The following is a 72,089-nucleotide window of genomic DNA, read 5'->3' on the forward strand; positions in this document are numbered from 1 at the left end:
CACACACAATCATAATTATCTCGACTGATTTATTTTTTTAAACATTCATTTTCAAGAAAAAAAAAGAACTTGCCTGTGTTGCTCTTACATTTCGTATTACAGCCTTTGGTATTTAAAATATGATACAAGTATGTTAAAGAAACCGTGTCATAATCGATCAAGCAATAACAGTTATCTTTACCAATACCCTTTATTCTCATTGCTCAAAATAGAGTGTTGCAACAAAATGCAGGTATAGTCCCATTCTGCTATATAAGAAAAACAAATAAAAGGCTAACAGTAGGGGCTTAGCACACAGCCCTGGGGGACACCAGTCTGCAACAATAGAGTGGAGAAGAAGTCAACGCCAATCTTAACTGCCTGAGGTGCATTTGTGAGGAAGTCCAATATCCCGTGTGCTACTCGAGTCCAGGGTGCTAAGTGTACCAATCAGTTTCACTGGGAGATTGCATTGAAGGCTGAGCTGAAATCAACAAAGAAGCATTCTGATTAAAGTGTTGTTATTTTCCAGATGTGTGCGGGCAGTGGAGAAGGATTCCTCCGTGGATCTGTTGGCTCTGAATGCAATGACATTTTTTGTGATTGTGCTGTAGAACTGGTCTTTTAGAGCTTCATCAGAATGGGAGCGGTAGTCATTTAGGTGAAACACTGCAGTATTTAAGGTAGGGGGAGGCTATCTGGAAGCAGATGGAAAGACTCTCCGGTGATAATGAAAAGTTGCAAATGTCCATAATGAAGATGTGATGACTTGTATGAAGACGACTTTTCCGCGGCAACCGAGAACTGACTTTCAGGCCTGCCATTTCTGTTGTAGCCTTTCACCCAAACCTGACCTGAGACTGGCCATAATGTTAAGTGCTGTGATAAAACATGATAGGGAGTGAAGCGACTCCATTAAAAAATGCAATTACTGTAATGGCTTTGGCAGGACCTTTAGTTTATGGGTAAATGGGGGCCTTTTTTTCCCCATGGCCTCTATAACCCTGTCCTGAAGTCATCATGGCTAAAGTGTTGCGGGCAGATATGGACAGTTCTGTTTGGAAGTGATGTTTGTGCTATTGATAAGATGGTCCAGGGGTAATAGGAAAATAGGGTGGTAAAGATTGATGAGATTTAATTAAATGAAATCACGAACAGTTATAACTGTTTAAATAATACAAAATAAGTATAACTTATGTCTGTCTGCGTTTGAGTAAATATTTGAGTGGGGTTCTGTTATTGAAAATGACTACATACAACAAAAGCAGAAAGGGTTTATTTATATTGTAAATAATTTTTAAAAAGTGATTTGATGCCCCTAGACATCTTGACATGTCAAACTGGTGAATATAATGGGGGAAAAATAATACATCCATTAAGGAGAAACGGCCTAAATGAAAGATTCAGTGTGCATTTTTCTTACTTGATTTGTTCTCAATGAAACAGACATCATGATGAAAACCATCCACTGATAAAAAAAACTATCATCAGTTAGACAGCTGGAAAATATGATCTGTGATGGAGCAGTGGTGGCGAAATCACCTGAGACTTGGAGGATATGTTATTTTCACTGAGCCACTGCATCATAGAGAGATACAAATCCAGGGATGAAACAGACTGAATAAAGCAGACATTTTCATCTTTTTTTAACTACATCCATGAAAGTCTATCCTCTCATTTTATTAACTCTTGTCCCCCTAATTAAAAAAAAAGTTCTGTGTTGAATACTGTTGACTCGAGTAGGGCAACCAACGTGGACAGGAGCTCGTTAGCTTCTTGCAAACAATTTGTTAGTTTCAGGTTTGCAAGTTGTCAAATCCTTCTTTGTTAACAGATGTGAGAGCACAGACTCAGCACATAACCAATTAGACAACATCAGCAGGGGGCCGGGAGCAACTTGTTGTGGCAGGAGAAATTAATGACTAAATCTAGCCAAGCTTAACAATAGTCCATCATTGTAATCATCACTGTTCATGTCATCATGGTTCATTCACAAGTCATCCACTGTGAGTGACTTGTCAGGATCTGCATTATGCAAATCCTGTTCCGGTGAGTTGACAGCACCGGCTGAGAAGCACCCTGTGAGCTTTGATTGCGACCGTAATTATTGTTTTTTTTAGATTAATTTGACAGTAAATTAGCCACGACTATGTGACGTAAACATTGACTGATTTTAATCATTTTACAACATTAACCTTTTGGTTGTCAGCATCATGAATCTCTCCGGTTGAGCGATATGGAGGGGAAGAGTCAGGGATGATTGTTTCCCAAGTCTTAATGAGCCTCAAACTCGTTCGACTATATTTTCAACATATACAATCCTCTAGACAAATATTTTGACTAAAATGGTTACAGAGTATTATTATTTTCATAAATTATAGCATTATTGTGCATTTGCATATGCAAGATACCTTCATAAGAATTATTTCTGCTGAAAAGTTGGGAAAAAAACTATTTCTGAAGTGAAAAATGAACTTTGCTGTTGCTTTTCTTCAACAACATTAGGTGACAACTAGTTTGGAAATAATCCTTCACCTTAACACAAATTATTTAGACAAGAAACTGTTCATTTAAAAACGTGTGAATATAGAAATCGTATTCAATTAGAATTCTCCTGAAGCCTCAAAAGCACATTCAAGTATATGTTTTGACTTGATTTGTTCTAAATCTATTTTGGTCAGATCGGTTGCTGTTAGTCACTTTTGTAGCTCCCTTCGTAAAGTACCAACATATCATTTTTAAGCTTGATGAGACTTTTCCATGACCGTCTCTGATAAATATTCCCACCAAATAAAAATAAAAGGGCGCAAAGCGGGACTCAAGTCAGTTAAGGGGGAAAATCCCTCCAAGTCAGAGAAAGTCATTAAGGTTATGCAACTCAATATTGTCCAAGGACATTGTGAAGATGATGTATTTCTTGTCAGGGGCAGTGTGAGATGCCAGCTGCACACAACAACACACATACTGTAAAGCACAGCATTTATGTAAAGAGAAGAATAACTCAAATGTTGACAAAGTACTGTAAAGGGACAGAAGATATCCTTCAGACTAAAAAAAGACTTGGAAAGAGAGAGGGATGCCAGCCATAGATTAAAACATATGAATTGGAAGGAGGAATGTATATTTTAGCTGGGGGATAAAAGACATCCAAAGGGAATGCAGCAAGCAGAGAAGAAGTTTAAAAGATTCAGAGACTACGAAAGAGAACCAAATTGACACAGGAAATAATTTAAATAGAAGGGGGATAAAGTGCTGAAAGACAGGGGAAGAAGGACAAATCATTTGACTGGTGGTTTAAATGACACCCTTAAGGAGAAAGGAAGGGGAGGGGAGGGAGCGTTGAAGAGGCAGAGAAACTGATTTAAGTTTAGTTGGGCATGAAAGAAATAATTATATAAAAACATTCAAAAAGGTTAAATAAGTTAGCTTGCCGGAAAAGAAAAACAAGAGGGGGCGGAAAACGGAGGACAGAAGAAAATAGACAGACGCTTGAACAAAATCCCCAGCTTTAATTAACAGTGAATATCAAAGAATGTATGTCTGATTGTAAAATGCTTAATGTTGATACACTTTATTCCTAATAATCAAATAAACACTTTTAAAAAAAGGTACACAAATTAACCATCAACTAGTTGTTAATTAACATGCATATTAGCAGTATATTATTATATTATATTATTAATAAGTGTTTTATAATGACTAATAAAGAGCCAATATACAGCTAATATGCATGTTAATTAACAACTAGTTGATGGTTAATTTGTGTATCTTAATATAAAGTGTTACCAAAAATGTTTGTTCCAGAGAAATACCATGATGAAATGATATTAAAAACAGAAAACCGTGTGGATATAAAAGCCATTAGTTGATATAAATGTATAAAATAAACTGTATGGACTGGAAAAGATGGAATCTATCAACCCCAGAAAGTTAATTAATAGATTTATCACACATCAAAACTGTCTTTTTAATTAGTGGCTCCAAATCTAAAGTGATTTAAGTTAATTATGTATTTGTGTGAGTAAAACATCCTGTCCTCTGGGCAGACGTTGACAGTTTAGGCATTTAAGAACTAATAAGGACTTAACTGACCATGTTGTTGCAGCGCTGAGAAATCCATCTAAACAAATCCTCCACACACAACAACAGCAATACTGTTTCTTCACACATATTTAACTTCCTACTCAACAGTGAAAGTGGATTTTCTGCTCGCCATTCTTTTTTTAAAGCACACATTTCCCTCTTGCACATCTATTGCCTCAGACTAGGACCTGAAGCGCACAGTGAACAGCAAACTACATAAGGCTGTACAGTACATCAGCTGTTGGACCATGTGTGTCATCCATATGGGAATAGGGGCGGGGAAGAGACGGAGCAGAAAGAAAAAGAGAGAGAGACGGGTGAGTGTTTCTCTGCTGTTCAGCCATGACAGTTTGATATAGAAGTTGTTAGATGTTGCTCATTCATCTGTGCAAACATGTGCTTAATATGCAGAGGGCCACACACAATTACTCATGCACTTCAGGCACACAAACACATATATACTGTTTATATAACTACAGAGACTCAGCTGCATTTAACCTGTTAAAACTGCATAAATGCCTGAAACCCATTCGCCACTGCCTCATGGATTTGCACATGAATTATGCTGGTTACCATTGAGATACATGTTCAAATGATTAGTCTAATAATCAATTAGTTAATCTGTTCATAATACAGAATCAGGATCCTGTGATTGTGGTGATTCCATTGGCATTAATGATTTTGTCTTTCTGTAGTTTTAAAATGCTTGTGTAAAGGCCTGTTAACTGTGGGTGAACATGCCACATTGGCTTCCTTGGAACTTGTGATGTCCAACTTTCGTATTCTTTAACATAAATTAAACAGCTAATAGATCAATACAAACAGGGCCGGCCCTAGACTTTTGGGGGCCCTAAGCGAGCTTTGGCTTGGGGGCCCCCCTCACTCTAGCACGTTCTCACTACACACAACACGGAACCAACTTTTGTCTTATGATGTTAGCATAAGCACACATATTGTATACATAAGCATGTAAACACGTGGACCTAACCTCCTCTAGGGGGGTCCGGGGGCATGCTCCCCCGGGAAGATTTTTTTTTAAATATTGAAGTTAAAAGCATCAATCTGGTGCACTTTGAGAGCAACATTAAGAGATCTATGGATACATCTCTCAACACCCATATGAAACAGAACTGTAAACAGATTTTTCTTTATGGATATTTTACAAATCACTTAAACTGTATTCTTGTTTTGTCATAGTATTTCATAACTATTTTTCATTTATTCTCTCTGGCTGTCCATCTCATAATGTTCACATAGAAACTAGCTGTCAATAGGAATATCATTCAGAAGAATTATAATTTCTTGCAAAAATCTGTCACAAAAAGAGGTTGCACATTTAAATTCAGGTGTTATGGCAACGTCAGTGGCCAAACAGCCACATTTACTGCTGCAAATACGTTCAAACATGCTGTCGACACGTAAAACAGTGGCAACTATGCCACCATTTCAGCTGACTTTTTCTCAGAAATACTGTCACATAACATCCATATATTTCAGTGCTAGGTTGATGCTTAGCTAAGCTAACTATGAAACACTTTAACTGACAGGACTCCGGATCAACTGTGTACTGTAAGGTAGCTTCTAGCTTCATGTCGAACAGTAAGTCAACATTTCCCAGAGAGCTTTCTTTGAAATCACCAGTTAATGCCAAAAAACATTACATTTAGATTGTAAGACAAAGTGTTTATTTAATATATCTGGCTAGCTATAGCTACTTGCTAACGGTTTTGCTTACCCCCGCGATTCAAAGTAACGTCAACGTAGCTGTAATTTATGCTTTGCTTATATGTTCGCATAACTTGGAAGTTTACTGACATTTACATACCTTGTTTACCTGGCTCAAGTGGTGGCTCTGGGGTTGTTGTGTGAGCCACCACTTGAGAATTGTCATCTTTTTTAAGACATGTTTTTCTTATATCCATCTTCAAAAACTCTGAGTCCGACTGACAGTTTATTTTAAACATTGTCACAGCTCACAGGATAGGTACCTGTCAGCCAATAAGACAGATGTTTATTTCCATTCAACCCTCTGGTTCGTCTGGTGTCTTGCCTCTGTTGCATTCACTGAACACGGGAAATTACAATCCTGCCGTCCTCTCTTGTGTCATGATGAGGTTCAGGTAAAGCACGGTTAATGTATTATATTATTGACTCAATAATATAAGACATGACTTTGAGAGTAGGCAATCTACGCATATTAACACAATTAATTAAACATACTTATCACGGCGACGGTGTACTGATATTTTTTGTTTTAATTAAAAAATTAATTAATTTTTTTAATTTTTTGCTAGGGGGCCCTAAGTGGCTGTTTATGTCGCTTAATGGGTCGGGCCGGCTCTGAATACAAATTAAAAAGACTAAACATTTCAAATAATCTTAAATTAGAGCCCCAACTTGGATGAATGTAAAACGAATGCAAAGTTTGAAAAAAGCATTCCCGTATAATTTTTTATTTCACTTTCTTTACCCAACAAACTCATCTCAATATGCAATGCCACACTTTGAAAAAGTAATGGACTGTTTCAGGAGGGAAATAAGGGATTTCATGGCATTAAGAAATGGTAGGTCCAAAACAGTTCAACTTTAGAACATTTTAAGAGAGCAAAAATGCAGGACAATACTGTAGTTTGGCCTTAAACTGAAAGTATGTTTTTGTGTTGAGGTTTTGGCAGACTGAGAAAGAGGCTTGTCGCTTGTGATAGAAAGGTCATGTAGAGAGCAGGATTTTCCAGGCGGCGAAAAAACCCTTTCTTGTCCAGATTGAGGTTGAGATGGCGGGCAGATTTCCAGCCGCAGATAAAAAGGAGAGCAGAGGCGTGAGCTTCAATCTTGGTGTCAGAGAGAAAATAGAGTGTCACAGCCATGGCAGCAGGAGATGTTGTGAAATGTGGTTGTAAATGGTAGATCCTATAGTTCAGAGCGTTGTGTCTGCAGGTCTCCCTTGAAAAAGAGATCATTGATCTCAATGGGATTTTACCTGGATAAATAAAGGTTTTGAATTGAATGAAACCAAATGGTAACTCAGAATGCTAACAATTGGCAGATCTCCAGGTCAGCCCAGGTGGAAAGGAGCATCTGGTGGTGGCCGTTTTAGGTGCTGTTTACACGAGAACGCAAACGGTTGTATCCGCTACTTTTCTCATTCGTATAGCCCGTTCGTTCACACGAGCCCATAAGGGAAACATGGAAACGGACCCCGCAAACGATAACGGGTCCCAAGGTGGATAGATCTGTAAACGGAACACTCTGGGGGGCCAAACGGCTCTGTGTGTACGCCCTAGTGTTGCACAAACTTGGCTAAGCACCTCGCCGACCGGCATCCAGAGCTGCAAAGAATTTAAAGACAGACAGGTTAGCGAATGTGATAGATAACATAATTACATCATGCTCAAGCCCATGCCCTCAAATCTAAGTCAAACAAGTGTAATTTATTTTGTGACAAACAAATTAATTAATGGCAATGATAACTGTCTAATATGGCTATCTTTTTAGCTAATTTACCAATGTAGCTAACATCTGCAATGTACATTTTGTCAATAATTATTTATATTACTGTACTATTACATGTTAATATAAAGTTAACTATCAAAGAAATCACATAAACTCAAGTATAAAGAAGAGACCATATTGTAAGAAAACACACTACAATTTTATTGATCATGAAAATAAAATAAAAGTATCGAAAAAGAATCGGAATCGCAATTCTTAACTTGGTATCGGTATCAAAACCAAAATGTTGGTATCGTGACAACACCTATACGATCATTTCCTGATAACGATCAAGCCATAGCCCCACCTCTCCCCACCTCTGCTGCTCACTGCTGTAGCATGGTCAGTAGCTACTGCTACTGACCATGCTACAGATGTTAGTGCAAAATCTACAGCTCATCTACCACAACCATCAGCAACAAGTGGACATGGAGAATTAGATGAACTACATGTTGCTAAATCCACCGCGGGGCATAAACAGAAGGGCAACCATGCTCGGGGGTCTTCTTCGCTGCTTTTGGTGTATTTTGTGGCAGAAGTACAGCGCCACTTACAGGCCCGGCATATGTACTACAGCAGGGGTACTCAAATACAAATCTTAAAGGTCCAAAATAAATGTTTCAATAAGACAAAGGTCCGTTTATTACGGTCATTCAAACTTTTAAACAATTGCAACAAGATTCTTAACACGAGGTTGCAAAAACAAAAATAATCTGTATGCAGCAGTTTTCATTGTTATTGTTTCTGTGCTTGACCCCTCAGAGTCGCAGTGTAAGAGCTGCACAGTTATGAATAAAGGCAGCTGCACCCTCTTTCATTCAGCATTCCCATTATTGCTTTATAAATGTCTTGCCCCCTTGTGTGTCCACTGAGGTTCGTCAGGCCCAACACATCTTCAACAAACTCCCCCTTTGCCTTATCATAAAAACTCACAAACACCAGCAACTGAGCATTGTCAGTGGTGTCAGTGGACTCACCCACAGCTAAGGAAATGCACTGTGCATTTTTTATTCCATCACAAAGCTGATGAATCAAATCACCAGCCAGTATTTATGTTCTTCTGGTTGCTGTGCAATCTGAGAGGGGATTTGCTTGATTTGACCTGTTATTTCCTCTTTTTGTTTGCCTTCAACATGGTCTCCATCACTTCAGTCATGCATTCTTTTATACTGCAGTTATTATCCAGTGGAAAGTCCTTACCTACTGGCCTAGTTCAATCAAAGTGGTTACTTTTTTTTGGCTGGGCAGTGTAGTTTTAAACACCGTCTTATTTGACTTTCTCAGGACTTAAAACAGTTTTTTGGGGGCAGACCCCCTCAAAGAAAATAATATATTTACACACGTAAGGTCATCATCTTAATAGTTTTGTATGCTCATCCGTGAGCAGAGCATCAAGTTGACATGTCTATTACAGCTGAATGCGGCGATTACCATCTTGTTCAGCAAAACGCCTCACAAACGTATTAAGATCAACAGCTTTAGTGCGTTTTGATTCAATGCTGAGTACAGTCAAACTGACAGTCTCTTCTCTGTCAGTGTAGACCGCAAATACCTCATTCCTTCAGTGCTTGGGTCCGAATGCTTCTCGTTTTGCGCCGTCCAGTTAAAAATGAAATCGCCGCCAAATCGTATGTCCACGCTCGCGCCAGGACCGGGGGAGGGGTTACATGACGTGCATCTTGTGCTGCATTCACTTGCACTCGGACATTAGAGACTTTCTCTCATAAATATCCGATGAGCCACAACTTTTCTTTCAAAACAAAGCTGCCAACTGGGGTGGCAGCTGGGGTGGCAAGGCCTATTTTTAGGGTGTCAGTTGCCACCCCGGTAGGTGAAACTAGGCTACTAGCTACAGTACAGATGGAACTAGATGAGCTGTTAACTCTCGCTCTGAATTTTTTTTGTTTTTGTTTTAATTCTCGCTCTGACTTAGACAGGTTGAAAGAGACACACACATTTTTCCCACCCGCATTCTGCGAAGACCCGCCCTACTGTGCCTCTGATTCGCAGATTGTTTGGGGGGGAAAAATGCTGACTGGATGCTGAATGTGATTGGACCAAAGCGTTGACACACACAGGTGGAACACAGTGGAACAGTCAGACATGCAGAGCGCTGTTTGCAGTGGACATAGCGGAGAATTTTGACTCGTTGCGAATGCGTTGTGGCGATGTCTCACATATAATACAGAGAGATCATACATATGAAAAGTATAATTTGCTCAGAGTCCGGAGACAGTGGTGGTTCGGTCCGGATCCGGACCGGAGTCCGTAGTTTGAGGATGCCTGTACTACAGCATCTCCAGCGCTCCCGAGCGGTCTCGTGTGAACGGAAGACTTTTTTGATATCGTATTCGGTTTGTTTGCGTTTCGTATGCATTTGGGTGTAAATGGGGTCTTAAAAGGTGAGCAGGATTGAGAGGAAAGAGGGTGACGTGGAGTACCATAAAAAGAAAGGAAGCCAAAATTAGCAAATTTCAGGGATTTGGAGAGAATAAAATACATTTACTTTCCTCTTGTTTATCACACACAACAGGTAGGGTGGATGTAGTTTAAGGCAGATAATATACTGCCAGTTTAAGATGTAAGACACCAAGGGGGAAATTCAGGAAACTCTAAGAGGGCAGAAATACATAAAACGAACATCTTTATGATGAGTTAAAGACATGGTGGTGTCTCAAGGCCATTTACAAATGAGACTTTCTTCTGTCTCTGAAGTCAGAGCTGTCTCGCAAACTCTGCATTTGTTTTCATTCAAGTTGAGCATTTTTATGTATATCGTCCAAAGTCACTCACAAGCAGGCTTTTTGAGTCTTCCAATCTTGTAACTTTTTTGTATCTCTTTACAATAAATCCAATCTCTCTCTGTGTGTGTGTGCGTGTGCGTGTGCGCGTGTGCGTGTGCGTGTGTGCGTGTGCGTGGGGGGGGTCGGTTAATCGATTATTAATCATGGTCAGTTTCTGGCAACCCTAGTAGGCAGCATGACGAATAACGAGCATGTCAGAGGAAGGCGGATGAATAAAACTTGTAAAAATGTAACTCAGAGCTTAAAAAGTTAAACTTCGCACAATGACTGCTGTTAAATAACCATTACTAAAGTGAACTAGAATGCAATTTCTTCAGGAATTGCATTCTAGTGGGAATGCTTTATGCTGAAAAGCTGATGCTGAATTGCTATGCTGAAATGTAATGTGTAAGAAGAAAGTGAAGAATTTAGATTGAAATTATACATGAACACTGGGGGCTTGAATGTGTGATGAGAGAAGAAAAGAAAGTAAAAAAGCTTGGAAAAGGAGCAGAATATTTGAACTAACTTGATGGCAAATGATCTGTTGCCATGCCAACGGCATTTGATGACATCCCATAATACGCTTAGATGCGTTGATGGCTGCGTCGTTGCCAAACCTGTGAAGTTTTGGGCCATTTGGAGCATTTTCACGTTATGAGAAAACCGTGTTTCATGGCGAGCATTGTGTTTCCATGGCAACGGCATTTGAAGAAATCTAAAAACTGTCCCGTAGATGTCTTCACGGCTGGACTGTTAGCGCACATGTGAAGTTTGAGCACTTTTTGAACATTTTCATAGGAGTTACTGTATAGCGACATCGTCTTTTATGGCGAGGGATGCGTTTTTTATATTTTTAAATATACTCTAAACAACTATCATTTATGGCAAAACATGTCTGCATTAACATGTGTTCTGTGTTTGAAATCGATACCATAGCTTTACAAACCCAGCTAGAAATATAGAAACACCACAATGACTAGGGGTGTAACGGTATACGTACCCGTACCGAAATTATTCGGTACGGGCCCTTCGGTTCGGTACACGGTGTACCGAACGAATATAACGTTAAACGTAAAAAATTGAGAACGTGAACAACTTTTTGGAAGTAATCTCAGATGCTGAGATTGCAGCATTCAGAGTCATTTGCTCACATTGGGTTCTATGCGACCAAGTCATTTCATTGAACGAGAGGCATAAGAGAGCTGGTCACAGGGATGCGTTCTAATGTAGTCAGTAATTTGAGGAACTGTCGAAATGGCGAACGCAGATAAAGTTGAGCTCGAAAATCCTCCAGCATCATTGAAGTCTCCACAGCAGGAGACATTGTTAGTGCCAGCAGATCTGCCCTTTCGGCAAGCAATGTGGACAAGTTCATTTTTTTTCTTTAAAAAAAACATGAAAATACAATGACAAGCAAGTCATAATGTCAAACTGGCTGCTTAGGTACTAGTACAGTACAGTTCAAATACAGATTATTTCAGTTGATCGAAATGCTGCACCTTAATGTTTATTTTATTATATTTTGTATTTATTTGAGTGAATATTCACAGTTTTTAATAATAATTAAAAACCCAAAAACAAATAGTTTATGTTTTGCGAGTACTAGTACAGTAAAGTTCAAATACAGATTATTTCAGTTAATCGAAATGCTGCACCTTAATGTTTATTTGATTATATTTTGTATTTATTTGAGTGAATACATTATTCGCAGTTTAATAATAATTAAAAAAAATTCTGCTGTACCGAAAACGTACCAAACCGAACCGTGACCTAAAAACCGAGGTAGGCTACGTACCGAACCGAAATGTTTGTGAACCGTTACACCCCTAACAATGACACATTATTGCAAGCTTACAGCAGCTATAATCGTCATGAATGCGGACCTCAGACCAAATAAACTCTCCCATCCCAACGTGGCTGTAGAAAAATGACATGGCCAATAAGAACTTCTCATAATGAAATTATTAAAGAAAGCACCATCAATAAAAGCCTGATGATAGCGGAGTAATTTAAAGTGCAGCACGCCTCAGGCTCACATGTGTGCTTGTGTGTGTGCACGTATGTATGACGACTAGGGTTGGGAACCGAAACTCGGTTCCAGATGAGAACCGATAAGAAAATGCCGGGTACCGGGTACCCATACAAAATACACAATTTCGGTTCTGCTTAACGGTTCCTAAACGCGGTAGACCCTGTATTCCAGCGGGTCCGTCTGCACCGCGGTGCTGCGGTGACCCGGTGGAATACAGGGCGGACCTGGAGAATCACAGAACGGCCGGTCGTCAGCGTGCCGTTGACGGCCGGCTCGGTACGCTGACGGCCGGCACCGCCCTTCATTTTTTTAAACGGCATCATATAAATTGCGCTGACAGGCGACAGAGGTCCACAGTTGCCCCGCAGCGATGCTCCCCCGCCCTCCCGTAGACATTTCACGAGCTCAGTCACTTCATAACACCAAAGATAGGTCGCGGTAAACACTCTGAAGTGAGGCTCCACTACACTAAAAAATAAAAATAAAAGGCACAGTGTAATGCCTGTTAATAGCTTGCCACAGGCATAGCTCAGTTAAAATAAAGCACAGCTATTGTGCAATACATTTGTATTGCATGTATATTTTTTAGTAACAATTTCAGTTAAAGCTTTTAAGAATAAATATATTTTTGTTATCTAAACGTTTGACCTCTTTATTTTACAATTTTGGAATCGAAACGGGGAATCGATAAGAACCGGAATCGATAAGCAGAACCGGAATCGAAATCGGAATCGATAAATTTCAAACGATACCCATCCCTAATGACGACACGTTATGTGAGCATGATCCTCGTCTGTGAGTGTTTGCACCTGTGTGTGCGCGCGCGCGTGCGTGCGTGCGTCTGTGCCTGACAGCAGAATCACAGTGAGGCTGTTGGCAGATGCAGAGGAATGCAGTCAAATTAGATTAAGAAGCTGAGATATATGGTACCGCAGGTAAGCTGACTGAACTAACAAACCCACGCTCTGGGGAGACGCACTCAAACAAACACTCTCATACCGGCATCAAGGTGGAGAGCATCTCTGTGTGCACACACTAAATGCTGTGATAAATGAGTGCATGCATGAGTACAAGATCTGTCACTTTATATGTATCATTCAAACTCTTATTCTCACTCAGGGAGGAAAGAAATGTAATATTTGATTCCTAACGATCAGTCAAGCTTAAAATCTTGCGAAAGGCTATGTGTTGTATGTTCAAATCAGAGGATAAAGGGAAGGCTATTGGCCAATTTTGAAAGAATATTAATATATTATTATATTTAGGGATGCACGATATTGTTTTTTTTTAGGGGTGCACCGAATGGGAAATTATTGGCCGAAACCGATACCGAAAATAGGAAACAGTTGGCCGAAAACCGAATGCCGAAAGGCCGAAAATGATGAATAGAAATATATATATATAATGTATACATTTTTTACCAATGTTGTTCAGCTACCATCCATCCATCCATCCATCTTCTCCCGCTTATCCGTGGTCGGGTCGCGGGGGTAGCAGTTCCAGCAGAGAGCCCCAAACTTTATTTTCCCTGGCGACATCAACCAGCTCTGACTGGGGGATCCCAAGGCGCTCCCAGGCCAGCGAAGAGATATAATCCCTCCACCTGGTCCTAGGTCTACCCCTTGGTCTCTTCCCAGCTGGACGTGCCTGGAACACCTCCCTAGGGAGGCGCCCAGGTGGCATCCTAACTAGGTGCCCGAACCACCTCAACTGGCTCCTTTCGACGCGAAGGAGGAGCGGCTCAACTCCGAGTCCCTCCCTGATGACCGAACTTCTCACCTTATCCCTAAGGGAGACACCAGCCACCCTGCGGAGAAAACCCATCTCGGCCGCTTGTATCCGCGATCTCGTTCTTTCGGTCATGACCCATCCTTCATGACCATAGGTGAGGGTAGGAACGAAAATGGCCCGGAAGACCGAGAGCTTTGCCTTCTGGCTCAGCTCCCTTTTCGTCACAACGGTGCGGTAAAGCGACTGCAGTACCGCTCCCGCTGCTCCGATTCTCCGGCCCATCTCACGCTCCATTGTTCCCTCACTCGAGAACAAGACCCCGAGATACTTGAACTCCTTCACTTGGGGTAAGGACTCATTCCCTACCTGGAGTGGACAGTCCATCGGTTTCCTGCTGAGAACCATGGCCTCAGATTTGGAGGTGCTGATCCTCATCCCAGCCGCTTCACACTCGGTTGCGAACCGATCCAGTGAGTGCTGAAGGTCGCAGACCGATGAAGCCATTAGAACCACATCATCTGCAAAAAGCAGTGGTGCAATCCTTAGTCCACCGAACTGCAGACCCCCTCCCCCATGACTACGCCTCGAAATCCGATCCATGTATATTACAAACAGGATTGGTGACAAAGCGCAGCCCTGGCGGAGGCCAACCCTCACCGGAAATGGGTCCGACTTACTGCCGAGGACCCGGACACAGCTCTCGCTTTGGGAGTACAGAGATTGGATGGCCCTGAGTAGAGACCCCCTCACCCCATACTCCCGCAGCACCTCCCACAGTAACTCCCTGGGAACTCGGTCATACGCCTTCTCCAAGTCTACAAAACACATGTAGACCGGATAAGCGTACTCCCAGGCCCCCTCCAGGATCCTTGCGAGAGTAAAAAGCTGATCCGTCGTTCCACGACCAGGACGGAATCCGCATTGTTCCTCCTCAATCTGAGGTTCGACAATCGGCCTGACCCTCCTTTCGAGTACCTTAGAGTAAACTTTCCCGGGGAGGCTGAGTAGTGTGATGCCTCTGTAATTGGCACACACCCTCTGATCCCCCTTTTTAAATAGGGGAACCACCACCCCGGTCTGCCACTCCTTCGGTACTGTTTCCGACTTCCACGCAACGTTGATGAGACGTGTCAACCATGACAGTCCCTCAACACCCAGAGCCTTCAGCATTTCCGGGCGGATCTCATCCACCCCCGGGGCTTTGCCACTGTGGAGTTGTTTGACGACCTCAGTGACCTCCCCCCGGGAGATTGGTGTTGATCCCCCGTCATACTCCAGCTCTGCCTCTAACATAGAGGGCGGAGTTGTCGGGTTCAGGAGTTCCTCAAAGTGTTCCTTCCAACGCCCTAACACTCCATCAGTTGAGGTCAACAACGTCCCATCCTTACTGTACACAGCTTGGATGGTTCCCTGCTTCCCCCTCCTGAGGTGTCGGACAGTTTTCCAGAACAACTTTGGTGCCGCCCGAAAGTCCTTCTCCATGTCTTCTCCGAACTTCTCCCACACCCGCTGCTTTGCCTCGGCCACGGATGAGGCTGCTGCCCTTCGGGCCTGTCGGTACCTTGCAACTGCCTCGGGAGTCCCCCGGGATAACAAATCCCTGAAGGCCTCCTTCTTCAGTCGGACGGCTTCCCTGACCACCGGTGTCCACCAGGAGGTTCGAGGGTTACCGCCCCTTGAGGCACCTAGGACCTTGAGACCACAACTCCCCGCCGCGGCTTCGGCAATAGAGGCTTTGAACACCGACCACTCTGGTTCAATGTCCCCAACCTCCACAGGAATGCCCGAAAAGCTCCGCCGGAGGTGTGAGTTGAAGGCCTCCTGAACTTGGGCCTCCTCCAGACGTTCCCAGTTCACCCGAACTACACGTTTGGGCTTACCAGGTCTATCCAGAGGCTTCCCCCGCCACTCGACCCAACTCACCACCAGATGGTGATCAGTTGACAACTCCGCCCCTCTCTTTACCCGAGTGTCCAAAACATACGGCCTCAGGTCCGATGATACGATAACGAAATCGATCATGGACCTTCTGCCTAGGGTGCTCTGGTACCACGTACACTTATGAGCATCCTTATGTTCGAACATGGTGTTTGTTATGGCCAATCCATGACTAGCACAGAAGTCCAGTAACAAACCACCACTCCGGTTCAGATCAGGGGGGCCGTTCCTCCCAATCACGCCCCTCCAAGTGTCTCCATCATTGCCCACATGTGCGTTGAAGTCTCCCAGCAAGATTAAAGAGTCCCCTTCAGGAGCCCCATACAGGACTCTTTCCAGGGTCTCCAAGAAGGCCGTATACTCTGAACTGCTGTTGGGTGCATAAGCACACACAACAGTCAGAGTTTTCCCCCCCATAACCCGCAGGCGTAGGGAGGCGACCCTCTCGTCCACTGGGGTAAACTCCAACAAAGAAGCACCTAACCGGGGACTTGTGAGTATCCCCACACCCGCCCGGCGCCTCACACCTTGAGCAACTCCGGAGAAGAATAGAGTCCAACCCCTATCCAGAAGTAAGGTTCCAGAGCCGACGCTGTGCGTAGAGGTGAGCCCAACCAGATCCAACTGGTAACGCTCCACCTCCCGCACAAGCTCCGGCTCCTTCCCCCCCAGAGAGGTGACGTTCCACGTCCCCAAAGCCAGCTTCTGTCGCCCGGGTCTGGTCCGTCGAGACCCTCCGCTTTCACTGCCACCCTTCTGGCAGCGCACCCGACCCCATTGATGTTTCCCGTAGGTGGTGGGCCCGCGGGACGGAGAAGCGGAGGTGTTGCCCACGTTGCCTTTTCGGGCTGGGCCCGGCCGGGCTCCGTGGCAAGCCCGGCCACCAGACGCTCGCCGACGAGTCCTCCTTCTGGGCCTGGCTCCAGAAGGGGACCCCGGGCATCCTCCGGGCCGGGTATCCTCACTTCTTGTATCGTCTTTCATGAGGTCTTTTGAACCAATCTTAGTCTGGCCCCTTGCCTGAGACCAATTTGCCATGGGAAACCCTACCAGGAACACAAGGTTCCAGACAACACAGCCCCCAGGTTCATCAGGGCACACAAACCTCTCTACCACGGTAAGGTGCTGGTTCTTCAGAGAGGGTGTTCAGATGTTCAGCTACCTGATTATGGAAATAGACATGATTATGGCAAAACTTCACTTAAATAATAATCACTATTATGGGTCCATTAAACATTTATTCAGCACTTTTGAATGCATACAGTACATTTATATATGTCATGTATTATTGCTAAAAAACATGATATCGCAGTCTTAGTGTCGCCAAGTCGTTTCTAATATGCAAAGACAACAAATGCGTCTATGATGTATTTTCGATCAGACGAGATCTCTCTCCCCCGTCTGTGTGCGAGGGGGCGGGGCAGTTTACACACACGCAGCTGCTACATGCAGCGGAGCACACTGCGGAGATGGCGGAGAGAACGCGCTCCGAGGTGTGGTTAAACTTTACCCGTCTCGATGTGGAGAATACTTGTTACCATAAGTGCAATAAGAGTTTAGCATGTAAGCACGAGCAATTTGTCTAAACATTTAGCAAAAGTGCACTGCATGCAGACGGAGGAATGTACCGTTCGACCGTCTTTCTAGCAGCTCTGTAGCTCCATCACGAGTAACGTTTCCACGTCAGGTGTTATGTATGCTAGCAGCAACACACGGAGTTAACTACATGATACAAACATGGGTTAATGATTAGAGGAAACTGAGTTATTTAGTTTGTTAAAATTTCAGCTATTCTGTTTACAGTCTGTCATCAGATTATTTAATACGATTTGTTAAAGGCTCAGGGCAATCTCGATGACAAAGGTCAATGTGTTCCCAGTGGCGTTTTCTCCCGGAGGCCAAGGGAAGCCAGGCTTCCCCTGTTTTTTCGGATTGTAGTTATAATTTAAATAAATAAATACAAACACTTTGTTTTGTTTCGATAATTCTCCTTTGCTGTGTGTTGCTGCCGGCCCGGCTCTCCCCATTCTCATTGAGTATTTTACAAAGAGTGAAACAAACAGCGCCCCTCTAGATGTTATGGTGAAACAGTAGATTGCACTCCCTGTTGCGAGAGGAGGCCAGCCGAATCTAGCTTCCCTTGATGAAAAAAAATGGAGGGATTGACCAATCAGATGAGGCCCACGTGATGCCCCTGCCAACCTGTGATTGGTCAGGGCCATGCCAAGGGAAGCTAGCCGCCTCTTGCTTCCCTTCAGAGGCGGCTGGCGGCTGGCGATTTGATTGGACACTGCCATCCAATCAAATCACATCAACATCAGTTTTAATACTGTAACTGTCATCACCGCCGTTAGAAATTATCAAGCAAATGAAGCATTATGGAGGGTGGAGATTTGGCGTACTTAATCAAACATAACTTTACTAAACTTCCGCTACAGCAGCAACTACAAATTAAATCAGATGACAGGCAAATGCCCGCACTCGAGCTGTGTGTACGCAGAGGAAAAAGGGAGAGAATCGGACGTTCAATGAGGACAATTATGTCCGCACGGAGTGGCTAACTGGAAGCGCTAAACTTCAGCGTCTATTTTGCTGACCATGTCTTCTTTTTGACAAGGATTCGTGCTCCCTGAACAATCCTTGGGCAACTTCAGGATTCATCGACCTTGCCAACCTGCCACGGGCAATTGAGAGGCACGGTAAATCCAAAAATCACATAGATTGTGTGATTGTCTGCATACATTAATAAGTAAAATGCTTAAATTAATAAGGAGAGAGTTTCAGCTGGAGAGTGCGTGCGGACCTGTCGGTTAGATAACAGGCGTGTGCAAGTCCTGCATCTGTGTGATACCAATGTGTGTAAAATGATACCGGGCGCTGTAATCACTCATCTGGTTACGTTATTGACCACCCCCCGACCCAAAAAATGGGCTTCCCCTACATTTTTCCCCACGCCACGCTACTGTGTGTTCCCCCCCTGTGAGCTAGCCGCGAGCATGGTCGCCGCGTCTTTATTACGTCATCACAACAACACGTTAGGTTACCAACATAGCCTGTTCTGACATTCGGTGATATTTTTTCGGTGCAAAAACCATTTCGGCCGAAAGCCGAAAGGGCCTTTTTAACCATTTTCGGCCGATAATTTTCGGTGGCCGAATATTCGGTGCATCCCTAGTTTTTTTAAACCGATACCGATACCGATAACTTCCTGCTTCTCAAGACCGATACCCGATATTAAAAAAAAAATTACGCCACTAATTATTTTAACGCGATTAACGCATGTGTATTTTTTTTCCTCGGCCGCCCCGTAGTTTCAGAGCGCATCGAATTTAAAATACCATCTACAAGCTGATGCTGACAGCCCCCCGCTCCTGTCGCCCGCTTGTGGCAGACCACACTTCCACGCTCACCGGCAGGCACCGACTGGCCATCTGGAGGACCGGGAGGGTGTGTGTATGTGTGGCCCGAGCGAGCGAGAGAGAGACCTTACGTGCATTGTTGTTGTTAGCATCTGGTGCTAGCTAGCTGCGCTAACGAATATACGGAGCTGTTTAAATGAAAACAGAGGAGCGACATTTCGCCACAAGTGCGCCGAGCACTTGACTTTATGCAGGAAGCCAGACAGTGGGACATTGTACGAAAAGTCAGCACACTCAGCACGGATAGTGCGCAACATGATTGCAGCGTCCAGGCAGCTCCGGTTCGAGCATATGCCTTGAGTTGCACATAGCTCCAACGCCCATACCACCGACGACATGTTTGTTTACTGTCCTGGCTTCACGAGTTAGGGAGCGCTGGATTTGTGAAAAACTCCCCTCTTCCTAAACCACTAATACCACAGTACTGGCAAAACGGAAGGAGCCGAGTGAAAAACAAGCGCCCCTCATCCCAATCCACCCACACCGCAGTATTTTTTTTTACCCAAAAAATATATTTTATATTATCGGGGCTATTAATACCGGTATCGGGTTTATTGGGATGACGTCATAATTCCTAATATCGGACCGATAATTATCGGGCCGATAATTATCGTGCATCCCTAATTATATTATATCTATCTATAATAGTTATAATAATAACAAAAATGTTACCTAATGAATATAGAGAACATTCATTAACATATGACATGTAACTTCAATCAAATGCCCCAGAGTGTACTGCTTAATCGCCCACAATAATGCAGATTTATGACTGCGAACTGCCTGTAAAACACACAAATCTGATCCTTCTGGCTCAGTTTTAATCTCCATGTTAATCAATGTCCTCAGTGTGCCTTGAACTAAAATTATTCTAATGATTTCTACAGAATGACGTTTACAGATTTGCTTTTGGATCGCGATATTAACATATTTTAAGCAGACGTATGGGGACGGAAAAGGTTGGATGGGTGCATCCATAGGGATATTGCAAGTCAAAGAAAAGGTACTGTAAGTAGGGTGGTGTTTTTTTTTAGGACGATGGACCTGAGGTAAGACAGTTCAAAGCTGTGTGTTGTACATTTCATTAACTGACAAAAACAAAAAGGGGAAATTAGAACAAGTCTAAACAGGGAAAGGACTTCACACTAAACTCTGAAATGAGTCATCATATAAATCTGAGCAAGAATACTAAACACCTAGTTTATTTTAGCTCAGTTTACACCTGTAACATCATCATTGGCTGCATGAGACAAATAAACAGCTGGTATAACATTTAAGCCTAATTTAAAAGGCTCCCTTAATCTCTTTATTTTTCTGTTACAGCGTTTAGTTACTTGAGATGTTACTGCCAACAAAGAGAAATACAAACACATTGAGTATGAGTAAATGTAGAGTTTGACATATCTTCTCAGGCTAATAACAGGGAGGGACAAACTAAAAGGAAAAAAGGAAACAAAAAAGACAGAAAGGGGGTTTTAAGGAGAAAAGGGGAGAGAAAGAAGGCAATGTGGATAGAGAGAGTGACAGATTTGAAGAGAAGATGGCAGCGTAATAGAGGAAAAGTGCCTTAAGACAGTACAAAGTGTAATGTCTCTGCCTCTGGACTCACATACATCCCTGATGAGTTTGGCCTGAATCCAAACACCTTTGTCTTATTTTTGCTACAGGCTCAGTGCAACAAAAAAAAGAAATATCTAGAGTTGAATTGTATCTCTTCTTCATAATAAAAAGACTAGCTCAGGGAGATAGAAGCCGTGAAGGCCAAGCTAATTATGGATTTCGAACTACATGAGACTTGGAAATTGGTCTTACAGGAGCATTAAAATAAGGAGGAAAGTTAAAAGCAGTGGCTGAGAGAATGCCAAGGTGTTATTGTGACGAATGAAAACAATTAAAGGGACTGGAGAACAGTCTTTATAGCTGCTATATTAAAACTTAACAATGGCTAAATGTTAGGGCTGCAATATATTTTACCGATGCACGAGTAATCAACGTTGTATATTCATAGAAGCCGGATTAAGAAAGAGCTGCTACTTCAGCACCTGTTATGTGCAAGTCAAGAGTACCAAAAAATGTCTTTAATAACCAAAGTAAAGTAATTTTTTCCTCATGAGGGTCATCTCCTCTTGGGACAAAACACAGGCCTTGCTTGATTCTGAGAAAAGGCAAACATCGAATATTTAGCCAATGCAATTTGGAATAGTAAACCCTAACAATTGTCCGTAGTCTTTTTTTTGACAAAAGAAATCTGAATTATATTACATGCTACATTTCCCCAAGGACATTCAACAATTGTTGTCACTCATTTAGCTTTTTTATATTTTTCCTTTTGTTTTTGCCTTTTAGATTGTATTCTTGGTAAAGTCCCCAAGATCACCTCAAATGTAAAACCTAGTATATTTATGAGCTGGCTTAAGGACAAAGGCATGTACCTTCGTATGGTCAACACAGCCTTGAATTTGATTGAGGCCTAAACCTGGGTGAAGTGTTGTCTAACACAGTATTTCTTTCAGAGGAGCCCTGCACTAGTTTTCTCGGATGTGTGTCATACATTATTCTATGGGTAGAGCATGGCTTTAAAACAACCCTTGAGTAACATTAACTGGGTTAGATTCTTATCTAGAAAAGCTAATTTAATAGCTTTGCAACTGCAACTCAGTGTTGGACATACAAACAAGAGCATATTCTGCCTAAGCTATGATATAATGAGTATTGTGAAGGGCCATTGTATATAATGTACTTAATTTGGCACAGAACAATGAAGGGAACTAAAGGCAGCTCTGAAATGTCTGAAAAGTATTCTCTCGTTGTGTCAGCCTTTATCTCCTTCTCTTCTCCTTCTGCCCGTCTCTCCCTCTCAGCAATCAGGTCAGTCACGGTGTCTCGCAGCGCGCATGTGCCTCCGCAAATCCTGCTCTCACACGACTTGCAACCTGACTATGCAGGAAAGCAGCATCGACTCAGAGAGACGAGCAGGCTAAAAGAGGAATTGAGAAAAAAGGAAATTATGCGGCATAGCGCGCTGTTTTTGGCACAGTCACGTAACAGTGGAAAAGTTAAATGAGAAACATAAGAATACAGAGGAGGGCTTGTTGGGGACGCCACAGCCTCCTGAGACTCATCTATTTCCGCTGCCTAAGAAGCACGTTGCGATGTGCGTCAGGGCAGGGGAGACACAGAGAACACACAGGGAATCAGCGCCATCCCTCTCTAAATCTCTCCCTTTCCCCATCTCCCCCTCACATATTCATCTCCCCATGGATGCCATATCAGTGACTTGAAGAGAGGAGCATTTGCATTTCTATTCCCCTGTCTCCAAACTTGTGTGTGTGTGTGTGTGTGTGTGTGTGTGTGTGTGTGTGTGTGTGTGTGTGTGTGTGTGTGTGTGTGTGTGTGTGTGTGTGTGTGTGTGTGTGTGTGTGTGTGTGTGTGTGTGTGTGTGTGTGTGTGTGTGTGTGTGTGGTGTGTGTGTGTGTGTGTGTGTGTATACGGTATTACAAGCAAGTCATGTTCACACATCAGCATGTGCCCGTTTGGGGTTTTATCACTTATTGTACATACGCAGGGCACGTGTTTATGTGTTTATACTTTGACATATGTTGTGTATCGTCAAGAAGGAACGCTCCTCAGCCAAACATATTTACGCTGTTAGACATGGAGCTTACAGCAGACAGAAACAGAGCGCAAGTCTTGCCAAAAGGGTATATTCCAGTAAAGTCTGAGTTACAGTATCTTGTCACCGTGCAAAGTAAGAACCACAAGAGACAAAAGGTTTGTAATGGCCTTTTCGATTCCCTTTGGGGCAGGCTAATAAAGTCAAGGGCTGAAGTGAGTGAGAAACTATTTTTAGAAGCTTAAAGAAATGGTGCATACATGTTTTTTTAGCATAAAGAAAGGACATTTATAAAACTGTTAGAATATTCAGAAAATATTCAGAAAACATGGGCTTCGCTGTTATTTAGAGGGAAACTAGCTTAAAACCTTGAAATGAACTCTAAGTTTATAAAAGAGAAAAACAAAAACAGTCTTCAAAACATTTGAAGTCCTGCAAGATTGCAAAGTTCTTTACAAGCAACATTATCATTCCCGTTGCTAAACCTCAAACCCACCCATCAGATAGCGCTGTAAAGAGGATGAGGTTATCCATTATGTTTAAACGCCCCTTGTTGCATATTGTCATGTGCTAGACGACCTACTCCATCACTATGAAGCATCCAGGAGTCTCAGGTCTTCTGTCTCGGGTCTGCTCTCTGTTCCGAGAATAACCACTAAACATGGAAAAGCAGCTTTTAGTTATTATGCCCCAACAATTTGGAACAAACTGCCCAAATCGTGCACGTCCGCCGAAACACTTCCTATTTTTAAATCCCGACTAAAAACGCACCTATTTGCCGCTGCTTTTAATTGAGCTGCCCATACTCACACTACAGTATGCCTTTTTAGCCATGTATTCTGTACCTGCTGTGTTTATTTATTTTATTTATTTCATTACCTTTGCTTATTATGCCTGTTTTTAAATGCCATTTTAATAATGTATTTATGCTGTATTTGTTCTTAAATGTCTTTTGCTTTTAATCTATAAAGCACTTTGAATCGCCACATGCTGAAAAGTGCTATATAAATAAAATTGCCTTGCCTTCACTAAATCATTTGGTCCTTGAGCGTAGGCACCTTTACATCGATTGCAACAAATATTAACAAAACACAGTAACAAGTGAGCAGATAAGGACAGAGTCAAAGTCGAAAGACTCAAATTAATGTCATCAACATTTCTCTCAAAATGACAATTCCAGATTACAAGAGCAAAACCAATGCAGAACATCGCTGAGGAAATTCACCATCATGACAAGGCAAGCACTTGGAGATACAATTATTTCAACTTCAATACTTTAAAGAATATAAACTGTAGACCAGAGGGGACTAAAGGAGTCCAGAACGAGCCAATCAGAGTGCTCCTGGGGTTCTTTGGCTCGACGGCAGCAGCTGTGATTAACCTCACAGAAGAGGCGTGGAGGAATGAGAGAGAGGGGAGGAATTTGCCTAAGCATTTTTTTTTTTATCTCAACCAGCTTGTATTCTCCCCTCCGTCCTGACCTATGGAGTTTAAGTGTTTTAATTAAACTGATTATCCTCTGGGAGAGGGCAAGGGTAAGCAGGAGCAGGGAGGGAACAGGGGGGCAGAGGTGAGAGTGTATAGCAGGAGGTGGAGGAGTGGGAGGAGGCTTGGGGAGGCTGAGACCACAAATGGGAGGTTGAGATGAAAGATGGCATCACCCCAATTTTATTATGTCTCTCTGAAGAGCCCCTATCACTAGGTTATGTTCTGCATGACACAAATGTGTAATACAGTAATAAAAGTATACCGGCTTTCTTACATGAATGGATGGGTGGATTACAATGGTCAAATGTAAAATCTCCAAGTAATGTAACATCAATTATATGTTAACGTCAATTTAAAGAAATAAAGAAAGAGCAAGTTCATGATCAACAGAAAAGCCAGGTGTTTGTCTTATGAGTAGTGGAAAACCCCAAGAAACAATGTGATGTATCACTTTAATAGGACTCTCCTTAATTGTGTACATTGATATATCACAAAATGTGCAATTTAAGACAGTTACAGTTTGACATACAGTGGGGCAAAAAAGTATTTAGTCAGCCACCAATTGTGCAAGTTCTCCCACTTAAAAAGATGAGAGGCCTGTAATTGTCGTCCTAGGTATACCTCAACTATGAGAGACAAAATGAGAAAAACTCACATTGTCTGATTTTTAAAGAATTTATTTGCAAATTATGGTGGAAAATAAGTATTTGGTCAATAACAAAAGTTAATCTCAATACTTTGTTATATACCCTTTGTTGGCAATGACAGATGTCAAACGTTTTCTGTAAGTCTTCACAAGATTTTCACACACTGTTGCTGGTATTTTGGCCCATTCCTCCATGCAGATCTCCTCTAGAGCAGTGATGTTTTGGGGGTCGCTGGGCAACACGGACTTTCAAACTCCCTCCAAAGATGTTCTATGGGGTTGAGATCTGGAGACTGGCTAGGCCACTCCAGGACCTTGAAATGCTTCTTACAAAGCCACTCCTTTGTTGCCCGGGCGGTGTGTTTGGGATCATTGTCATGCTGAAAGACCCAGCCACGTTTCATCTTCAATGCCCTTGCTGATGGAAGGAGGTTGTCACTCAAAATCTCACGATACATGGCCCCATTCATTCTTTCCTTTACACGGATCAGTCGTCCTGGTCCCTTTGCAGAAAAACAGCCCCCAAGCATGATGTTTCCACCCCCATGTTTCACAGTAGGTATGGTGTTCTTTGGATGCAACTCAGCATTCTTTCTCCTCCAAACACGTCTAGTTGAGTTTTTACCAAAAAGTTATATTTTGGTTTCATCTGACCATATGACATTCTCCCAATCCTCTTCTGGATCATCTAAATGCTCTCTAGCAAACTTCAGACGGGCCTGGACAAGTACTGGCTTAAGCAGGGGGACACGTCTGGCACTGCAGGATTTGAGTCCCTGGCGGCGTAGTGTGTTACTGATGGTAGCCTTTGTTACTTTGGTCCCAGCTCTCTGCAGGTCATTGACTAGGTCCCCCCGTGTGGTTCTGGGATTTTTGCTCACCGTTCTTGTGATCATTTTGACCCCACGGGGTGAGATCTTGCGTGGAGCCCCAGATCGAGGGAGATTATCAGTGGTCTTGTATGTCTTCCATTTTCTAATAATTTCTCCCACAGTTGATTTCTTCACACCAAGCTGCTTACCTATTGCAGATTCAGTCTTCCCAGCCTGGTGCAGGTCTACAATTGTGTTTCTGGTGTCCTTTGACAGCTCTTTGGTCTTGGCCATAGTGGAGTTTGGAGTGTGACTGTTTGAGGTTGTGGACAGGTGTCTTTTATACTGATAACGAGTTCAAACAGGTGCCATTAATACAGTTAACAAGTGGAGGACAGAGGAGGCTCTTAAAGAAGAAGTTACAGGTCTGTGATAGCCAGACATCTTTTTTGTTTGTAGGTGACCAAATACTTATTTTACCGAGGAATTTACCAATTAATTCATTAAAAAATCCTACAATGTGATTTCCTGGATTCTTTCCCCCATTCTGTCTCTCATAGTTGAAGTGTATCTAGGATGAAAATTACAGGCCTCTCTCATCTTTTTAAGTGGGAGAACTTGCACAATTGGTGGCTGACTAAATACTTTGTTGCCCCACTGTATTTGTTCAAAGGAGAGAAACGACTAAAAACCTGCATCATTAACAGCAACCACCAGTACGGTGACTGATAGGTCAAAACACCTGCAGTCCGACAAATAAAATAAACACAACAATACTTCATTTCACTGAGAAAGTGGATATTCAGGCAAAAGTCATTATTTCACAAGTTTACTCCAACTTACACTTATTCAGCAAACCAGTCCACATCAAATGCATCAGAGCGAGGAAAAGCTGGAGCTGGAGTCTCCCAACAATACTAATGAGCGTAATGACGTGTAAACCTCATGTCTATTAAAGAAAATACCATAGGGTTTGAGTCATGATGTTGGGCTGACGGTAAGGTCAACTATTGAGTGAGGCAATTAAGTCACTCAACATAAAGTTTCCTTCGATGAGATGAATATATGCGTCATCTGTAATATGCAGTGTCGTGTGCATAAAATCACCTCGACAAAATACTTTTATTCAATATGGTGCCATTCATATATAGGGGAATACATTTAAAAAACGCCTGCGGTATGCACTAATGTGCGTCTTCATGATTCAGATTCATGCCTCCAACAATCCCAGCTGTGCGAACTCCCTGTAAGTCATCGTAAGTCACAGGAAGGTTGGAAACAGGCGATCTATCTTTAATAACTTTGTCACTGTTTTCCATCTTTTCTTCCTATCACACTTGCACCATCGACTTTGGGCCTTCATCAAAGCTACGGCCAATAAATCAACCATATCACAACATATCTACGCTCCTGGTGACTGATCATTTGTATTTTTTAACATAATGTGCACACACACACCTACACACTCACCCCTTCCTAACCTACACGGAAAGGCAAATGTGCAACCAAGCAGTTGTTGTAGGGAGGCAATATGTAATAATAATAATAACATAAGTAAATATGATCTAGTTGTAGCATTACCGACAGAGCAAAGCAGATGACTTCACCAGGGCCTTAGGACTCCAGGGGCCACAGATTATGTTGGCTTTGTCATTATCATGCTTCACTTTAAACTTAACTGGAAGAGTGTAACTTGCTATTTTTCTCCCTCATATAAAGTTTATTAAATTATACAAACACTATATTTCGAGAAAAACACATTTACATGCAGGTAAAAGCAGAGAAGGCCAAGCTGCAGAATGTCATTAAACCGTCATGGGCAGCGACAGTTGCCCGAGTCCATCCTGCACTGCGGTCTAATGGCCATTAGACTCAGCAGTAACTGAAGGTTATACAGGGAGCAATACTGATGTCCCCTAATGGAGATTTCACTGTCACCACTGGGAGCATTGTTAGGGTCGACTTGCCTCACATGGCAGTGACATCCAATCAATTACAGCATTTATGAGTCCAATTAATTTAGAAGACAATATGACTTTGTGTGTAAGGCACTTTTAGACTCTGGAGGGATATGCTCCCAGTGAAAAAGAGGAGTGTGTTTGTTAACCATCACCTCACACTAGTTGTTGTACAGTACTTACACATGAGTGTGTGTGTGCTTAATTGCCCAAAAACATCTCTGCATCCGATGTAGGTAAATCATAAATATTTCCAGAAAAGTGATATGAGCTAAATAGGCTATCGTTTGCGCACCAGTGTGGGTGTTCGTGAAATGCATTGTTACCCTTATCTACTCTACTGCATGCCCTGTTGCCCTCAGTTAGCTACACCATTGCTTTGCTCTTGGATAAGGGAAAATGAAGGAAAACAAAGCTGTGCTGCACAGATAATCATGACACCCAACCGTCAACCCAATCATTTGGTATTTGACACATTTAACATACTACAGTATATGCATGGATAACAGTAATAAAGGTTATGCTATTTGCCAACCATAACAAATGTAGTTGCCTGACAGTAATGCTACTACAAAAACGATCCTGAAGTGATCTGATGAAAGGAAATCTTGTTTCATAGTTAATTCCTGGACCAATTAAAACCACAACGTACAGGTTTACAACTCATCGCCAAGGGACAGGATTTAAGAGGTTATAATGAATGGTAGATTTAAATGAGATCCAGTGTATCACTTCCCAAAGGGTTTTTTATTCAGAGCTGTTTTAATTAACATGTGAAGAAAAATGTCCACTAACGCACACATTCCAATTTCACCTGAAGAATCTTTTTCATAAATAATTTGTGTCCATTCCCAAATTAAAATGTTTTCACTATAATTTCCACAGGGAAGAAAATAGCAATCAACAACATTCAACAATTGGCTCTACATCAGCAAGGCAGGCCCGAATCCAGCAAAAATAAAATCTGTAAATCTTTCGTTACTAAAAACCATAACAAGCCAACAAAATGACTAAATGTATTGAGCTGTACTTTCACCGCGGTCCAAAGTTTATAAATGTGTTGTGAGGAGACAGTACATCTGTAATTCTTTATTTTTGCATCTTTGTCCTTGCCTCATAACAGCAGGTCTTTAACTGAAACGAGCAAGTCTGAGGCCAAAAGAGCTGATCGATGCTCCATTAAATGAGGATCTTTATTGAAATCGGAGCTCGGTGATTAAACTGTAGCGCTAGTCAAATAATGATGGAAGCGTGTATTGATTGATGGTTGGCCTAAGGTGTGAGGACATCTCAGACTGTGGCAGTAATGCTGACTCAGCAGGAGTGTGAGGTGACTTTTTCTTGGCCATTATCACAGGAACGTCGCTTTGTCCAATCAATTTGGCAACATGAAGTCTCTGGCAAATGCAAGTAATCACCTCATGTTTGCCACTTGTTAATGCCATAAACGTTTCATCCGCCAGCATTTCTTTGGACGCGACTGAACCACCACAATCCAACTTAAAAGGGCTCAACATTATTTTTAGTAGGGGATACAATGGAGAATCAATAAGGGGAAAATCTGTCCAAAAATCCCCAGCTAAATTGCCCTTGGTGCATGAAAACCCTCAGTAGCTGACCTGGAATCACTATTTAAAAAAGTGTCTCCTTCAATTACCTCACATACAACATTTATCAGGTCCGTTCTCAATTGGAAAATGGTGAAAAGAGTTCCTAATTTGAAAAATCCTATCGATGTAACAGCATTGTTTTGTTTTTTTTGTAAATAGGATTGGTTGATTGTTTAATTTGTCATGTGTTTCTTGGCTCATTGGTCATTTGCTATTTATATGCTTCAATTATTCATTTATTTTTCATTTGAAATTTAAAAAAGTTGTTTACAGGAATTAAAAAAACAAACACGTATGTCAGGTTTTTTGCCCAATATGCCTGTACTGGATAGATTCATTATGTTTACATTTGTATTGTGGACATCATGAACTTCTTCACCACAAAGACAACAGGACGGCTATTCAGTTGCCTTCCAGTTGACCACGTTGCCGATTACACGATGGCAGAAGATGAAAAAAGAGGCGAGACGGGAGCGCTGATTCAGCCGAAACTCAGAAGGGTAAGGGGACTCATTTCTAATACTCCAAATGAGTGTTTTAGTAGTGTACTTTTATAGGCCATAAAATTAATGGACGCATTTGATTGCACGGTATGGATTTTGCTCAGTAGCTCTGCAGGCCAAAAGCAGCAGCATATTTCATAAGCACGTTTCCACAGAAAATGTACCTCTAGAACGGTCTACAATATAGGACTGCTGCTGCTGCTGAATCATTGCACCAACGTTGCACAGCCAACAGGGGCCTGTCTTATCAGTATATGGCCCATAATAGAACTGTGAAATTAGTAACCTCACTGACTGGATGAAGCCTAAAACTCTTGCTGGAGAGGCTTATATCATGTTGGTGACACATTAACATAATCCAATAACCGTAAACCTTAAAACTTTAAGGGTTGAAATCAGCTAATTTAAGTGAGTACTGAAATAATAAATCTAGTATTTTGCATTGATGTCCATTAAGTTATTTGAGATTCTTACTGCATCTTTCTTCAAAAGAAGAAAAGATGGCTATGGTCAAAATCACAAAAGGAATAATATTGACATCCCTCAGCCACCCATCTTGAATTGTTTCTCTTGCTCAGCAGGGTCAAACTTAAATCCTGGGTGAACTTTATGGATCCGTCCTGAGAAAAAGATTGAAAGCTGCCAGAGACACAGTTTCCCTCACACAGTGAAGCACAAGTCTTTGTGTCTGCTCATTCCTTCTTTGACAATCCATCTGATGAGTGTACAATTAAAGTGACTTTCAAGTAAGATAGGTGAAAAAAAAAAAACAGCAGCGGCTGAACAGAGTCTGAGATTGAAGAGGGATGTGAGGGGAAGGCAAAAGAGAAAGGGTGTTAGAGAGAGGAGAGAGAATCACGCTTCAAGCAGGAGCCAGAATTGGCAGAGATACAATAGATAGACATAACCTTTATGGATCATTGATTTCATTTGAATGCATCATTCTTCACGTACTCACAAGGGGCTACAGTCATCACAACAAAACTCAAATGAAAATCTCAGGGAAAAATATGGAGACTGGAGAGTGTTAGCCTCCTCTGTCACCACTGCAATGCTTCATAATGCTTCATTTAATACAAACAACTTCCTACAATAATGTATCAGAATCAGAAACAGGTTTATTCCCAGTCGACAAGTACGAGGAATTTGACTTGGTGTCGTGGAGCATACATAAAAGTAAAACAAAAATATAAAACACGGATAGAAAACTATTTTAAGAAAACTATAATAACATTGCAGCTGCCAACAAAATAACGTAACGGTTTCTTTTACTTTATTTTTTATTTTTTAAAGGAAAAAAGGTGCCCTTAAATCTCTTCATGACAACTTCATGCTCAACATTGCGCTATCCTCAATTTCAGACACTCATACGTGTTCTCACACCTCATCTCGAGTTTCTGTGGTACTACTTTCTTAAAACGCAGCTTCCCACTCTTTAATGTCCTGCCATGCATCTTCTCTTACACTTTCTCTCCTCACTGCTTCTTTGCCTTTGCAACTTCCCATAATGCTTCTTTCCCTTTTCAAACATATTCAAACAGTTTTAGTGAAAGTGTGGCACGCTTACACTCGGTGTGCCGTGTTTGGGGGGCTAGTGGAGCCTTGCACCCTTCCCGCGTCCAAACGCGATGTCTCGCAGACCCCACGCAGCAAGCAGGAAATGAACCCAGCTCACACTGTCCGCTCCTCACAGCAGCGAGCCGCACAACGTCCCGCCAACACGGCACCCAGACCCCACGCAGCATTCTCACCTGTTTGTCATTGCTGGTGTCATTTTCTGGTTGCTAACAAACGCCATTGTAACACATAATCACTGATGTTCCGCTGTAATGGTGGTGATCTCATCAGAACAGAGTCCACTGCGAGCTGTCCAATCAGAGCACAATGGCCTCATAGGGAGGGGGGGGGGGGGGGGGGGGGGGGGGGGGGCAGGAGCTCCAACAAGCCGTTTAGGACAGAGAGTGAATACACATACTATACAGAGATGCTGTATGAGAAACCAATGTGAGTTTGGAAAATTGCACAGTATAAATCTATTCTAGTTGACCTCAACAATGGAATTATGATCAGTAGAAATGGCCATGACATGGGACCTTTAAGAGTCGATCTGTTTATACTTATTTAGCATGAACATTTCTTTTAAACACCTCCTGTGGCTGTATTTATTCAGATTTATTTAAATCAATTTACTGAGCTGTTCGTCAAAATTCCCCCTCACGTCTTCCTATTTTATACTGGATTTATCTTAAGATTTTGATCTCACAGTCAGCCAAACCACCATCAGACCCCTGTAAACACTAGTTTTTTGCATTGTTTATTTAAATGATTCATTGCTCTAAGAAGCACATAGTTCATCATTACTTGTAATTGTTATATCAAATGTACATATCTGTTATGTGCTTTATTTGTTCAGAATTCACTTTACCCCTGTACAGCAGAAACCAATGAAGACTAACTATGTCTGACCCTTATCCCAACCTAATACTTTCAGTATTTATGTCCTTATTTCCTTTTCCAAATACTCTCAAAAACCCAACCACGTGCAGAATAACTAATTTGCACACATTGCATCCCATTTTCTTTCCCTATCTTGCATTAGTGAAGACAACTGGGGGGAGTTTATTTGTAAACACACAAATGTGTGCATTCACGTCTTCATAAATACGGACAAAATGTGTTGCCTGTTCCAATATCAAAAAGGCGTAAGCATCGGTCCGACAGCTGCTGCTCTGGCAGATGAGAGGCAGGTTTGTGTTCCAAATTTGCACATTCAGCTCTTCTGTACTTTCGGACAGAAAAAAAAAGCTCCCAAGGCTTTTGCTTTTCCAGTTAACCTGACCTTAACTTTCCATCTCTCTATGCAACTGCCTTGAATTTAAATACACTACCGTTGGCTTTGAAGACCCTGACAAAATCAATGTAAATCTTGGATGTAAAAGTGCATCGTTGTCTTTCCAGAGGAATGATCAGCCTCAGGGAATTAAGTCCTAAGGGGCCTTGCGACGTGTATTGGCATGCATTAAAGCACACGAACATCGCTTAGCAAGCTAATTGTAAAAGCAGTGGCTCCTCTCCGGAGCCTCCCCTTGGGAATGTGGTTGGCACCAATGAATGGACAGCACAGAGAAAGCAGAGGATATTCAGCCACACAGAGGAACAAACAAATAGAACTAATTATAGTTACCACACAAGCAAGCATTTTTATAAGAGTAAATGTATTTCAGCTATTTAAAAAAAGAGCTATCTAAATGAGACATACAGCCTGACGGGGAAGGATGACGGTTTTTCTCCATAACCGATTGTTAAAGAACTAGGGTCGAGATGAAGGACATGACTCGGGGCAGAGATGGACTGAAGCACAAGCTTTTCTCAGACTCCTGGACAACAGGTCATCTCTACAGGGGACTCATGCAGGGCTTTGCCTAAACCGGGTAACAGGGCCGCTGCGCCCTCTTGCTTTCAGCGTGTGCCCTCATACCGAAATGCAGAGTTTCCACGTAATGCCAGAAAACAACATTTCTGTTTGTAAAAAACGGTACAAAAAAACACTGCTGTTGTTTTGTTTAACTTGATCTTATAAAAGGGTTGTCTTTTATGTCTCCAACCATCATTTTTAAAGAGAAAACATGTATATCACCTGAGCATTTAGTGTGAGAAAGAGACGATATACACATCAACCTTTGGGCTGACAGAACATTTACCAATCCAAGTCAAAGCAGTGCATCACGATATAAAAGCAAATCGTAAAAAACGATGTTGATTCACTTTCCCCAGTCCTCAGTGTAGTACAGCTGTTGTCGAGGCATCGCCTAGCCAGAGCACTTTAAAAATAGCTCAGTTCTGCTGTATACTGGAGCCATCCATGCTAGATCCCTGGAACACTAAGATTATGCCCTCGAGATGAACACAAATATGAATCTTGAGCTGCCTTAATGTTTTTCTCATTAAAGTTCAAAATTAGGGTTTTGGTGGGGGCCAGTTTTCTTTGAAAAAGTATATTTTAAACAAACTGCTATCCTGGATTTTCTTGTTACACTCATTAGCAGGATTTAAACCCTTGATGAGATCATGCAAGGGGAGTAGAGTGTCATGTTTTCAATTTGAGTCAGATTTGTGGAAACACGCTGCAGGGAGGCTCCCATTCCCACCATTGCTGCCGCAGAGGTTGCAGTCTTCCACACTGTGCATGCCTCTAAGACTTCCAAGGATCTAGGTCCGTCTGGGAACTTCAGGGTCCAACCTCTCCCACAGACATCACACAGCCTTCTTTTCATAAGCTACCCTTCACACTGGCTTTCACATGCGGATACACACACACACACTATATACTCTGCATATGCATGTGACTGACGCAACCTCAAAGGGGAAAAGTTGCCATTACTTACGATCCTCACCCATCCTGATTAAAATGGGACAGCTTGTTTATTACCCTCTCTATTTTTCTGTGCTGTCAGCCATTGATTTCCCTGGCCTGATCTAATCCTGGGTTCACATAGCTGAGCATTAATTAGAGAGGGAGATGCAGCAGGAGAGAGAACAAGAGAGCGGCAGTATTACAAACACCCAAGGCTTAAAAACGGTTGGTTCAAAGTTAGATTAAGGGCCAGTAGAGAGAAAGGGATGTACAGAATTCCAAAGTCAATATGCTTTCTTTCCATTTGTGTGCTCTGGACTAAGGGACTCCTGTAAACTCCATTTGGTAATCAAATCTGTACTTTCTCGATGCCAACCACCCCCTCCTTACATTGCGCTCCCCATTGCTATTTTTCTCTCCAATCCTACGCTCTCCTGTTTCGTTGCAGGTCGTTTGGATCTAAAGCTGCTGTATCTGTCACTTTGGAGGCTCTCGCACAGCCCTCGCTGTAAGGAGCACTGCGTCTCTCTGCCTTTATGGAAACTTGATTGAAGAGAGTTGAAAGGACCTGTCTGCCTGCTCGGGGAAAGAAGGGCAGAGGAGCTCCTCCGTGCCACTCCATCTAGAGAAACTCACACCCAACCAGCAGTAATGTCTGTGAGGCTTTGCTTCCATCTACTGGGAAGAAGGGGAACTGCCAGGAGATGTGGGGGGTGGGGGAAACTGGGACCCGAGACAGCTTAAGGGTCTGGCATCAGTGAGAGTTTAACCCAAATCAGTGAGAGGAACATTGTAGTGAGTTACTCACTTATGACACTTTTTGCTAAGTTCGGTAAACAACCATGACATCCATCTCCTGACTATATTTAGCTCACATCTCTCCGATTTGGGATCCTTCCTCCCAAGTCGGTGATTTTCCCCAATTTTTAAATGAAGGTTGTCTCTAAAGGCCCGTCCACACGGCGGCGTGCGTTGAAGCTTCAACGCTTCTGCCCATTCATTTTGAATGGGGTGACGTCACACTTTGCCGAACTGCATTGTGGGAGCTTTGCTTTGCTCGTGTTGCTCGCTTCAAAAGTTGAGCAATTTTCAACTTTCGAAGCTTCGACGGAAGCGTCAGCCAATCCAATCATATGCCAGTACAAGCTCGAGCCAATTAAACCGCGTGCTTGTGTGTCCGGGGCGGGAGATTCATGCGATTGGTTGTTGGTCGAGCTTCAGACACGCCCGCAGGCAAGCTTCAACGCACGCCGCCGTGTGGACGCTGCGTAAGATTTCCAAGCATTTAATATGCATCCTAATGGAGCAAAGAATGCGTGATTCTGATCTTTTTAAATTGTGATTAAATTCATATGATCATTTAATGTGGTCAGTTTTTCCACTTCTGTGGTTTTTACCCTTTAAGAGCACATGGTAGAAACGTTCTGCAGCACACACTACAGTTACCAAAGCTTTTAACTATGACCAGACAGACCATTTGGAATTAAATCATCGCCCAGGAAAGGAGGTGAGTGCATGCTTTGGAAAATATTTAGGAATAATGTAAAACTGGCTGTTGAGCAACTGACCTTTGTCAAGGACATTGAATAAAACCCTGATAATAAAGCAGGTCGAAGTGTGTTTTTTTTCTATATTTGAAATGTAAATAGCTGTCGACATCTTCCACATATTACTGGTGCTTTGTACTGCAACAATGTGAACAATCACACCTTAGACAAATGGTAATATTGGAAGGCATATGCAGATAAAAAGGGTATAAATCAAATTGACAAAAATAAAAGCATTTATTTGAAGCCAAATGTCCTCCCCTTGAGGAAAACATATTTTTCACTTCTATCCACCACATCATCATCAGATGCTCGTCTTGTCCTTGGTGAAGCATTAGGAGCTGTTGTCATTGCAGGCAAAAATGATCTTGAACATTTTTGGAAGTCCTTGATCCATTGGCCTGCCTCACAATACAAATGATTGAGCCCTCAGACTCTTTAAAAATATATAAAGTAGTAGTCACATGATTTAGATGAAAAACTATTCAGATTGTGAGATGTTATAGTGCATTAAATGTTTGATGAAATATTCAATCAAAATTCCTGTTGGAATTGTTATTCCATGGCCAACATGCACACGTCCAGTGTTTCTGGCAAGGTTATACAATCTTAAATTGTTGAGAGGTGCTGGTTATGGACTATAAAACTTACTTAAATCTGTGCAAAAATCATATTCTAGCTATTAAGGTCCACTCTGTCAGCTTATCAAATAAAGCACTTTGTGTGCTCCAATTGTTATTTGCATGCTTAAAAAACAACATAACAATGAAATGGAAATACTGTAAACAAGCCATAGCGGTAAACTACAATCTCTCTCCGCTCTGAGGAACCAAGTTCAACCAATCAGTGGACTTGTTACCAGTCCAATGATTCCTTGAGTTAAAACAAAAGGCAATATTCCATAACTATTATGAGAAGAATATGACAATAAAGGGCTGTTAGCCCTGGTGCTGCTATATGGCTTGTAAATAAAACACTTTAGATGGGAAATGCATTTGCTGCACATTTGCTCTCATTACGATGAGGGTAAATTGTTAATTGTGGCGTGGCTGCCTGTGGGCCAAAGCACGATGAGTACTTTCACATGGGTTTTCTGGCTGGCAGCAGCTGTCTTCTGCCAATTAGACGTGCGTGCGTGCCTTTATGTGAAATGTGTGCGTTAATTCATCTCCAAACAAATACATCCGGCCCTCCTTACCCCCAGGGTTCATAGTGCCAGAGTCTTGGCAACACTCCTGACAGTGTTCATACACAAACACACACTATCCTCACACTTACATTAGATCCCCCAATCTCCCAGTACCCATGTCCCTTCCCCCACGAAGCCCTTAGATGCTCCAGGACTCACACTCACACTCACACTCACACTCACACTCACACTCACACTCACACTCACACTCTCTCTCTCTCATCAATTCAGATCTAATGCCATCTAAAAAGGGAACAAGCTGTAAGGGAGAAGGGATAGTATGCAGCGAGGCTACAAAGTAAATAAACGAAAATAAAGTAGTAGATTATTGATATGTGTGTGTTTTTAGTCCACTTTGTTTTAACATCAAAAAACAACTGGCAGTTAAGCTAACCGGTCTAGACAAATGTACCTCTCAAGCAGAGAGAGAATTATTACATTACATGTCACTTGTTAGACGCTTTTATCCAAAGCGACTTACATACTCAATACTGTGGGCAATCCCCACAGGAGCAATTTGGGGTGAAGTGTCTTGCCCAGGGACACAACGACATGCTGACTGCTGTGGGGTTTGAACCTGTGACCCCCTGATCCGAACGCCAACGCACAACCCACTGCACCACACGCCTCCCTAATTATGTGGGAAAAAACTAATTAAAGTTCTAGGCACAGAAGCTGGTATTTAACGCAGCGTCCACACGGCGGCGTGCGTTGAAGCTTGCCGGTGAGCTTGTCTGAAACTCGACCAACAACCAATCACATGAATCTCCCGCCCCGGACACACAAGCACGCGGTTTGATTGGCTAAAGTTTGTACTGGCATGTGATTTGATTGGCTGACGCTTCCGCCGAAGCATCAAAAGTTGAACATTGCTCAACTTTTGAAGCGAGCAAAGCAACGCTCCCACAATGCAGTTCGGCAAAGCGTGACGTCACCCCATTCAAAGTGAATGGGCAGACGCGTTGAAGCTTCAACGGACGCCGCCGTGTGGACGGGGCGTAATCAATCCATCCACAAGCAGCTAAATTGACCTCATTTCCAGAAAATCTGCAAGACACTGAATTATTCTATTACCTTAACCCATGTAACCCTCTGGAGTCGGTGGACGCCCCGATGCGCATATTTTACGTATTCATATATTTTCGATTGTAAAGGAGTAGAAATATGATTCAGATATCCGCGGAATCGCTGGAAGTGTAGCTTTCCAGCGGTACCTCCTGTGAGACTGTAACCAGGGCACAGCAGCCAATATTGCCGCTCAAAGCAGCTTGAATCGGCGTTACACTGTGAAGGCTTCTCAATTCTCTAATTTCCCCTCCTCGACTCCTATCCTCGTGTCTTAGTTCCGCCCACAGGAGATGCGAGCGGAGGAGTCAAGGAGGGGAACCGAGGAGAGAGGAGTGGAAGCAGCATGCGTTTAGAGAAATTAGAAATCCTCTCCTCTGAGCGGTCATTTTAAAGAGACGTCCATTAATGATGACAGGAGGCACAGCAGCCCTCTGTCTGATGGACAGAACTGTGTTCATGACCACTTATTTACTTTTAATTAATTCACAGTGCGGTATAATGAGACAACAGGCTACAGATGCGGACATATACACACACACATATTTATATACATATATACAATTTCAGAAACAAACAAGTATGAGAGCACTCTCATAACAACGTTACACAATCAGAGACTGGATATATAATACAGACTGTTTGTTTGTAGATATCTACTAAACTAAAGCATACAAATAAAGAGAGTAATGTAGGCCTGTTATACTGAGTGATATATATTATACACACTGCTCTGCTTTCTGCACGGACCTCACAGCTGTTCTCACTGGAAACATTGTGTCGCGATGAAAGCAGTTAATGAAATAATATCCAGGGGATGCATGCAGAGCTGTCATTGGCTGAGATAAGTCCGGCCGTACGTCACGACTCTTTGAAACATCACTGTTGCCTGAAATACATCCGTGGTGGAGCCGTGGAGGAACCATCAGTGTATCCTCGATTATAGCTCCTCCAGAGAGCCTCCTCGATGTTCGGTCCTCAATGTGCATTTAGAGAAATGAGATGTCCTTCAACATGGCGCACTGAAATCCATTTCCGGGTCACTACTGGGGGACCGAGGAGTCGAGGAGGGGAAATTAGAGAATTGAGAAGCCTTCTGTGTGTGATTGGTGGATTCGTGTGTCAGTCAAATCTCGACCGGCCGGCGGCCATGTCGGTCTGAAATTACCAATGGACACTCGAGAAATCTAAGGACCTACCCACCAATAAAAATATATACAGTGGGGCAAAAAAGTATTTAGTCAGCCCCCAATTGTGCAAGTTCTCCCACTTAAAAAGATGAGAGGCCTGTAATTGTCATCCTTGGTATACCTCAACTAAGAGACAAAATGAGAAAAAAAAAATCCAGAAAATCACATTTTTGGGGCTGTCGCTGGGCAACACGGACTTTCAACTCCCTCCAAAGATTTTCTATGAGGTTGAGATCTGGAGACTGGCTAGGCCACTCCAGGACCTTGAAATGCTTCTTACGAAGCCACTCCTTTGTTGCCCGGGCGGTGTGTTTGGGATCATTGTCATGCTGAAAGACCCAGCCACGTTTCATCTTCAATGCCCTTGCTGATGGAAGGAGGTTGTCACTCAAAATCTCACGATACATGGCCCCATTCATTCTTTCCTTTACACGGATCAGTCGTCCTGGTCCCTTTGCAGAAAAACAGCCCCCAAGCAAGATGTTTCCACCCCCATGTTTCACAGTAGGTATGGTGTTCTTTGGATGCAACTCAGCATTCTTTCTCCTCCAAACACGTCTAGTTGAGTTTTTACCAAAAAGTTCTATTTTGGTTTCATCTGACCATATGACATTCTCCCAATCCTCTTCTGGATCATCTAAATGCTCTCTAGCAAACTTCAGACGGGCCTGGACATGTACTGGCTTAAGCAGGGGGACACGTCTGGCACTGCAGGATTTGAGTCCCTGGCGGCGTAGTGTGTTACTGATGGTAGCCTTTGTTACTTTGGTCCCAGCTCTCTGCAGGTCATTGACTAGGTCCCCCCGTGTGGTTCTGGGATTTTTGCTCACCGTTCTTGTGATCATTTTGACCCCACGGGGTGAGATCTTGCGTGGAGCCCCAGATCGAGGGAGATTATCAGTGGTCTTGTATGTCTACCATTTTCTAATAATTGCTCCCACAGTTGATTTATTCACACCAAGCTGCTTACCTATTGCAGATTCAGTCTTCCCAGCCTGGTGCAGGTCTACAATTTTGTTTCTGGTGTCCTTTGACAGCTCTTTGGTCTTGGCCATAGTGGAGTTTGGAGTGTGACTGTTTGAGGTTGTGGACAGGTGTCTTTTATACTGATAACGAGTTCAAACAGGTGCCATTAATACAGTTAACAAGTGGAGGACATAGGAGGCTCTTAAAGAAGAAGTTACAGGTCTGTGAGAGCCAGAAATCTTGTTTGTTTGTAGGTGACCAAATACTTATTTTACCGAGGAATTTACCAATTAATTCATTAAAAATCCTACAATGTGATTTCCTGGATTCTTTCCCCCCATTCTGTCTCTCATAGTTGAAGTGTACCTACAGTAGGATGAAAATTACAGGCCTCTCATCTTTTTAAGTGGGAGAACTTGCACAATTGGTGGCTGACTAAATACTTTTTTGCCCCACTGTATAACAGGTGTCTCCCATCAGTTTTAGTCTTTTAGTCTGTGAGGAAGAGATCGATACATAGACAGAGGGTGTTTCTCAATGTCGAGGACTCTTCCTTGGTAGGACATGTCTTCTGAGTCACTTCCTTTAGAAGCGAGGCAAGAATCCTTCCTAGCCTCGGAAAAATAAGAATGGTGGAACAGGCCAACAGCGCGATTTCTGCCAAAGATTTGGAAATTGGTCAGTGCGCAAAGTATTGTGGGGATTTTAAGACCGGAGGATACACATGTGCAGCTCGAAATGTCTCGCTACGAAGGACGCCGGGCTCGGTAGAATTCCAAGGAGCCTGGACATTGGAACAGTCCTTTGGCAGGACTCGATGACGTAGCATCCTTGAAATAGTGGCTCTGGAGCATCCTTCCTTGACATTGAGAAACACCCAGAGAAAATGGCTCGAAGGAACTTTACCGTTGTGGACGCACTGGATATTATTTTCGCGAGCAGCAGTGAAGAAGATGGCGCATCAAAACCTGAAGGCTTCGACTCTTCTGAAGAAGAAGAATACAGGGACAGCAAGGATCCATTTGAGGATGGGTAAGTGTAAATATAACTTATAGTGCATTTGCCATTTTGTGGGGAGTACCGCGAAAATGAACAATGGTTTTATCAACCTTTTTTTTCCGTCATGAACTTTATCTTCGGACACAATAGACTCTCCATTAGCAAACGTTTACTTTGTGTAAACGTTATTTTGATGTGTATAGTAAGGTTACATGTGTAAATGAATAATCTGATTATGTTATCATACTGTTCTGTACAGATGAAACTGCAGTGTTTCCCCTATCTACAAATAGCGGCGGGGTAGCCAGGTACCCAAACATTTATTTTTATTTATTAAAATAATAATAAATGGCGACCCTTTTTCGTTTTTGATTGTTTGTTATGTGGATTTGTAGTATTTGTGTTACTGTATGTTCAATAAAGGTGTATTTTTGCTAAATCTTGAGACATTGCCACTGGCAGGGCCGATTTTTGACATAGTAAGTGATGAAAGTGGGGGATATTGGCTTATCAGGCGCCCGCAGCTCACAGCCAAAGTGCGAGCGTGGGAGCGAGAGAGCGAGCGCGAGAGAGAGAGAGAGAGAGAGAGGGCGCACCGGCACTGGCGCTGTTGTTATTAGAATCTGGTGCTAACGGATATAAGAAGCAGATGTTTCTACAACCATGATGGAGGAGAGCTCTCCTGTCAGGCTGAGAGGCTCAGTGAGGTAAAGGACTCTGACAAAAGTCTCAAACAAATATGTGTTTACAAATTATGTAAACACATATTTCCAAGGCACTCCTTTATAATTATTATGATAAAAACAGGTTTGAAATCATTCCTATGTATACTATAGGACAGTAAACCAAAAATATCGTTTAAAGTTGGTGAGATACAAAAATATGCATAAATTAATAAATGTTAACTGGTAAAATAAGATATAAATGAACAACAACAACAAAATAAGTTACATTTATTTGTTATTGGCTATGGTAGGTTATTGGTTATGTTCACATACTTATTTGATTATTAAAATGTAAACCGATCTTTTTTTTTGTAGTGTATTTGTCTTTTGTAGAGATTTTTCATTTATTCTTTATATATAAAATCTCGCATAGGGCAGCAAATTGTCTAGAACCGGTCCTGGTACTAAGCCTTTCTTGTGCTGGCAGACACATAGAAACAAATTGGCGGGGCACACTTTGCACGCGCACACACTAAAACATTCCACACGCTCCGTGCTCACATTATGCTAGGCCCACGTGCCTTAGCACCGCTGCTATGACTCCATCCTAGGGGAAACACTGAACTGTCAGACTTATTTATGTGTGCTTGCCATTTGTGGGGAGTACCGTGAAAATTAACAATAGGTTTATAGTGTGTGTGTGTGTGTGTGTGTGTGTGTGTGTGTGTGTGTGTGTGTGTGTGTGTGTGTGTGTGTGTGTGTGTGTGTGTGTGTGTGTGTGTGTGTTGAACTTTGTAATAATTATTGTTCCACATTTGTATTTGTTTTACAGAGAGGTTTCACAGCTGCCTGGGCCTAGCGGCCCACAGAGGACATTTATTCAGGAGCTTCTAGCTGTGCCTGCCACCATGTCAAGATCTACCGTGGATAAATGGAAGGGCCTTCACCATTGCCATCCCCACCACGGACCAGCATCACGACATCTGTCTCCATCTCTGCCTGCGACAAGGTCAAGATACACCTCGGCTCCACCACAGCCATCACCATCGACCCGGACAGCAAAGTGGTCTTGTTGAGCACACGTACCTCCCACACAGCCACCAGCAGCCCATACACCATCACCCCAACCTGCACAGCAGCCAGCTCCACTGTCTTGGACAACACACTCACTCCCTAAACGTCCAGGAGCGACGCTTGGTTAGGGACCCCGTGGCGTGCAGTTTTTTTATGTCAGCAGCTCTTAAAGGCAATGTGAGCGTCCATTCCCATTGGATAACGGAGAATTGTACACCCGGAAGTAAGTCTTCTCCTTACTGTCGATTGATTTGATAGTGATATCTCCACTACTCATTGACTAAAAAACACCAGATAATCCTTTTTAATTACACAACATTGATTGGTTTAAATTGTGTAGAATGCTTTTGTGTTTTTCCCCTTCAATTCTGAGAAACAACTTGTTTTCTCTGAAATGTGGAGCGCCAAAGAGACTACACTACCCACAAACCCCAGCTATTGTTGTGACGACGCCTGTCCGCTTTCACAAACCTTGTGATAAGTCAACTAGCTCTATGATTGGATGAAACAAATTCATACAAAAAAAGTCCAGCCCTGTCTCCTAAAAATTACGTTCCCACAGAACTAAACTGCATTCTCAATTACGTTTAGCGAGAAACTTATTTTCTCCCACGTTACGTGTGTTATGAACGTATCTTAAATACGTTTATTTTCTACATATCTTTGCCTTGTATTGGCTTGCTTATAATAATGATAATAGTCATTTATAAATATCATTTTAGAGCACATATTTGAAATCGAGAATCGGGCTCGATATATGGTTAAATTAAAGTAGGCGAGGCTGTAATTTCGCCAGCTGTTACTCTCATGAGCGAGGCAGAAAAAGCTGCTGTGTCGTTTATTGCACCTCAAACATTAAAACAAATCCACAGTTACGTGTTTCTGTACTTCCTCTAAGAAGAAAGAACAGTAACAGAAGATCTCTGTGGCTTCAGGCTTGATCGCCATTCAAATGACAGCGTTGATTTCCCCAAAAGTGGGCGGGGCTGTAACGTGACGTAGATTTTACTCTCATTATTCAAAACCACTCTATTTATTCTTTACATGGCAGTGTTTTATCTTTTTATTACTTATATTTTTATACTTTATTTGCTATGAATTATATCTAAAGCAAATAATGTTTCTGAAGATGTGTCAATTCCACCCTTCAATGTAGCATAAATGTGAACTCTCATTACAGGAACAATACCGGAAACAGACTTAGGAAAGATCCTCTGCTCGCTGATTGTATGTTTTAGCCGCAATGCACGTTTTTAAAGATATTACTGATTTTCTTTGAATATAAGAATGTAAATACTGAGTTGAGAGAATAGTTAGGGGATTTGGGTGATGGGAGACAAACTATGGAATCACAATTTCAATAGCTTACCATTAAATGACGGATATGCCTTTCTGTCTGATGTTTTACAAATCAGATATTAATGTGTAGAAGTAAAACATGAGAAATAGTATAGCAATATCCTGTACAATGATGTAAAAACATGAATAAAACTACACATTTTCAGATGTTATACATACATAAGTGTTCTACACTAAAAATACAAAGTTATTATTAGTATGCTGTGTGTACCTTGTGTGCACCGCCTAGTGGTTAAAGCACGTTATTGAATTATTTTTGTTGAATAATGTTATTTTTGTTGAATAATGTTATTTGATGAAAAAAATATTAAGAGTACATACTTTCATAGGGGGAAAGTAGAAATCAAGAAGATACTGTAAGTGATCTCTGCAATAAAACAGTTTAGTGCAGGAAGTACAAAAATATTAATATGAGGATGTGCAAAACAGACAAACTAATTAACCTTTATTAACACATTAAATAATACTTTAGATTAAGGTCTGCTTTTAAATAAGAAAAAAGCTTTGGGGGTAACTACATTCTACAGATACATATTAAGCCTGACAAAGTATTTAACGTCTAATATATTGCTTTCCTGCAATGTTAACTATGTTGAAGCACTTATTTTAACTGATACTATACATATGAATTATACTCTTATGTATGTAGATAGTATAAGAAATGTGCAGAATATGACAGTTTAATGGTGGAGGTATACACATATTGATAGATGTCTTGTAATGCACTGTTGAGGAACCTGTGACCCAAGTTTTTCATTCATTGCATAACTACACCGTAGTTGTGTATATGATGTCAATAAACCTTAGAAAATCTTGAAAGGGATGTGCAAAATAGCAATTATATACAGTTTTTAATCAACTATTAGTAGAGAATAATGAGTAATGAATATACTTTATAGAGATCTGCAGATAAATGTTTAGTCTTCTCAAGCACCAACAATCAAATATCTCTCCTGTTTGTTGGCACTTTCCCTGAATTGTACTCAGGTGTAACTAAAGTCTGCTTTAAGGGTTGTTTATATTTCACATCATTAATCAGAATCTGCAAAGTAACTAAAATAAATGTAGTGGAGTAAAAATACCAGGTTATCCTCTGAATTGTAGTGGAGTAGAATTACAAAGTAACAATGAGCCATCATGTGGGTATTAATGCTGCGCATTATGGATACAAGCGATTTTCACCCATTTAGTAATTACATGTTTTAAATTTGTACACACCAATTTGTTTCCTATCGCCTCCAGGGCTGTACACAGTTTAATACTGTCAACTTCTAATTTTGGGAAAAACGAAAACGTCTTTTAAAACTACAATTCCCAGTAGAGACGTGCCATAGAGAACATGTTGCGAAACACAATAGCCAGCATGTGTAGTTCTCGGGGGGCGTTCAAGTCCAGTTTTGAATAGTCTGCCGTGGTTTCGTTCCATTTCAAAGAGCTTAACGCTCGGCGTAACCTTGGCGCACTGCCACTCCAACATCCAATCCCAGAGCTTGAAGATTAATCACAGGGTTTGTCGCAAAGCGGACAGGCGTCGTCACAATAATAGCTGGGGATTGTGGGCATACTTGCCAACCCTCCCGATTTTCGCGGGAGACTCCCGATTTCATTGCCCTCTCCCGGTTTCCTCCCGGGGTCATATTTCTCCCGCATTTCTCCCGATTTCTGACAAAATCAGATTTACTCAGGACTGTTTCCACTCGGACTTTAATACAGCTACACCATTGTTTTGTTTCCATGGTAGCGCATCTCTTTAGTAGCGCGTGCAACTGAAAGTCTGAGAGGGTGAGGAAGATAGTCACAGTAAACAGAACAAGAATCGACAATTCTACCCTCTGCTCACTCCTTTCCTGTAAAATACAGGTCCAGCCCACACATGCTCCATCAAGGATGGTGCTATGGCCGCAAGGCAGTGCAATTACAACTACAATAAGCATGTTAATGTTAATCTAATACAGCTCCGGCGATCCACTAGCTCACATTGCCTTTAAGAGCTGCCCACATAAACGGGTGCGGTGCTTCCATGAGCGTCAAATACCGCCGCCGATGGGAATACATTGCAATCAGTTGAAAGCTCTTTGCGTCCGTTTATGAAGCTGAAGGAGCCTCAGCACGTCCCAACTGCACGACACGGGTTCCCTGACCAAGCGTCGCTCCTGGACGTTTAAGGAGTGAGAGTGTGTTGTCTTGGAAGACAGACAAACACCCTGACACTAGGGCTGAACGATATATCGTGTCATGGCGATAACCGCGATATGCGCGATATTCACATCATTTTATTATTTTTTTTTTTTCATTTTTTTTTTTTAGGACGTGCGATATTAAGTAGGTAAATTAACTCAAACATGTCATGTTACAATTATTTTGCCGCTTGCTACAAAAGGAAAACTTGCGGGGCTCTCATGTCAGGGGTACTTGAGTGAGTGACATGCAGGCTCTGCATGCACAGCAAACCACCAATCACAATCATTCTTGATCAGATCACAGCAGGCCCCGCCCCGCTAGTTTGCAGACCATCAAAACACCGGTAAAAAATGAGCGAGGGACAGGAGGACAATACCGGCGAGAATGACTATTTACTTCCAAAAAGAAAAGCAACATCTGCCATCTGGAACTATTATGGATACAAAAAGGTTCTTCTCTTCTTCATTCACAGATCAACCCCCTTATTTGAGGGTAAGCAACATGCATTATCATGACATGTTAGATCATGACTTAAGGTATGATGAGTCAACCAGTTAAGATCCAGACGTCCGTGACTAAACTCCTTCATCCGGTTAAATATAGTTTAAAAAAACGCAATAAATATCTCAGAGGAAAAAATATCGCAATGTCAGTTTTTTTCAATATCGTGCAGCCCTACCTGACACTGCTCCCCGTCTCCAGGTTTCAACCTGCTCGCACACCCGGGCCACAGCTCAGCTCAACATCATCATGCAAACCCCTTGACCTGTTCAAACTATTCTTCAGTGCTCTAACAGTACAGACACTCTGTACCAACACAAGCAAGCGGGCTGCACAGCAGATGGGAAAGGGGAAAACATACAAATGGACTGACTTGACTGTAGAGGATTTTTATAAATACATGGGGCTGCTTCTATACATGGCCCTGCTGAAACTGGACAATGTATTGGACTACTGGAGGCAGGATCATTTTTTGTCAGTGCCTCTACTGACTGTTCCGATTGAGACCCCTCCTGGACACCATCAAGACTGTGTGTAAGGCCTTTTACCATCCCCATAAATACCTGGCTGTGGATGAGAGGATGGTTGCCTCCAAGGCTAAGACTGGAATTACCCAGTACATGAAGGCCAAAACAACCAAGTGGGGATTCAAGCTGTTCGTCATAGCTGATTCGAGGAATGGCTACACAATAGACTTTTCTGTTTACACTGGTAAAAGCGAAATCCTCTCCGGACATGGCCTGTCGTATGATGTGGTAATCTCTCTGGTGCAGGCAGGTTACCTCAGGTCCAGGCATGGATCATTTTTACACCAGCCTGAAGCTGTTCAAGGCTCTCCATGCCCTAAAGTGCACTGCCTGTAGGACCTACAGAGAGAACCGCAAGGACTGCCCAAGGCCACAAACTAACGCCCTCACAAAAAAAATCCCAAAGAGATGGACCAGGGAGGGCCAACTGGTATTTGTCAAGTGGATGGACACCAGGGAAGTAGCTGTCTGCTCCACCATCCATGAAGCATACTCTGGCAACACCGTGCACAGAAGGCAGAAGCAGAGAGATTGCTCCTGGACCCGAGTAGAGACCCCCTGTCCCACACCTGTTGCTGAGTACAACGCACACATGGGTGGAGTTGATCTGTCAGATCAGCTCATACAGTACTACTCTGCAAAGCACAAGACCATGTGCTGGTACAGGAGCCTATTTTATCATTTCCTGGACATTGCCACTACAAACAGCTACATTATGTACAAAGAAGTCTGTCACAACAGAAGAAGCCCATGACACACAGAGCATTCATGGGGGAGCTGAGTGCTGAGCTCTGTGGCAAGCCTGTCCATACACCTCCTGTCCGGGCACCTGCAGCTCATCTTCCTGTGCCCATTGCTGATGTCCAGGCAGCAAGCGACAGGGCCACCACAGGTCGCAGGAAATGCGAACATTGCTACATCCAAGGCAAGAGAAAGCTCTTAATCTGAGTGAAAGTGTTTTTTATAAATAGTTCAATATTGTAACAAGTGTGTTGTTGCTGTTTTTATTTGTATGTATAATGAATAGTTGGTTGAAGGAAAAAAAGTTCTGATGTTCAATATTGTAAATATATTTGCAGTTATATTTATATAAATAGTTGGTATTATAATAAATTGTTGGTTGAAAAAATAAGTTCTAATGCTCAATTATTTTTCTTGTTTTACACATCACATGAACCTTGTTATGTAATATGAAGTCATTATTCAGTCCTGGTGTATCTCAGCCCCTGCTGTGGTGAAAGTAGAGTGATTGACAGCTGTTTTACTCAGAATTCGAATTTACTCAATTTCATTTTAGACATGAATAACACATTTATATAAGTGTAATTCAAATATTTCACTACTTTTGTGATCCTAAGACTTTGGTAACCAAATCTAAAACACCAACAAAACAAAAATTGGATGGCATGAGTACAATTAGTTTTCTCAAGAGTTTAAGATTTTCCGAAAATTGGATGTCAAATGTTAAGCTTTTGAGCTACTTATCTCCTCACACAGTGCTCTAGGGTGAGTAATGTGCATTTATAGCAAGACCAGAGATTGTCCTGAACATTTTGATATATAACACATGGGGTGCCATGTTATAAGAAATACATTTGTAGAAAAGAAAACATCTACAATTCAAGAAAATACCCTTAGACTCCAGAGGGTTAAGATGAACTGATTTATCTTTATCGTGCACAGACAGTAATATTAATATTATAATCCAAATCCGTTCAGATTTTTAAAAGACGAGAATCCTAAATCTTATGTGAACCTATTTTTCCCCTGCCGCAAGATGACAAGCCAATATGTCAACCAGGATGAAAGTGTATTGTGCATTAGCAAAAACAGTTACTTACAACCTGGCATGCTACAGTATCTTTCTCAGCACACAATCATAAGCCTATCAAACAATGAATTGTGTATCCCTTCAAAAAGGTGCTTTGTGCCACATTTAAATATGAATCAATCTTAACCCCATTAAAAGACATTACTATAATCACAGCAATTAGTGCGCTCATGAGAAACAAACAGATGGGTTCTGTTTGTTAGTCTCAGTAGGCCTTTACGCTGCATTTTACAGAAGATAACACTGGTGGGGACTTTACAGGGATTCTCTGCTGGATTACTTTATGCAAGGAACATTTTTAAAGCTGAGAGCATTTTAAAAGTAATGTTCAACTGGAATGCACTACTCCAAGAAGAAAGTCTTAACTTGATGTTTTTCAACCTGATGTATTGGCTTCATAGATGTTCTTCCATCACGAGCTGCTTTTAATACCATAGTTAAACAGCAGTGAGAGGGAAGGTGACACGCAGCATGTAATGTATATCACCGTTTATGATGACTGATTTACAGTGAAGTGGAGTGTCTGGGATATTTATACTTTTTTACTTGTCAACACAGAAAAACATATTTGATGCCAAACAGACTGTATTTCTAACCTCAAGATAGAAATGATGGATGGATGGATGGATACAAGTGCTCTGTCTTCCCCAACCAGACTGCCCTCTTACTCCCATGGTGATGTGAACAAAGCTCACACAAGCAAACTGGCGCACTGGTCGCACTAATGAGGGTTGTCTGCCAGTTTGTGTGAATATGAGAACGGTGTTACAGCGTCATTCCACCTAAAAAGAAAACGGGGGGGAACACTATAACCACCTACCATGGCCATCTCAAGAGACAGAGAGACCTGAAAATGACAGCAGTCTGTTGGAAGGTCACAGCCTGTGCAGTACATATCCATTTGAGCTTTTTGGCGTGGCGATCTGCTATGATAATGGTCGCCCAGAGGGGGAACTCGCTGGAAGGATGGAGCTGTTTTAATCTCGGAGTGGCAGACCTCTGTGACCTTGTCAGGAGGTGTCCTAGCTCTGGGTGAGTGACGAGACTCCCCACAGGCATGGCACATTGCAGGGAGCATGACTCTCCTCTGATGCAGTGGAGAGTGGTGAGAAGAGAAAGATGAGACGGGGAGGGTGCAGAGCTTATTCCACAGGCTCAAGAGAAAAAAGTAGCTATAGAGAGAGATGCAGGATTGAGTCAGGGATAATAGGAATAAGATATCCAGGCAAAGCAAAAACTTACATTTTGAGGGAGGGTCACAATAATCTATTTGTAGGTTAGCAACGTTTTTTCTGATCACTTATTGACACCACTTTACTCAGCAGAAAAGTGGTGCCTGTTTTTCAAAATAGAATATATTCGGCATACAAATAGATAGGAGAGCTGCAGGTTATGCCCCTATGTATAACATATGAGAGCCAAAAACATAATGGATATTAAGAAGCAGAACATTGGAAAAGTACTTTATGGATTATAACAGTTGTAGTAGTCTCACAGAGTGCACACACAAACATAACTCTTTCATTCACTACTGCACTTAACTTTCCTCTAAAGAGTCGTGGACCTGCAGTACTGGAGCCAAGACTTTCTCATCCCCATAAAGTCACATTAAATCCATGCACTGCATAAGTAATGTTTGTTTGGCAACCGCATGGCAACTCGGCAAGCAAAGCAATAACCAACCCAATCAAATTAAGAAAAGAAAAAAAGTGTAATTCCATCAGCATACTCCTGGAGCCCAGAGAAGCCAGCTTTTGTATTACAGCTGTGCCTATTTTGTAAAAATAATACGTTTGAATCAGTGACCAGAGACACTTAATAAGTTATTTTCTACAACAATATCGGCTGGATGGGTTAATAAGAGAAAAGGCTTGGTCTCATGTTTGTTACCATCTTGGATATGTTGTATCCGTCTCCTGGCACAGCTGCTTCACCAGGGCGCCAGCAGTTTAGCTGTTGGGCTGTGTGTGTTGTCACTGTCTGCCACCTGTGTCTACACTGGCAGGTTGGGTTTGGAAAACAGTGAGAGACACTTTTGTCTCTCCCTGAGTCCGTGTTTCATGCTTCGAAACATCCTCATTTAAAGGAAGCGCTCATTCCAACTGTGCATATTGAGCATTAGGACACTGCTTGAAGTCGTTTTAGGCCATTGCAGGAAGTAGAGAATGCATGCCTCCAAGTATGAGGGAATCAAAGGGCACGTCGGCTTCATGGCAAAAAGGATTACTTCATATTGGAATGAAGTACATTCATTTGTCAAGTAGCCTATTGTGACTATTCACTGTACTGACCAAAGACCTGCACTGCATTACCATCTCATTATTCCATCTATCAATGGTTTCTAAATTCATTTCCAGAAAATATTACAATATATGCAGTACATCACAACCCCTACTGTGCAGTACAGGGAAATCTGCATTTTTTTTTTTTGCTTTAACCATCTTGCTACAGAATACTGCATGAACTCAAAATGTGGGCCGCAGCTCAGCTCAACCTAATTCCTTCAGGCCTTAAATGTAAATACTCACATTCATTGTACAATACTTAGAAGGTCCAATTGGAATTTCCAAAAAGAAACTATATATAAAAAGTATTCCTTCTCAAACATCCCTTTCGAACCAGTAGAAGCAGACAGTGTATTGTAACATTGGCTGACATGGTACATGAACATTGAGTTTAAGTCTCATTCAAGGCTCCGAATTGCAGTATGACCTTGAGTCGTTTATCTCTCAAGCTTAGCAAGTAAACTGTAAAAGTAAAGACATACATAAGGGTAAGTGTAAGTATATCGCTCCCCAAGCAAAACTAAGTCAACCACCATAAACACACACAAATCTTGAAACCTTCCCACGCTGATACAGTGATAGCACACCCTAAAGCATACCTTCCAACATCTGCTTGATTGCTGTTAGAGGAGGCAGGCTTTGACAAATGTGGATGGCCATATACTTGACTCTTATGGAAAACTTGATGTCATAGCAACAGGGAACATACATTTTCCCTAGTCATTTGGACTTACCGAATGCCTTTCTAAGAAACATAATCATTTACAATAACTCGGTAATTACTGAAAACTGTAATGTGTCAGGGTTTTGCTTAACACATTCACAGATGATTGACTTTAGCCAACAAACAAAAGAAAATCCATTCCACACAACTATCAATAATGCAAAAGTTGTAAAATGTAATATAATCAAAATGTCTATAATGTTGAGATAATGATATGCTCTGATGTGAATGTCCTTCACAAGTGTGAGGCATGTCGTCTTTTCTTTGCATTGACAAATAATTGCATGCACAGTGAGCAATTGGTAATGAGTTCCGAGAAATAAAGTAAGCGCTGCCGCTGAATGTTAATCCAGGTGCTTAACTTCACCGAAACAGATTCACGGAGGCCTGATCCACGTGTTTGCAGAAAAAGAACAAGAGTAGGCAGAATACGGCTTGCAACTTTGATCTGCTCTTTGAGAGTGACTAAGCTTGTTAGGGAGGGCTGGGACAACATTATTGAACACCCTATAAAACTCTGTGATAGCCAGAGTATTGTCTGCTGAATCCACTTCATGGACATATTCATATGCGTTTTAAAGATTTCAAAGTTAATTGCCCAACCTATTTGTTCATGTGTTGCCCCTTAATCCCTTCCAGGTTCAAGGGAACTGTATGGAAGACCGGGTCACATCATGGACAGGTTGCTGGGTAATTGCAGGTTCAAACCATTTGGAAACCTCATTTACGCCAGCAGCAGACAATTAAATGTGTACAGGAAAAACATGGAGATGAAAGTCCCACAGCGAAGACTGAAGGTTGAGAGTCAAAAACTGCAATTAAACACAACGGCCCTTTTATCAAAATGTGTTCTTGTCTGTACTGATGTGTCCTAGTGAAACCTCAAGTTTTAGGTACTTTCCAAATACACAAGTTAGCATCTAGTACAGAACGGTTACAATTCCCAGAAGTGTTTTTGACAGGCCCATCTAACTTCTGTGTACCTTTTTGTTACAAGTACTACAGCATTCAATGAAAGAATTTTCTCACAGAACATATTTTGGTTCACTTGGTTTGTGGGCTACGAAGCAAATTATCTATCAAGGACAAATGAAGGATTTTGGGAGCTGTGTGTTGACTTTTTTGCTCGACAGGCAAGGTGACCTATACCTGATCAACTTTTATGGATTTACGGTCATTCCAACATGCTTGAGAGATAGAGATGCATCCTATTGTCTGTGTCAGTCATATGGTTCTTTTCACCTTTATCCCCCAATCACCACATCTTTCCTGTCCCTACGTTGTCCTTCAGCCTCCGTGTCCTTTTCTTCAGGTATCTCCCGTCTCCCTGAGGACCCCATCTATTCATCCTCTATTGCAGCAATCCAACTTTCATTTGATAACGCAATCGAATCCCACTTCTAATCCAAAATTATTCCGTAATTTGTGGAATCATAAGAAGATCGCCACGATACCGGGCACACGTCAGAAAATTGATTTAATTTAAATGCAAATAACAAAATGCACATACACTGTATAGCCATTTTACTTTATAGAATCATCTGCAACAACACACTGATAGAGGCCATCCATCAGCATGTGACTCATTCATAAGTAAAGACGCACATCCAATGTTCTTGAATAGCACAGGCCTTCATGTTTATGCAAACATGTGGCTTGGTTCCATATCTGTACATCATGTATTGCACATCAGTAATGAGCAACAGCAGGAACTCCCTACTCTGCATGCGTTGTTCAGCTTCCAAATTCCATTCGTTCTGCTCAAGGTTAATTGTTTTCTAGGGCAGACACAAATGGCTTGTAAGTAGCATGTTCATGCAGCTGTTGGCACGTGTGCGTGTGCGCGTGTGTGTGTTGTCAAACCAAATCAGCGTCACAATGAATGTCAAATCTTAAATAAATAGGCGCGCATATGTTCACCCACTTCTTGTGAATATACAGTAGACATGGGGGAAAAAGCGCTCACACAAATGCTGTAAGTAAACGTTCAGCTGTGGTTTTGCATGGATAAACAAGTCAGTCCTCATCAATCAGTCTAACAGAGAAACATAAATGCGCACAAGCAGCAGAAGAAAATAAACTACAAATAGAAAGATATTGTTTTTTCCTTTTGAAAATGTTTATACAACACATACAAAAACAAACTAAAATATTGATCTTACAATGCTATGGTTGTTACACCAACAGTTCTCATTCATAACACTCCGTTCGATGTCTCACTATGGGATAAGCCTCATCGCGGAGCAAACAGAAGCATCAATCTCATTACGCCAATCCTGATTGGCTGGTGATCTTGATGTCAGCGTCAGGGAATTCACCCCCTATAAGTAGCTTGCACCACGACGCATGCGTCATTCAATCACCTCTTCTCGCTTCAGAGCACATCTCTATAGTAGCCGGACAAGCTTAACGGTCCACAGACTGAACCCAAATATAACCATTTCGGTCGACGGGCGCTCGCCGGCTACTCCTTCTGCTTTGCAGGAAGACGGTAATACTAACGCCAGTTAGTATTGAAATCGGCCTCGCCGTTCTCTTTCCCCGGAAAGTACGGTAGGTCTGATTTTTTCGAGCTAGCAACACACCTGTTGCTAGCTCGCTCCCTCACTATCGACACCACGGTAGCGAGGAAGTTTTTTTCTTTTCTCTTCCCCACGGAGGAGGAAAGGATTAAAGGAGCATACTGTCACACCAGTCAGTATTCTCCGGGAATAAAAGACCCACACCGTCCTTTTCTCCGGATTAAGGACAGGGTGGTAACACCTTTTTTCTCCCAACTTACCTGTTGAGAGCGGGTCCTCTCCACGCCACGAGGCGAACAGGATGGACGCCCCTCTCCCTCACACCAGAGGAGTCAGGGACTCGGTGGCTCGACTCTGCGGCTGCGGGTTGAAGATCTCGGGCACAGACACACACCAGGTCTGCTCGTCCTGCCTCGGGCTGGAACACGCCCGAGGCGCTATCGACAACCCCGGCTCGTGCGGACATTGTGTCCGCTTCACCGTGAAGAGCCTCCGCCGACGGCTAGCACGCCAAGCTAGCCTGTCGGAGCAGGACCCCCCCCCATGTCCACTGACCTGCCGGCCGGCAGTCAAGACGCGGGGGCGTCCGCCGCAGAGAGTGAACCCCTCTCCGTGTCGGTCTGGGGCTCATTTTCTGCGATGGCTGCAGAACCGGAATCCCGGGACCCGGTGACGGCAAGACACGCGGGAACGGGACCCCACGCTTTACCGAGCTGGGGCTCCCGGTTAGACCTCACCATGGTCTCACCCGCGGAGGATGTCCTCGAGCTGGACTACGAAGAGGACGCCTCTGTGTTCCTCCTGTCCGAGTCGGATGAACATGAAGAGGACATCTTCATGTCATCGGCTCAGGCTGCAAAGCCTGGAGCGAGGGCTGCTCTCCCGGGCGATAGCACACCAGCTTCGCCCTGTCTGAGCATGGACCTGCAGGCCGTGTGTAAACGCGCCGCGGCCAGACTCGACATCCCGTGGCCTGAAATGGCCAAGGAGACCTCCAGGTCCCGCTACGAAGGGAAACATTTTCCCCAAGCAGCGCGGACGAAGAGGCAACTCCTTCCGGTCTTCCCGGAGATGTTGGATGAGGTGTCGGTCTCGTGGAGACCGGCCCTTCAGCAACAAGGTCCCAATCCAGGGTGCCTCCTCCCTAGACTGTGACGGAATGGAGAAGCTCGGTCTGCTCTGCATACCGCCCACGGAACCGCTGGTAGTGGCCCACCTCCTATCGAGGATGGGCCCGTCACCAAGCAGGAACCCCACGCTGCCAGCAAAGTCGGACCGATTTCAGTCGACAATGACTGAACGGTCCTACAAAGCCGCAGCGTTGTCCGCCCGGGCCCTGAATGTGTCCTCGCTGCTAACCGCTTACCAAGCGGAGCTCTGCGAGGACCTGTCGGGTAACCCGGGGGCAGCCACTATGGACGAGATGGCAGCGGTCACGGACATTTGTCTCCGTGTCCAACGCTGCGCCGTCCAGGCCACGGGCAAGGCAATGGGGATCATGGTGGTGCAGGAAAGAGCGAGATGGCTCAACCTCACCAACCTCCCAGACCGGGAAAAGAAGGATGTGCTGGATATAACCATCGTTCCCGAGGGAATTTTCGGCTCCGCTCTCGCCTCCATGCAAAGGAGGTGTGAGTCGAAAAAGAAGGAGGACGAGGCACTCCACCTCTGCCTCCCTCGAAGGGTCCAGCCGCTGCCTTCGCAGCAGTCCTTCGCCCAAGCTGCCTCGAACCCTGCTCGGTTTAAAACACCGAATACACAGAGGTCGCAGCCCGCCCCGAGTCCCCAGCCCAGGCTGGAGACGAGGGCGAGCTGGCCTAGAAAATCTCCGGTTCCAGCTGCAGCTCAGGCGCAGCCAACCCAGAATTTCGGCCAGCAGTCGCGGAAGAAGAAGCGAGCGGCGTGACAGCCCCTCTTTCTCCCCTCTGTGACAGAGCTGGAAGTCCACGGTTCCCCAGCTCTAAATGTGTTCCCGCCGCCTCGAGAGATGCCTCAACACCATCCTCAAGTCCGCACAAACACGTCACACATTTGTTGATTTTTCTGTCATAAAACATTTGCCGCTGACGCATCCAGGCTTCAGGCCGAGGGCGCAGCTCAAAAAAATTATAAGAACAACAATAAAACCAATAAACAGCCCGTCAACTGTTCCCCTTCTGAGAGCAGCTACGGCATCTCTCAAAAGGCGGATTACGCCTGCATGCGCAGTGCCGGCTGGGGTTGTGAAGGCACCACCGTCATGCGCATGCGCAGTGTCGGTGGGGATTGTCGAAATGGGGCACCACAGTGCTCGGACACTGGAGGGCCCCATAACACAACAAATAGAGACTCAGAGGGGAAGAGACGTGACATCTCCACTGGCTCTAAGGAGCATGCAGTGGAAGATGCTCACATCATCTGCTTGGGTTTTCAAGACAGTAACACGGGGCTACAGACTCCAAATCGCTGTCACACCCCCCTCGCTTCTCGGGCCTTCTGTATTCGCAGGCCCGAGGAGAGTCAGCCCATATTCTGGAGAGAGAGATTCTCTCTCTCCTAGAAAAGAGGGCTATATCTATTGTACCCGCCGAGCAGAGTCAGGGGGCGGCTTCTATTCCAAGTACTTCCTCGTTCCCAAACGGGGAGGGAACGGAATTCGGCCAATACTTGATTTGAGGGCTCTGAACAAATATCTAAAAAGATATAAGTTCAGAATGCTCACTCACACATCTCTGCTGCGGCTCGTGCGACAAGACGACTGGTTTACATCAGTCGACCTGAAAGATGCGTATTTTCAAATACAGAGTACTCCCCTTCGGTCTGTCTCTCAGTCCAAGGGTGTTTGTACGATGTACGGAAGCCGCGATAGCCCCGTTAAGACAACAGGGTATTCGCCTGACGACCTACCTTCTCGCACAGTCGGAGCAGGAGGCTGTTACGCAGACAAATGTCCTCGTAAAGCACCTGCTCAACCTGGGTTTCATAATAAACACAGAGAAGAGCATGTTGTGCCCCGCGCGACTATACTCTTCCTGGGTTTACACCTGAACTCGGTGCCCTTTTCAGCTCGCTTGTCAGTGGAAAGAGTGAAAGCTTTCAGAGCTTGTCTCGCTCTTTTCCAGCTGCGCAAACATGTTCTCTTCAGATCATGCCTGCGATTGCTGGGGCTCATGGCGTCAGCCATCCTGGTCGTATGACTGGGACGCTTACACGAGGGAGCAGAGACCTCCAGCGGGCGCACATAAATTACCTGGAGCTTTTAGCGGTGTTTCTCACCCTAAAACGCTTTCTGCCTTTCCTCAGGGGACATCTCGTCCTCGTGAGGACAGACAATACGACCACAATATCGTATATTAACCGCCAGGGGGGTTTGCGTTCTCTCCAGTTACACACACTGGCGCGCAAACTGATCCTATGGAGCGGTAGACGTCTCCTCTCTCTGAGAGCGACGCACGTACCGGGAGTGATGAACCTCGGGGCAGATCTACTGTCCAGAGGTATACCACTTTATGCAGACTGGACTCTACATCCAAGGATTGTGAGCCAGCTGTGGGTGCGTTACGGCAGAGCCGCGGTGGATCTGTTCGCATCGAAAGACAACGCTCAGTGTCAGCTGTTCTTTTCGATGCGCGATCTAAATGCACCGTTAGGCGTGGATGCACTCGCGCACGATTGGCCCCCGGGCCTTCTGTACGCGTTCCCACCCCTGGCTCTGATACCCCCAACTCTGGCCAGAGTGAGAGAGCAACGCCACACACTTATCCTGATAGCTCCGCACTGGCCAGCTATGTACTAGCTAGCGGAGATATATCAGCTGCTGTGCAGGCAGCCATGGCAGCTCCCACTACGCAGGGACATACTGTCCCAAGCGGGGGGGGGGGGGATCTTTCACCCACACCCAGAGCGCTTGGCTCTATGGGCCTGGCCCGTGAGTGGTACAATCTGAATACAGTGTGACATGAAGCTGACCCTGGCAGCTGCCAAGCGAGCCAGTGGCACTCATGCGCTATCTGTACAGTCTTCATGCACTCAGTTCGCCCCAGGGCAAACAGAGTGTGGTTGAAGCCCAACCCTGCCTTTATCTTAAGGCGGTTGGTTCAGGTACCACATTTGACATTGAGGCATCCTCCCCGCCACTGTATTCCTCCGGAGAACAGCGGCCGGATTTTCCGTGTCTAGCCCGTGCTGTACGCCCGTGCTGTACGCACGTACAGGGACAGATCAAGGGTGCTTCGTCATAATGACCAACCCCTTGTGTCCTGGGCTAACCCTTATAAGGGCAAGCCTGTTACTAAGCAACGGCTCTCCCACTGGTTTTTGGAAGCAATTGCTTTGGGGCCCATACGAGTCAGAGTTTGCAGGCACCCTCGGGTCCGCGAGCTCTTTCGACTCAGGGTCTGGCTGCATCCTGGGCTCTGTCCAGGATGTTTCCCATCCAAGACATTGGTGCAGCGGCAAGCTGGTCCTCGCCGCTCACTTTTGTCTACCTCCTAACAGGCTGGACGTTCTGCTCCCAGTGTGACTCAAGCAGTGCTGGGCACCTGGTTGAGTCAGAGCTCTACCTGTTAAGTTCTGGTTGGTTTGGTGATTTTCGAGATAAGCTCGTCTGACAATACGGGAGCTACAATTTCCCATAGTGAGACATCGAACGGAGTGTTATGAATGAGAACTATAGGTTACTTACGTAACCCCAGTTCTCAGAGTAACATGAAGTGAGATGTCTCACCAGACGGCCCTCCTTGCTATGGTGAAGCGAGAAGAGGTGCTTATTTTGAATGGCGCATGCGTTGTGGCGCAAGCTACTTATAGGGGGTGACTTCCCTGACGCTGACGTCAAGATCACCAGCCAATCAGGATTGGCGTAATGAGATTGATGCTTCTGTTTGCTCCGCGATGAGGCGCATCCCATAGTGAGACATCTCACTTCATGTTACTCTGAGAACTGGGGTTACGTAAGTAACCTATAGTTTTGGTAGGTTTGGGAAAATGTCACTGCTTCAAAAAAAGATTAGGGAACCGGTTTTATTTGGTTTTAATAAATTACTTAAAAGAATCACCTTATGTTATCTCTGTGGAAAACTGAGGGGAAACATGACTTGACCAAAACCCAAACTATTAATTCAAAATAAAACATTTTCCTTCGTAAATGGCTGTTCAAGTCTGTTAAAAGAACACCATTTTTATCCCAGTACTGCTAACTGTATAAAAAGGAAGGATGGATCCATTTTTTCCATTGTTAGTCAAAAAATACATCAAATTGGCTAAAGGGTCAGTGTACAACTTCAGGTGATTTCTTTTAAATCTATAGAGATGTAGCATATGCATCATTTGTAGCAGAACTCTTTTTTTGTATAAATCAACCAGCTTTGTGTCATCTTATTGCCTAGAGACATTTTATCAATTCCTTTATTATGCAGAAATGGAAAAAGGCTGTTAATTGCAGGAGAGAAAATAGTACATACATGTAGGTGCTATATAGCCTGAAGGCAACTATATGCTAGGAGAGGGAAATCATGCTTAATAATCAAAATCACTTAAAGCTTACAGCCGTAAATGTGAGAAAACATTTATTCAAACTATAAATGATAAAACGTTTAATCCCAAGATGAACTAGTAGCTTTTTGGCATTACGTTTTCAGTGCTACCAGATAAGTTGTGGTATAAATACTGTATAGTGGAATTCCTTCTTTCAGGGAGCCTGCATTTACCCAGAATAGTGAAACAAAATGTACTGAACAGATTAGTTAGAGAGTAAAGTGTGAAATGAGCTCTGTACTTCATGTTCAATATTACACTTCCAAATCTCATTTGTTCTGCTGAAGGTTAATTGCAATCTGGGGCAGACCAAAGTGGTTTTGTTACACCGTATACCTGGATCTGTGTGTGTGTGCAGTATGCCTGTCACACTAAATAAGCATCACCATTAATGTCCAATTGTAAGTAACATTGACATTGGAGGGTGTGTCCTTCTCCTATTAACACACACACACACACTGATATGATGGCAGTTTACCATTGGCAGGTTTGCCTGGAGCAATTATTAAGGTGGTTATGGCCCAGTTGTGAATGGCATTGGAGCTCCAGTTTTGAGACTTAATGGACAGGATAACTCTTTATTATTTTTGGCTCTTGGGTACTGGAGTCAAACAAATAAATACACAGAGGCCCAGAGAGGCAATCATGCGCCCACACACACCGAGACCCAGACTGCCAGGCCTGACAGGGCCTGCCCTCCGGTTCTTCACCAGGTCAGACTCGTTAACTGTTTCCACAGCCTGTTACTGCCACTTAGCACAAGAAACAACTCCCTCACTGCTCTCTCCAACTGTGCTTTACCTCACCACCACCGTTGACTTATTCACTTTCTTTCTTCCACCAACTCATCCGACTGAGTTTTGGCCATTTAGCAAAGCCTATTAGAGCCCATTGTCTTGTGAGAGCAATGGACAGTAAAACCAGCGAGGCCTAATCGGAGCGCTGGGAACTTATCACAATCTTAAGAGAACAGAGATTTTCATGCCATTTGTTTTTTCCTCTCACGCTGGTCAGGAAGCAGAAACGCACACAGCTCAACTACATAGCTACACAGAGAGAAATAGATACAACTGCAAATTGTCAGGCCATTAAACTCACACCAACATAAATATACAACTGCCACTCTCCTATAACTGGTTATCAATCACATTTAAGCTGTTAGAGTTCTATGTTCCTGAATTGCTTCATTATATGCAGGTCAGAGTGACAAATTAGCATATTTGAGCGTGGCTATCAAAGCTAAGTAGTATTTTTTCCAACGCTAGCTGGTACATCTGGCATGCAGACGCTTAAATTGATTTGATCATGCTGCAGTTACATGACTGCAGTTACACATGCAGTCAGTTAGTCATCTACACTGATAAATTGCTTTAAAGCCAGACAAAAATCCGGTCAGCAAAGTGCCAAGCCAGCTGGTGTGTAAACGAGAGGAAAGTGTTGAAAAATAGATAAAACCACACAGAAGTCAAATAAAAGTAATCACACAGCACATTACTTTCTAAAATCAGCAATCAAGATATCCATTTAATTAAGTCAGTTAGATTTTAATTGACAAATGGTGGATATACAAACTTAAATCTAGCCAAATGCTGAAGAAAAGTGGAGCTGACAAGCCCGTTTGTCTTGGTTTTAATTACAGGATGCTCAATTACTTTTCATTATGAATGTAATTTGTTCTCTAATTTGGTTAAATGAGTTCTGAACTTGGGGAAGGAAACCTTTTAGACTTTGTGGAAGACTTGGACCACACATTGCCACAGCTATCATTTGTCTCATTGGATTTTATGTCAAGAGGTTTTCTTGAAATCTCGCCACATGGTCTCAACCAAGCTCAGCACAGCAATGCAAGGACGATAATAAACTTCACCCCAAAAATAGCATCAGATAAGGAACCCAACACCGGTTTCTGGGGGTTAAACATTAACTGCCATTTTGCACTTCCCAAACAAAGCAATGTAGGGAAACCAATGACGAGGAAATACAGTGAAATTAGATGTGTGTAATGCAGTATGAGCTGAAAAGCTGTAGTTCAGGACTGCAGAATTATCATTAAAACACTTGGTGTCAATTAACACAATGTACAAGATTAACAGAAGCACACAATTTAGGACCAGCTTAAAACATCAGTTATGCAGCAGATAATCAACCTAAGCATATTAAATTGATAAATACATAATAAATTACTTTAAGTAGACGTTTCATTTCCATAATGACATCAATATAACATTTAAGGTAAAGTGCAAACAAAGCAGAAAAGCGGTCTATGTTAATGTATTTAATATTATAGGATAACTGTCAGATTAACCAAGCAAACACATTTCTGTAGTTCCTAACTTGAAATGTATAGTTTTAAGAAAAGGTTAACATGAAGAAGCCAGTTTAAAATAGCAATGAAACTAAGATTACACACAAATAATGAAATGACTGGTCTGTGTCTGAGAAAACAAGTTATGCCTACGTCCTGGAAGCCAATATACAAAACAACAACATGTCCTGTGAAATTATCAATAATGAATGCTGGTGTATACAAGTCTGGCCTAAATCTTCTGTCAGAAAGATTGCAGCAATCCAGGGTGTGTAGATATCCAAACTGTAATGGTTCACAGGAGTTATGGTGTTACAGGATGTTCGTTTGTTATGTTGTGTTATAGTTTCATAAACGCACAACGTGGAACACACAACGACCCGTTCACTTGCTGAAAGTCTGTTTATAACCGGTCGCGCGCAGCACGTGACTAATGACGTTACAGTGTGAGGGGTGCGTCCGGTAACTATCTCTGGACTGCCTGGGGGGCGTCCCAAAGCAGGGAAGTTTGCACAGTCGCACCCAAATTCACTAGATGAATTTGTAATAGCACAAATGTCCCTGCTAGAATGTGGGGTAGGCATGTCAGTCCTCTGGCATTTCAGGAAGTGCGATGAGTTTCGCCACAGGTCGAATATATGTAGTGCCTTTAATATTCACCTCTGCAGAGCGTATCCTACCATCATCGCTCGGGTTCACTTTGGTTACCCGTCCAACTGGCCAGAGAGCCCATGGCAGTTGCGGGTCGACAATCATGACGACCTGGTCTGTGGTTAGGTCTGGCGTAGGAGTGTGCCACTTTCGACGGAGCTGAAGGTTAGGGAGATAGTTACGTGTAAACTGGGCCCAGAAGTGGTCGGCCAAGACCTGGCTGTGTTTCCAGCGGCGACGCCCAAGCAGATCGCAGTCGCCATACACTGCTTGTGGCAATGATGCATCTCGCCACCCCATGAGCAAGCGATTGGGTGTAATGGGGTCTGGATCAGCAATGTCAGACGTCGCATAGCCGAGGGGCTTGGAATTGAGTATTCCCTCCACTTCCACTAGCACAGTCATCAGGACCTCTTCAGGCAACGTTTGGTTTTTCAGGACAACTTGCAGTGAAGCTTTGACAGATTTAATCTCCCGTTCCCATGTGCTGCCGAAGTGTGGAGCGAGTGGTGGATTAAATCTGAAGGTGATACTCTGTTCAGCTAGCTGTTCCTTCAGACTTGGCTCGAGTGCCGCAAAGGCTTCTTGCAGCTCGCGGTCACCTCCCCGGAAGTTGCTTCCTCGGTCGCAGAGGATCTCGTAGGGTTTCCCTCTTCTCGCCACGAAGCGTCGCAGCGCGAGCAGGAAGGCATCAGTGCTCATACTACATAAAAGGTCCAAATGTACACACCGTGTAGTAAGGCACTTGAATATAATGCCCCACCTTTTCTCGTGTCGGCGGCCTATCTTTATGGTGTATGGGCCAAAGCAGTCGACACCAGTGGACCAGTATGGTGGTTTGTTTATGCGTAGCCGTGCAGCGGGTAAGTCTGCCATCTTAGGAATGACAGGTTTGTTCCGCCACTTGCGACACTCAACGCAGGTATATTGATGTTTCTTGACTGCTTGCCATCCGCGAAGTATCCAGTAGGTTCTCCTTAGCTCTGCGAATACACGATCGGGACCTGCGTGCAGCAAACGTTTGTCGTAGTCCTGTATAAATCAGCTTGGTGACAGGGTGGTCTGGAGCCAGGATTATAGGATGTATGGTGTCCTCTTTCAGGTATTTCTCTGCCTTCCGGAGACGGCCTCCCACTCTGATTAGTCCTACAGCCTGGTCGTATACAGGAGAGAGTGGCACCAAGCAACTACTAGGGCTGAGTTGTTTCCCTGATTGTAGTGCGGTCGTTTCTGCAGGGAATGATTCTTGCTGTGCTCTTTTAAGCAGGACAACCTGTGTCTCTAGTCGGCTGGATGCAGTCATGCGTGGAGCAGCCGCCCCGTGCATGGATTGGTAGGTGACTTCAAGTAGTTCAGACCATGATTTGAAGAGTGTTAGATCTGGAGCCGCAGGCTCGGCTGTTGCAATGTTGCCGCAGAAAGTGGTGTTGCGCGTCTCCTCTGTGTGTGCAGAACTAACCACGGGGTTAGCTGGCGGCTGGAGGCAGTTGAAGGAAAGTCGGGCCAGATGTCCAGTGATTGGGCTTAGCTAAGTCCAGTAGATGCTTTCCCCTTGTAATGTCGTCAGCGGGGTTCTCTTCAGAGGGGACGTATCTCCAGCTGTCGGTTCCGACAAGCTCCTGGATTTCCGCTATCCTTGTCCCTACAAACACTTTGTATTGCTGGGAGTCAGACTGAATCCAGTTGAGGACTGTAGTGGAATCTGACCACAGGATTGTTTTGTGTATTGACAGTGTCAGCTCGGGATGCAGCAGCTTGGCCAGTGCTCCAGTCAGGGCCGCACACAGCTCTAAGCGGGGTATTGAGAGCTGTTTCTTCGGGGCTACACGTGACCTTGCCATCACGAATGACACCTGCACTCTACCTCTGTCGTCTTCAAACCTCAGGTAGGCGACGGAGCCGTATGCTCTCTCAGAGGCGTCAGAGAAGATGTGTAGGTCGGCGGAGGTAATGTCGGGAACATCAGAAGTGTAGCACCGTGGCAGGCTGATTTTCTGGAGATTTGGCAGCTCTCTTTCCCAGGCTTGCCACACAGGGAGAAGTTTGTCTGGCAGTGGTGCATCCCATCCACTTTCCTTCTTCCAGAGGGCTTGAAATATGACCTTGGCCCGTGTGGTAAAGGGGATGATGTAGCCGAGAGGGTCATATTGGCTGGCCAGTACTCGGTATACGTACCTCAAGGTGGGTTCAGCTGAAGGAATAGCACGGTGCTTGTATCCCAGTGTGTCGGTACTACAGCACCACAGGACTCTTGGGGGTCGGTCTTATTAGCGTTTAGCCATAGCTCACACTCAGCTGATTTGGCTTCTGTAGGGATGTGTGAGATCAGGCATGTTGCTGGCCCACTGTCTTATTTCGAAGCCTCCGCTGGCAAGGACTGATCTCAGCTTGTCAATGAGGTTTCTGGCCTGGTCCTGGGACTACAGAGACTGGAGACAGTTATCCACATAGAATGAGTGCATCACAGATTTAACTACCTCTTCATTGTCTTTGCTGTGGTCGTTCACGTGGCGCTGCAGGGCGTATGTAGCACAGCATGGGCTACAGGTGGTCCCGAAGGGCAGTACACGCCACTCGTAGACATCTGGACTGCGATCTGTCTCCCCGTCTCGCCACAGGAAGCGGAGCAGTGGTTGGTCTTCAGGGAGGAGACGCACTTGAGGAAACATGCCATGTATGTCTCCGCTGATGGCCACAGAATACTCTCTAAACCTCAGCAGCACGCCAAGCAGCGCTGAGCCCAGGATCGGTCCACGAAGCAGATTGTCATTAAGAGAGGCTTGTTGGTAGTTAAAGGAGCAGTTGAAGACGACTCTGTGTTTACCATTGTGTTGTACAAGATGGTGGGGAATAAACCATGACTCCTTGGAGTTGCTCACCTCTTCGGAGCTAATCTTCACTGCATAACCAGCCTTTTCCAGTTTATGGATCTCCTCATTGTAGACTGCTGATAGCTTAGGGTTGATAGACAGACGACGTTCTGTAGCTCTTAGAAGAGCCATTGTTGCAGTAGGAGGTGCATGCAGAGAGGGGGCACTTTGCTTACGCAGTAGCGGAGTGGCGTAGCGAGACACATCGTCAACTTTGACACGTACAGTCTTATCCTCCAGTAGTTCAATGGCTGCTTTATCCTCACCAGAGCGGGTCACTTCATTGATGCTCCTGAAGGGGAGTGTGTCGAGCTGCCAAAGTTTCTCCACGTTCTGATGCAGCTCCTCTGAAGGGGAGAGGAAGGATGAATGGAGACAGTTGCTCTCACCTGCTGACTGCTGATGGAAGCTGGCTGGTCCCTGTATAGTCCATCCGAGTGCCGTGCATACAGCCACTGGGCAGCCTGTTGGGCCTGTGCGCACAGGCTGTTTGGGGATGATCAGATGTGTGTTATCTGACCCGATGAGCAGCATGGGCTTGACCTTATTAAAGGACGGCAGTGGGATGTCCCTAAGATGTTTGTATTTTTGTTTCAGGGACTCAGCTGCACGTGACTGCTCTGCCAGATTCAGCTCGGCAGCTGTAAAGGCCTGACTGATATTGTGTTTCGCACCTTTCTACGTCATGGCTGACACTTTGAATGACACAGTCGCTCCTTTCACCTGCACTATTTCTTGCCTAATTGTCCTGAGGGATATTACCTCTTCCTGTCCGAGGAGGCCGAGATGGCGGGCAGCAGCTGGTAGTATGATAGTTCTTTCAGAGCCATCATCCAGTACAGCGTACGTGTCCAGGGTTTTCTTTCCATTCTGTAGTCGGACAGGGACAACCTTAAGCATTACTTTGCCTGACCGGCGCACTTGGTTTGTGAAGACCACACTGGAGGAGGCAGTTACAGTCAGTACAGTCATTGTGAGGGCCACATCGTGCAGTATGATAAGATGTTGTTGTCCACAGGTTGCACATGGCTTCTTTAAGGTGCAGTTTTCAGGCGTGTGCCCTCTCCCACACCTCCAGCATTTCCTGTTATCCTTTATCCAGCTTGCCTTTTCAGTGTTATGGCGCGTTTCCACTGCAGCGGGGTAGCCCCGTTTAAGCGTCCCTAAGCGTCCTCGCTCTGGCCTCGGGCTGCCTCGCTGGCCGGCCCAGGCCGTGGCGCATTTCCATTACAGTTTAGGACCTGGGGTAGCAACGCAGTGTAGGCGGGGCGATCGGCTTTGTTTTTGTTCACATTTCGAGTTGTTCCGTCGAGCTCCCGCTGGATTTGATCATCCCCAATGAGATGTAGGAACGTCGTCACCTCCTCGGTCGACCACGGTGTGCTTTTCTTAGAAGTAGCCATTTTTGTAGCTCCTCCGTTTACAAAATGCTGTGTATAAAAATGCTGCAAGCTTGCTTCTAGATATATGCGACGCTAGGGATGAACTCGCGCGCAATCTTGTGCCGATTCTCTCTGACCAATCAGCAGTCGAGAGTGTTGACGTCACTAGTTCAGCCCTGGCCCTGGTCTGAGGGAACCACGATTTTATGAGGCCGAAAAAAGAGGGAAAAAGTACCCGCTGGCCGGTACTAGGCTATATGGAAACGCCACCAAAAACCGGCCTGGCCGCTTGAGGACGGTTAAGGACGCTTAAACGGGGCTACCCGCTGCAGTGGAAACGCGCCATTAGTGAGTTTAGCAAAGTCGGCACAGGCGTTGAGGTAGTGCTCCTGGTTCTTACAATAAGGGCAGAAGGGCTTAAAACACACCTGTTAGCACAAACAGCAACTTACTTTGTGAAGTGATGTAGTGAATCGTGTGTCCTCTCTCAGTGAAGAATATATCCCTCGTCTGAAAGGAAGGCCGAAAACGTCCGACTTGGAGTGCACGTTTGAGATCGAAATCTCATAATTGAAGACCAAACAACCGTGTGCTAACTAGCTAATGAGCCAGTTAAATATCCCTTTACAGGTACGTTAGATTTACGTCACAGCCAGCGCCATAAACTGATCTATATGGCGCTGGTCACAGCCTATCACGTGACGTGCATTTGATTTGTCCGACTGCTCTATTTCATAACTTTTCAACTCGGTCAGCAGGGTTATCAGTGTTTTTTCAACGTTGTACAGTAATAGAAACGTTTCTTTTTCAAGTTATTAGCTAACAACATTTAGCATTTAAAAAGTTGTAATTGTTTAAAACTGTAAATTCAGCCTTAGTATAGGGCAGGCTATCTGCATTTTGTTATTTATTCACATTTGTTACTAATTAGAAACATCTCGGGTGTTCAAATACACCAATTTAGTTTGGTTTGGATAAAAAAATAAACTGAAGATCATACACTTTATTATTTACAGGGTATACGTCTATCCTTTTTTTACTTTTTAAGGTAGCCTATTTATACAGATGTCTTCTACATTATCGCCAATGCATTCAACGGTCATAAGAGAGAAATTGTGTTAGGAGCGTGGTATTTATTAAATATAGTCCATCACATTACCCAGAGCTCCTATGAGTAATCTTTGTAAGTGCATGCTTTATGAGACTGAAATTGAATCAAAGACGCTATCAAGAGACAAACAGTCAGATTACATTAATGGAGGAAAACAGTTGGCAGCGTTCCATATTTTGCAGGGCAGAAGTTTCATTGAAAAAGCAGATTTGTTTGTTTCGTAGTGGAAATTATGTTCTCTCCAATATCAACTGATTTATTTAGACACATTTAAACACCACTGGAACCTCTGTTGTCTTAGTTGCAACCTGAGAAAGTGTACCTTTTACTTTTGTTGTGTTGGTTGAATAAAATCCAGAGGAATTGCCCTTTACACATACTCTTCAAATGTAAGGAAGGTGGCCTCTGTGAAACTGTCTATCTTTTCTTTTTCCTGTTATTTGTTGTTGCTTTCATAGCACAGGTTACATTGTTCGGTTACAAAAGGCCGCCCCCATGCAGCTTATAAGGTTACATTTCTACACAGGCCATAATTCATTCAGCAGAGTGGTTGCTGCTAAAAGAAACCTTGATCATAGCCCTGCTGTTGAATGGATAATATGCATTTTAGATACTATAGGAAAAATAGCTGATAAAGCTTTGCATGTGTTTTCTAAAGGGCCCAGTGAGCCAAATATCCCACACGGCCTGACATAGCACGGTATCTGTGTGAGAGGTAGAAAGAAGAAGGTGAAAAAATTGTAGGAATTGAATAATTCCTCTGTGTACTTGTTTACCATATATGTGTGCGCATGTATATTCTCTAACTCCTGCAGTAGATCTAACCTGTGCGTGGGTGTGCACATGCTCGGGTTAGTAATTCATTTTCATTTAGAAAGAAATTACATTTATGCAGTGTTTGTAGTAATTAGCATATTTTCCATGTGTGAAGTAACTGTGCTCCTCGGGCAATTACATCAAGCTCCACATTTATTTTACATATGGGACAATATTGCATTGATTTCATGGAAAGGCACCGCTTTAGCAGCCACAAAGCTCCAAGCGGGGGTGATACCAGTCAGCTGAGATGTAACAGAAACATGAACAGTGATGACGCATGTGGGAGCCTTAACTGTGTCAATGAAGCAGCATCTCATCTATTTTTAGTGTTTTCTTTAATATATGAGGGTATAAATACAAACAACAAAGCACAGAAACCACCCTATAGGCAAACGTTTTTATCTGAGGATACAATTATCAGATTTAGCAAGCTCTGTTGCTGGGGAGGAAAACATTTTAAAAAACGTACAAGTGGAGGCCACCAGCTTGCAGAGCAGATGTTAGCTCCAACGCTGCATGATACATTGTCGATCATGGGATCATTAAAATAATTAAAATTCACATTGTCAAACTTGAACAGAAGTGCTTGATGAATTTATCCAAACATTTCTAAACATTTCTAAAAGTACAATGAAAAGGTTTAGCACATTGCAAGGCTTATAATGTGATAATCTGGTTTCAAACATGTAATAAAAGGTGTGATTTTGTGTGGGTTTAGCAGGAGAAATCAATATTGCAAAACATTATTTTGAGAGCAGAAATAATGTTTTTGTTCATCTTTTGTTGGACTCCTTTCCTGTTTATCCTCTACACCTGACATACAGTAACACTCAGCTCCCAGTGGCTGTGTGTGATGTTACCAGCAGGGACCAAGAGATTGAATACAAAGGTGTTGTGGTCAGCTTTTTATGAGTAACATCAACCCGGTCTGAATCACATCATAGAAAGGGTCAACATCACTCAGAAAAAAGCAGTTGTTAACCTAGATGCAGGACTTCTAAAGGAAGAATTAAATTGTACATTACTCATGCTCCAAAAACAGGCAACAGTCAAAAAACAGTCAGATTAAACAGGCAAACACATTCAAAAGGAATCTGGCTAAAGGGCAACAGTCAGGTAGGCTGGCATGGGATAATGCAGGTAAATTCAAACTGGCAGAACAAATTATTGTAAATCTCGGGTCAAAGTATTATCTACAATCTATACTGTAAATGTTCAAATATACTGCACATCTTATCGGAAATTGTCGTTGCATCTCCAGTTACAGATAGTTATTGAATGCTTAAAAAATGCCCACTGGGATCCTTCTTTAAGCCTTTCTGGATGAACACAGAAAGACCTTGAGTACTAGACCGATACCACCAAGGCAGTGCACCACTGAACACCACAGGAGATCCTTACTCCCCGTGTTCATCAGTCTGAGCAACACCTCTCACACTCTAATGGACACCAACAGGGATTATTATCATGGACTGTCTTCATATTCTTCCAACTCAGTCCAGTGCAGACAAAAAAGGACTACATCATCATCTTAGAAGTAATCGTGTATTGATAATGGGAAGTGAGAAGCGAATGGGTATAGTTGGAACAGCATGACGTCTGTGATGTGTAGAAGACTTACGGAAGGATTTACAATGGCTTCAGGGCTTGGGAGACCCCCGAGCGTGAACCAGCAGGATACAAGAGGCTAGGGGAAAGGAGAGAGACAAAAGAGGGAGGGAGCGTCGGACACAAAAAAATGAGATCACGCAGGCATGCCAACAATATACTGTATACAGATTATATTTAGTAACATTGATGCATCTTTATTTGTTTATTGCTAATCATTTATAAAATACAGACGTACACATATTACATCAAGATTGTATTCAATCTTTGCACTATCATGTGGCATCTGCACCGACTATGTTTTCTACATGCATATAATGTATATAGCTATATTCTTTGTTTACACTGAGCCAGGCACATCTAATCTTGATTTTCTTTATGCAAAGCATACTGATGCCTGGCTTATGTTTCTCCGAGAACATTTAGCATTTTAATGAAATGAGATCAGAGCAGTGGCTGCACTGCTCGCCAGACAGCTCACGACTTCCATTAATCAGAATACAGTTGTAAAGGCTGCCCTCAAACATTTGGGACATTTTGGTTCCCTTTATATTCATAATGTTTCAAGGACGTTTTTTCCTCAAGCATCATTAATTCTTGACTGTCAGCCATGGAGAAACTTTTTTCCCCACAGAGCTGGTCTTTAGTGTCTTGCTCAAGGCAACATAGTCATCAGAGTGGAGAACAGGTATTCAAATCAGAAAACACTCACATTGTACCAAGGTGAATCCAAACAGAGCAACCAGTTCGTTCTGCACCA

This window comes from Gymnodraco acuticeps, unplaced genomic scaffold (assembly GCF_902827175.1).
Source record: "Gymnodraco acuticeps unplaced genomic scaffold, fGymAcu1.1, whole genome shotgun sequence".
Taxonomy (NCBI): Eukaryota; Metazoa; Chordata; class Actinopteri; order Perciformes; family Bathydraconidae; genus Gymnodraco; species Gymnodraco acuticeps.